General features: G+C 32.2%; 1 protein-coding gene and 2 long non-coding RNA genes across 5 annotated transcripts; 1 reads left to right on the forward strand and 2 right to left on the reverse strand.

The window, feature by feature from the left end:
- Positions 1-1,289: 1,289 nt before the first annotated feature.
- LOC143242483 (anoctamin-1-like) lies at positions 1,290-11,767 on the reverse strand. 2 transcript variants are annotated; one of them, XM_076485909.1, is made up of 7 exons: positions 11,678-11,767; positions 10,545-10,710; positions 9,077-9,129; positions 7,928-8,106; positions 5,994-6,099; positions 4,964-5,166; positions 1,290-1,373 (listed from the first exon to the last, which is right to left on the reverse strand). In XM_076485909.1, the coding sequence occupies exons 2-6, from the start codon at positions 10,615-10,617 to the stop codon at positions 4,975-4,977; spliced, it is 603 nt and encodes a 200-aa protein (XP_076342024.1). In that variant the 5' UTR covers positions 10,618-10,710; positions 11,678-11,767; the 3' UTR covers positions 1,290-1,373; positions 4,964-4,974. The 2 variants fall into 2 exon arrangements, with proteins under 2 accessions (XP_076342024.1, XP_076342025.1); XM_076485910.1 differs by lacking the exons at positions 1,290-1,373; positions 5,994-6,099 and having other exon boundaries at positions 4,980-5,166.
- Positions 11,768-11,773: 6 nt separating this feature from the next.
- On the reverse strand, positions 11,774-16,723 carry LOC143242485 (uncharacterized). The gene is made up of 3 exons (XR_013022809.1): positions 16,583-16,723; positions 12,085-12,182; positions 11,774-11,812 (listed from the first exon to the last, which is right to left on the reverse strand). It is a non-coding gene; the product is annotated as an uncharacterized LOC143242485 (long non-coding RNA).
- A 13,825-nt stretch (positions 16,724-30,548) lies between these two features.
- On the forward strand, positions 30,549-39,684 carry LOC143242859 (uncharacterized). Of its 2 annotated transcripts, XR_013023342.1 has the most exons (6): positions 30,549-30,691; positions 36,705-36,831; positions 37,220-37,378; positions 38,368-38,479; positions 38,824-38,870; positions 39,143-39,684. It is a non-coding gene; the product is annotated as an uncharacterized LOC143242859 (long non-coding RNA). The 2 variants fall into 2 exon arrangements; XR_013023343.1 differs by lacking the exon at positions 38,824-38,870 and having other exon boundaries at positions 36,705-37,378.
- The last annotated feature ends 32,405 nt before the right edge of the window (positions 39,685-72,089 follow it).

The raw sequence follows: 72,089 nt of genomic DNA on the forward strand, positions 1-72,089 counted from the left end.
GTCTCTCAAGTGGTTTGATGACTTTTTTTGTCACTGTTTTACACGTACTGGACGTGGTAAACATGAATCCAGAACAAGTTGAATTTTTCTACGTGGTATTCTTGAAATTATTACACTTCTTTCACGGACGTGATCCTCTCAATGTATGAAGAACTCTGGGTTTCAGGATATTTTTCAACATTCGTCAGCGATTAAAAAAATGTGTAGCGGTTTCCTCAGTGTTCTTCACTCGTGTGAATAAATCGAAATTATTTACTAAAATTATTTGAAATAAGAGTCGGATTTAAAAGTAATACAAAATCTTAACACTCCGTTATACAAAACATCAAACTGACATAATATCTCGCGCCCGAGTCGCGCCAAACATGCTCGCTCTCCCAGCCGTGGGGGGCGTTATAATGTTATGGTCAATCCCACTTTTCGTTGTGTGAAAAAGTAGCCCAAGAGTTGGCGGTGGGTGGTGATGACAAGCTGCCTTCCCTCTAGTCTTACACTGCTAAATTAGAGACGGCTAGCACAGATAGCCCTCGAGTAGCTTTGTGCGAAATTCCAAAAACAAACAAACAAACAGACATAATATCACGTTACGTTTCACCAAGTTAACTTATAAAGATGTTGTGACAATTTTACTCAGCATATCCGATAATAAGGAATTCTTTTAAAAAAACAACCCTTATGTTGCACAAATTATTTGTAATTATGCCAAACAAAATCAAATTATATAAAGATTAATAATATTTCATAAATAGTGAGAAATAAGAAACAAGATATTTATTAATAACAAAATATTTAATTTCTCGCAGAACTTACTCGCTTCGCTTCTTCTTTGTGGGTATTTGGATATGTTTAATTTTTAAATACCCAGGACGGTCAGGTGCACAGGACCTCTTCCTCCATTCCTAGTTTTCATGTCGGCTACTTGTAGGAATTTGTTGTTGTTGTAGATTTTGGGCCAGAGTATTTCACAATACTCCAACCTTTTTTCAGGGCAATGTCCATGTCTTGTGTTGCCCTTTTTTTCATCCTTTATCCACTTTTTTTACTTCTATTCCATTTTTATTTAGATTTCTACTCGTTTTTTTCACACATATATATATATATATATTCCCTTTTTTCATATATATTTAAAGGAAAAATTAAAATAATAAAGAAAAAGAAGAAAGGAAAGAAGAGAAAAAAATAATAAATAAAAAGCATAAAAAATAAAACTAGTTTTAAGCGTCTAGTGTATGGAAGCCAGCTTGATTTATATTTCTTAAATATATATTTATAGGAGAGAGGTACTTAGGGTGTGGATGTGGTTCTGGATCTCCCTTCGTCCTCTCTTCGGCAGGCCTTACCGTGCTGACTCTCAGCTCTTCATGACGCTCCTCCTGATGAAAATTTATACCATATTAGACTCGCGGTCATCTATGACCATCACATTCGGAAAAATAAACCATTTGCCAGCCATTGAAACCTTACTCCATCACTCCTATTCTCACTTACACTAGTTATTCTTGCCATGTGTGGGGTGAAGAGAAACAGCAGTTTCTGACCGCCCCTGGTTATTTTTCGTTCATAATGAACGAAATCATAATTTAACCAAAATTCCTACCGTGACCTAAGTCCCAAGAGGTACTTAGGACTATGTTCATCATGTACGTAGTATCTGTTGAGATCACACATTAAAACATTTTTATGCCAATTTTTATTAAAATAGCTTAGTGCATGATGCAAGAGTCTTTCACATATTGGCTCAACGTTTGCATACTTGTGCATGGTACTTTATAGGCTGAACTTGAGATTGAATTTTGTATTTTTTGTACTTTCTGTAATTGTTTTTGTTATGATTATCCAGGCAGGAGATGTGTATTCTATTATAGGTCTAATGTATGTTTTGTAAATGTTTATTATATTATCAGGTAATGTACCTTGATTTTTACCTGAAATACTTTCATAATTTGCTCTTTTCCAGATTCTGATCAGGATATTGTTTGTGTGCTGTATCCACGTTAATTTGGTATCATAAGTTAATCCTAAAAATTTAGCAGAAGTAGCAGTCTAAGTGATCCATTCATGTATAACTTTGGTGGATCTTTTAATTCTTTTTTCAGTTTATTTAATCTACTGAATAATATTACTTGGGTTGTTGGAATATTTATTTTTATTCCATATGTGTGGCAGAATTATTCAAAATTATTCAGGACTGGTTGGAGGTTTGTTGCTGCTATTGAAGAAGTGGGGGGCACTTTTCCATACCGCTACACATCGTCAGCAAATTGTGATGCAAAACATAAATTTAGGTCCGATAGAGGCATATTATTCACATACATGATAAATAATATAGGGCTAACTACCTTTCCCTGTGGGACTTCTGCCTCAAATGAAAACGGCCGTGAATGGGGCCCACCCGCTAATTTTACACAAACTTCCATGTAAAGTAGATAGCCAGCGAATAATTAATTCCCTAGGGTAAATCCATTTTTTGTTAGCTGCTGGCGTAATCCGTTATGCCAGACCGTGTCAAATGCTTTCTCAATGTCAAGAAAGCAAGCTACAGTACATTCGTTTTTGTTAAAACTGTCTGTAATTGGTTCTGTTAATCTGATCAGGTGGTCTGTAGTTTGTCTTATTTTCTAAATCCGTTTTGAATTTCGGGTAATTTTGAACTTACTTCTAAGTAGATAGATAGTCAGTTACTAATTATTCTTTCTAAAATTTTGCCGATGCAACTGGTTAGGATAATTGGGCGGTAATTATTTGGTTTCTTTGCTTCTTTCTGGAACATTAATATTACTGCTTCCTTCCAAGAAAGAGAGATATATCCGGCTAATAATGATAAATTGAATAAGGCTGTTAGGTGTTCATATAATTTCTGAGTACCATGTTTTAGAACAGCTTGTATACCATCTTCTCCAGGAGATTTGTTTTTTGTGTCTTTGATAGCTGTTAGTATTTCCGTTACTGTTATATCTTTTATTAAACTAGCTCGATAAACCAGAAGGTTTGCTTTTGAATTTCGCACAAAGCTACACGAGGACTATCTGCACTAGCCATCCCTATTTCAGCAGTGTAAGACAAGAGAGAAGAAAGCTAGTCATCACCATCCATCATAAAATGTTGGGCTACTCTTTGACCAACGAATAATGGGTTTGATTGTAACTTTATAACGTCCCTACGGCTGAAAGGGCGAGCATGTTTGGTGTGATAGGGATTCGAACCGGCGACCTTCAGATTGCAAGTCGATCACCTGAACCTCCTGGCCATACCAGAGGGAGGGTGACTTAACAACGTCACTCACCCTCAACTCTGGAAATATTCTTTTATCAACATTGACCGAATATAAACTAAGAGTTAACATGAGTCTATGATGACAATCCAATAAGTAAGGTTTATATATATGTGTGATGTCGGTGTGCAATAGTTTTCGAGATGTGTTATTTGTGCCAGTGTACATGAAGTTGAGCCTGAAATTAAATGTAGCCTGTAACGACAGTTTTCATTTGATAAAGAAATGAATTAATTTGATATCGTTCCATTGCTGGGACATAGTTTGGACATTTAAAGAAACATAACAGATGAAATACTTCTGAAGATTAAAACAGTTTTCATTTGATAAAGAAATGAATTAATTTGATATCGTTCCATTGCTGGGACATAGTTTGGACATTTAAAGAAACATAACAGATGAAATACTTCTGAAGATTAAAACATGAATTTAAAAAAACGCAAAAGTCTTTAATAATAATATATTCAGAATTTTCATTTTATCTTTGTTACACGAACTGGGAACTTCTTATTCAAACTAAAAAAAATATGTTTAAAGGCGAGATGTTAGTTGGTAATTTTGTAAATGAAATATGTGAAACAAACCTACGACACTTATAAGTTCTGCTCTAGAACATGTTACATCAGGTAATAATACTAAATACTTTAGTAAATAAGGTTTAATTTCATTTATCACAAATGAAAAAATACTTCATAATTATGCACACATCAACAACTATTTCTTCAGAAATGCTCATAAATTTTAAACAATAAAATATATACAGAAGTAAAAGTTGTAATAATTAAAATAACTGGTTTAAAATTCACATAAAGAAATATTTTGTAACAGTTACAACTGGCATCATAAAAATGTTTTAATTTTACATGACAAGAGACAATGTGTGTAAACATCTATATAATCTAAAAATTACTGATGATTGAAATAACCACGAAATTTTTCACATGAAATGTATGTTTAAAGAAACACTTATGTCAAAAATGCTTTTAAAAAAATCAGCCCATCTTAAAGAGAAGTAACAAAACTAAAGATCCATTACTTTAAAAATGAGTTTTGTACTTTATAATTTTCATTCACCCTCATGAGTGATTCAAATTATTATTAAAGGATGTAAACAAGTACATAATTTAACACAAATCTGTTCAAAACTGAAGTTGTATCCAATACATCTAGATAAATTTTCGATATTTTTAATAATGCACACATTTATAATAGTAAGTACCAATTCATAAACTGAAGTTTTCACTAAGTTCAAATAATTTTCCTTCGAGTAAATATTAATGTTTGGAGTTAATCAAATAACTTTAGTTTCTCTTCATTACAATTATATAAAGAAATTTAATATGTTGATAATCTGACAGAATACTTAAAAAAAACAACTGATAACCAACGTATACTGAACACTGATAAAAACAACAACAAACACACACACACAAAACCAGCATATTCACAAACTTACCACTGGTATACTTGTATCTTCCTACCTGGCTATTTTATTTTTTAGAATGACCCACCAACCTTATTGCCTTACTGAAGTTTAGAATCTTGTTTTACCAAGTTTTGATCAGTTGAAGAACCTGCTAACATGCAGTATGCACACTTACACAAGCCATAACCTCTAACTATACTCTCTTACTTATTCACACACAAATAAAAATATATACTAAGTAACAAACAGAATATTCACAAACTTACCTTTGGTCAACTTACATGTATCTTCCAACCTGGCTCCTTTTTTTTTTTTTTCCATTCAAAGCAAGATACTTTGCTTTTCTTAGTTCATGTTCAATAATCATATCATTGATGACATGATTTTCATGCCTAATCTGAAGATTCACAGACTTTGGAATGTCAGGGATCAACCAACAAATCCAAGATGAGATGATAAATACAAGACACTAAAAAAAAGTAAAAACATGATAAGTTTCACTGGAGCAATTTTTAAAACATAATCCTTTTACATAACATTGTTTAACCAATGCAGATTATAAAACTTTATGAACAATGATTAAGTCATGAATTTTTCTTAAATTACTAATGAGCATGTACAGTCATTCAGAACAGTATCAGTGCTACACAATTAGAAAAACATTACACTGGATGAACAGAAGCCACAAAAAAAATCTAACACTTTTATAATTGGGTAATAAAAAAGGATAGTTTTATAACAAAAATGATTAACCCATCCATTTTGTGAAGGATGACTTAGTAAATGTTACTGAAGCTTTTAAAAACATTCTAGGATTGTCCTGGCTGAAGTAAAATGTATTACCTATTATAGCCTATTTATGTTGCTTCATTAAAAACAACTGTACATCGTTATAATGTTTATATATTTTCAGTTGCAGTAAATGTTAAAAAGTTTCCAACTCCCTTCAAGTTAATTTAATACAGCATTTCTCAACTGGTCCTGTGGGTTTATGTACATCAAAACATGTGCTTAGCTTCCTCAAAAAAATTTAAATTACAAATAAAAGGTGATTTAGTAAAAGCTATTCACACTTTATATCTGTTTTGAAAACTTTAGTTAAATAAAAGTCTCAGGTTTGTTCTACAATTAGCATTTAAAAATATTCCATATTTTGAAGAAAGAAAGTTGTATTTTATGTTCTAAAGTGAAAGATACTGTAAATTGATTTATTTTAATATAAACTAAAAATGAACTGTAAATGTAATTAAGTTTGATTAAAAATAAGATCTATAATTTGAAAAAATTGTTTCCAACCGTAAAATTAAAAACGAACATCAAGCAAGTTGTAGCAAACTGCCAATATATTGACTTATATTCATATTTGTTGTTTGCTGTTGGAGGCTCTCTATGGTCTTGGTACCTGAATGAAGAAATCATGAAATAAAATGACCTTAAAATAGAAGCCAGCACTTTAAACAATTTATTTTATAGAGGATGTTTTGCATTTTATAAATTTTCAACTTTACCTTAAAACTGTTTTCTGTACTCAGTCAAGTTTTTTGAAATAAAGTTAACTTTCTAACTTAAACAACTAAGTACATTTTGTGCTCTTATATGCAATATCTAATTGTTAGAAATTAATTCTACAGTTTTCTTCCAAAAAAGTTTCTTTGAAATCCTATTGAGTGAGGAGATTTTGCTGGAATTTTGTGAATCTGATGTCTGGAAAATTTTAATAGATTTGTACCAGCAGAAAAGTAATTTCATCATCCAAGTGTTTTGTCTTCAAGTTCTATTTGTGTTTTATTTGAACAATTTTGTGTATCAATCCTGAAATACAGTCATTAAAAGAGTTAGTGTAGTTGTTTCAAATGCTGCTGAAGATGAAGTCAGTAAAGTTCTCTCTCTTGAAGATGTATAACTTTTTTACTGCACACAAAACAGAATCTAGAAACAAACCTTCCATCTTCCTTGGATAAAAATATGTTAAAGTTTTGTACAAATGTTACTTCTTTCAGAATAAAAAATAAAACTGATGGTGAATGTTATGAAATCTCTTGTGATTATTTTTAATGTTTATAAAAGGATATTAAAATTTCTGTTTAGTACTATGAATAATTATGTTACATTAAAAAAATATTGCATGATGCACTTGAATAAAATTGTAAAACAACTGGTATTTCTAACTAACCCACAATCAGGTTTATATAAAAAAAACAAAAAAAAAAACTGCCGAAACAAAAAGAAACTTGCCTGATTTATGGATAGAATACACTCTTTTTATTAGTTATATAAATACAACCAATTGTCCAACAGCAATATAAATGAGAATTACACAAATTTCTTGAAAAACAGAAGATAATACAAGGATTTGTCATTTGGGTTGAAATTTTATATTCTGAGTTGTTAGTATCTGCTATATGTACGTTTCTAATTGGTTGAACAATCTGAAACCCTCACAAGAGGAGAGAAAAAAAAATATTTGTAAATGAAAAGTCAGAGCATCACCAGATTGTGTAGAGAAGTATATTCATTTTTTTAACTTAAGAATTAAATCTTATGTAATACTAATATTTAAGTCATAAAGTATCTTTTTGTACCAAGTTTAATAATATGTATTATTTTAAGTAGTTTAATTAACCCTTTATTGTCTCCACCCATATATCTACACATGCTAGATATCACCTACAGCATTATATTTGCACATGCCAAACATCATTTCAATCCATATGTCTATGCATACGAGACACAACCTTCATCGAAATATCTACGCATACCAGATATCTTTTCCAATATGTCTGATCATGCTAGACATCATCTGTACCCATCTATCTATGCATGCTAGGCATCATTTCCACCAACTTATACATGCCAAATGTACCAAGTTGCATTCAACTGCCTTGAATCTGGTTCATTGTGGTAAAAATGTTGTTGCAATGATGAAAAATACTTTCATGGATGATAACTTTGAAACTAACTCAATAAAATGTTTGTACCTTGCACAATTTGATATCCCATGTCAATAGGGTTAAAGTTTGAATCTACGTAAAATGGTAGTAACTTGTGCACTTTCGTGTCCGATGTCAGCAGGGTTAAAGTTTGAATCTACGTAAAACGGTTGTAACTTGTTCACTTTGATGTCTCACGTCAGTAGGGTTAAAGAGACACCACACTGGTTCTTAATCACACATACATTGTTTTCTATGCTCTGTTAATTTGAAACAATAAAACAAAAAATTAACACTTACTTGCAGTATTCCACACTGGTGTCAGGTTCAGAAAGAATATTCAAATCACCAGGAAAGTCACCGATGTTGAAATCTGACAGAGTAAAGTTCAGAAATCCATTCAGTGACCCATCTGGTGAAATGAAAACTTTATAAAATGTCTCCTCTATAAAACTTGATGTAAAGGCAATAATTAGTGCCTGAAAAGTAAGAAAATAGAATTAACAGTTCAGAAAATAACACACTTTCTGTCACCTTAAATAATATACTGTAATATTATTTAGTTTGATTGTGTAAGAGCAAACATTATTAAGTTTCACACCATTAAGTATATTAGTGAAACACAGTTAACTGGGTTTGACATTGTGGATTATAATAAAATTCACTGTGTTAAATGTCTATTGCATCACTAACCATGCTTGATAGAACAGAAAATAATAGCATTTTCATCTTAAATTTCTTATGACATTGTTACTTTTTATATTAAATGAACATTAATTTACTATATAGAATTATTATACAATATAATTCCAAAATAAAGTAATAATATGGTGACACTGTACTTCAAGTGATCAGAAAGGTAAAAACAATTTATTGTTTCTATTGACATCAATATGTAATACATTATAAACTCCTGTCTCTTCATAATAGTAACAATTAAGTTTTTATATCACATCAAAATTGTGATAGATCAACACCATGACAATTCTTCAATGCACAAAATTTCGTCTTAAATTAATAACAACCAATGGTCAGTAGGTGTAAACTTGTAAACTGACTCACAAAAAGAAATCACATCAATGTATTTTATAAACCCACTAAAGGTGCTTTAGAAAATCACTGCAGAAAGAACACAAGTACACAGAAATTCTAAAAGAGATCATATTAAGTTACAGTTTTGGAACTGACCTATACTTATAACATTAATTACATTAATTTAATAATCACCTTAAACATTAAACGTTTCTCAAAATAATTTCATAATTTAGATAAAATTTGAAAGGAAATGCAAAGAGTTTATTTCACTTATAATGATTCTTAAGGTGTCTCACTCTAATATCATACATGTGTATGAAGTATTCCTTTATCACTGTAATCAGTGTATGTGATATTACTAACAGTTAGTATTAAGAACAAGTACAAACATTGCTCATAATTCTCTGTACTTACATTTGTGATGACAGAAATCTTTCCAACAGAATTAAGAATTCTGTACCATACTCCTATCAAAATAGAATCAACCTATTAAAATAACTGGAATATATTTCAATAACTTTACTGTCTAATCTTTTTATTATTTTTTTGCTTACAAAACAATTCTCTTTCATTAACATTACATTCATGTATAGAATGGATTATATATATCTCAGCTAAGTTATGAATTAAAACTTATCATTAAAGACTAATCAGGAGTTATTAATTAACTCTAATAATTCTTCTCTGTATATTTAGTGTAAAAAAATCAAGGTTTGAAATAAAACAAACTTCAAAGTATGAATATTACATTACTTCACTATCTGGGTAACTAGAAATGTCATAATGAAAATACCTAAAAGGCTAAAATCCAAATATTTCTTACAACTGATTGGTTCACACATGACTGTCAAATGATTGTTATTATTTACTAATAACAGTCCTCACTCAGTTAATGGAAGAGTGTTTGTATGTCACAAAGAAGTTGGGTATCACAACATTGTCTACATTTTAAGAGCTTCAGACTGTGATTTCTAACAGATTTACCACGATACATTTGTTTTAGTACCTACATTTGTTTCAATATAGTTTTCCTTTTTTGTATGTGATGTATATTGTTGGCTATGTATTGCACAAGTCCCATCTGTTCTTGAAATTTGCAGAAGAATCTCAAGAGTAAGATTTAATATTTATTTATTTTATGAAAACACTAGCATCTTCCAACTTTGGTGAATATTCTAGAAACTCACAATAAACTATATAAACCAACATGCCAAGAGCAGGAAGAATATTATTAGTCAGTTAAAGTCAGTGTGATATAGGCCTCAGAAGCTATTATCATAAATTAATTTAATTAATCATAAAACTACAAAATTGGGAACCAGGTATGCAGTAGATTTTGAACATTACAAACCATTCAATTTCAACACATTAATTTGGGATATTATTTTTTTCTACAAGGACATTAAATAGCATCCCTGGAAAAAGTCAGTTTGTAATCAGTGCAAAGCCATACAAGATAGCCAGCTTAAGTGATGTGTGACAGTCTCAACTCGGATTGAATTTGCTTGTTATGGGCCTAAACTGTCGATAAAATATCGGGTTCTAGATCATATATAAAACTCAGTATTGTTTCTAAAACTCTTGTACCTAAACCCTAATTTGTAATAACTATAATTATAATTTGTGTCGTTTTTCTTTTTGCATATTTTAATATATTTGTGTCATAATAGAGAACAGTACATGCCAATCTTGTTGAGAAATATCATATTTTAATACATACTAACATTTAAATAACAACTAAATTCAAATTAGTGATTATTTAGAGCAATAATACATAATGTATGTAACATAAATCAGAGACTTGTCTGAAATAAAAAATATGTAACATTGTCAATTTACTTTCTTCTTAACAGACTAAAACTAAACAGCTTGCTGTATTCACCACACTGTGCACTCAATGTTCTTAACTCTTTCTGCAACAGGTCGTCGTAAGAAAGTGATAAACTTCCTAGCATCGAGCCTGATTTCTGTGATGTTGTTTAGTGAAGCAAATAATGGTGCCAGAGGAAATGCAACCACAAAAATTGTGACAAATCCAAACTGCAACACTGGAGAAGGAGAACAAATTACAGAAACGTTTATTAATTGAACTGTACATTTAATGTTTGAGGAAGTTTTTTATGATTTAGACAGTTAAATATATTAATGTAATTAGTGGACTACAATTACAATAATACATGTGGTGACTCCTTGGAAGTATCACACTTTATTACACAGAAATTCTAACCTTATGGTGTTGATTCAGGTCTAGAGGTGGTTGAATAAGAGATTTAATTTCTAGTTTGACATGAAAGTCAAGACAAACATTAACATCAAAATCAAGTAGCATATTAATAATGTTTCATTTAAAAAACAAACAAACTAAAACACAGACAAGGACCTTTAAAATTGCTGTTCCAAAAAATACTAATCATTGAGGTGGTGTAGCTGTTTTACAGGTATTTAATAAACGTTTCCTCTATATATTAAACTGTTCTGAAAAACAAGCTGAAACCCATAAAATTAAAAAAAAAATTTCTTTGTTTGTTGTTAAATGCAAAGTTGTACGATGTGGAATTTGACCCATAACCACAGCGGGAATCAAATGTTTAATCTTAGCATTATAACCCTTCAGGCTGAGCAAGAAACACAATTCATATCCATTTCTACACCATCAAAAACATTCTAAATGCTGCTCCAACTAAGTTTTTCACATACATTATTATCATATCACACATTTCATCTTTACTGTTAATTATACATTAAATATCTAAAAGTATTTTAAATTACGTTGGAGGAACTTAAAATAATATATCATTCATTTCCATAGTAGTCAGTTACTCAGTTAACTACAATTAAAATAACTTGATTTTAAGGCTCTTGAATGATGTACAAACTACAAGGTCATTGTTAAAGATCTAACATTTTTCACAGACATGGAAAAAGTACCATTTTAATCTGTTCAAGTTTTTATGTAGAACATATGTATCTCTTAATGTAATTATTTTCAATCATTATTTTAAACTTAAGCCTTACCCTTTTCAAGATATTCACTAAAAAAGACCCAATTCTTCTTGGTTTATTAAGTTGTAGTCACTCTCCCACTGGTTTTCATGAGCACACTGATCCTTTTTATGCACTGACCACTTCTTGTAAACCCGTAACAGCCATCTAGATAAATACAAAAATATTTTTACCTAGTTTTAAAATAATATCAGTTTTTGTTGTTGACATGAATGTATAAATAGTTTAATTTTACATACAATCTGACATACCACATGTTTGACTGAACATTAATAAACTATGAATCTCGAACATATCAAAATCACTTTTTTGAAAAAAAAAGTACAACAGTTCTAATATCTCAAAATGAGCCAACTGTCATAGAAAATGTTCTTACATGAAATTATTACAATAAATGTCTATTTTAACTAAAAACTTACGGAACACCCATTTCCACCACGGCGTTAATGATCTGCTTCCCTGCCACAATTATAGCTAACTGCAAAGAGAGTTCAAACAAACACCCTCCTGTTCCACACTAGAAAGAAATGTAGAAAAACAGTTTCAAAATTACTGTGGCAATACCACTTTAAAAAATATCTCAGAAAGGACACAAGACTGAAAAGTACAATAAGATATAAGTTAGTGAGTGAGAGCACTAATAACTTGCCCAGGATCAAATGGTCCAAAAAAATAATGTTTCAAACCTCAAAATTTAAAGAATGTGTGTGACTAACATGAAAAACTTTGATTGATTCTTCATAGTTTAAGTTTCTCATGACAGGCTCAATCCCAGGAACTGACCTAACAATTATTCTGTGCTTGTTATAGTATTACAATGTATTCACATCATTTGGCAGGCTTTAAGCAAACATAAAAAGTTTTTTGCACACCAAAGATTATATTTTTTAATGGAGTATTTTCACTAAAAATGTATCTGTGAATACTTACATATGTATAGATGAATAAATAGAGAATTTCTGTTTGTTAGTCTGAATATTGATTTCCATGTTTAGCTTAAAAATACTTTTCTTAGTCTCAAAATTTCAAACCTTTTCTGTAATATCTAAACCTAAATCCTTGTTACTGGTGTAACCCATGAAGCAGTGAAGAATGACTGTCTGGAATGACTTTAAATTGTGATATTAAACTACTTATGTTTATACTAAATAGTTTTATGCTCATAATAGTGTGTGTATGTGTATACATTGTTAAATGTTATTGTTTCATTGCCTTTATAACCCATAACTAATTACTATTCATGACTTAATAAGTTGTAAATCATGTGACAAATATGCAGCTCTTGCTGTGCTTTTGAATTCCATTATGCACGAGCTACTCATGAACATTTTTAAAATATCACTATTATTATTAGTTTTTTGTTTGTGTGTTTTTTGGTGTGTTTTATTTTAATTTTGTGCAAAGCTACACAAGGGATATCTGCACTAGCTGTCCCTAATTTAGCAGTGCAAGACTAGGGGGAAGGCAGCTTGTCATCACCATCCAGTGCCAACTCTTTCACCAACAAATAGTGGGATTGACTGTACCATTATAACGACCCCACGGCTGAAAGGGCGAGCATGTTTGGTGTGACGGGTATTCAAACTCGCCACCCTCAATTTACGAGTCGAGTGCCTTAACCACCTGGCCATGCCAGGCCTATTATTATTAGTAGTAACAGTAGTACTTATTTTACTTAATCTAACCTAACTGATCTAAAGAGATTTCTATTTTTAAACAATAACTTCCCATGGCAATCAAGGTTAAATTGAAAGCAAAATATGGAATTTTATTCACAGGAAACATTGCAATATGATAAATCGCTTGACAGATGAAAACCACGGCTTTCTATTGGTTTTTAAGTAATACTGAACTTAGTGACTTAAACACTGATTGGAAATTTCTTATAAAGAGGACGTCACAAGTGCGTGTGGCAAGATAGATTTGATTTCATGTCTCTGGAACCAAATAATATCAAACGCTATGAAAATTATAGTATGCCTTAGTGAAATTATATAATAATAAGTGATTTACATTAAATTTCATTTTCTACTTCTTGGAGGGGTGGTAAATAAATAAGAGAAGAAAAGGCCTAGAGAGAAAATGTTACAATTCTTACACTAGAAAATTCTAGTTTTTCTATTTTAAATATTGCCTTCTGAAAGTAAAATCTTTAAACTTGTATACTATTAAAATATGGATTAAGAGCTATGTTTTCAGAGTTTATTTATTATTATGTCATGAAAAGAAAATACTTTAATCAACTTTTGAATGTAACTCACTAAAACTTTAAGACATGCACAGAAAAAAATGTCTACAGAGAAAGGGTTAATATTGCTATTTTTTCCCAGCCAACAGGAAGTGTACTTTGAATAAAAATAAAGATTTCATGTTTTTTTACCATGAATTTATGACTTCAGGTCCCAAATACCAGTGCAAATACAGGACTTCTTATAGTTATTTGACTAATTGCTATTATGTTATTGAGCAAAACATTGTATAACCAGGTTTCAGATTGAGCATATACATATTGATAAAGTAGGTCATAGATCAGTGTTGTCTGTGTAAAGTAGATTACCTCAAACAGTGCTGGTTAGTAAGGTCATGTGGGAGCTTATGTACATACATTAAAATGTAGTTTGTTAGAACAAGAAAGAAGTAATTTAGGTATGTTACTTTCTAATCTAAATTACATTTGTCTGTGTATAAATGAATAATTATTACTGATCTTGGATCTTATCTAAGCCTAGATCTATACTACTGCTAGTAGCAATAAAACAATGCAGGTGTCCTAATGATACTCAGGCCTAAACACAGGTCTAAGCAACACTGAATGGTATGTGCAAATTGGAGATAGTTTTACAATGCTTTATGTTTAGTGTCATTTCTACAACACAGTGACAATGCTGGATACTTATAATTTCTTGGGATAAAATTTCAAAAAACCAAAAATTCTTTTGAATATGTCTAAGTGACAACTTAAAAAAAAGAACATTGGAAAAGAAAATCACAAAAGTCCTTAATTATAGAACATATTTAGTTTTATAGATACAGTATAAAATCAAATCCTATTTGCAAATTTCAACTTAAACTAAGAACAAACAACACAATTATTAATAAAATATTCCCTTCAATGTTTCAGTTACTTTTTAACTTATTATTTAAATTCTTAACTCATAATATCCTTACGTATTTAGAAGTTAATTAAGTTAATGGCCATTTTGGCCAACTGACCACCATTTTGCATACAATCTTCACATGACTATATCAACTTTAAAGACACTTTACAACATTCATGTTTCAATATTACCAGGAGATATAAATGAAAGTCTGAAAATGGCAAGTTGTCTTAATTATTTTGGTAGTGCAAAAGTAAATACAAAGATAGGATTTTATAAATAATAAACTGCAAACAACAACATGATGTTATTTATTATGACTTAAAGAACAGAAAAGTGGAAATTACATTCCAGTTTTAGTTTCTTAAAAAAATTACAAGATTACTGGGAAATTAAAAGCCTCTAGAAGGTTTATTTTCTGAAGTTATCTAAAAATAAAAGTTAACATTTTACTTAAACTGAAAATTGTTTCCAATAATACTTACCATCCACCAACACTCTAGCTAGAATCTCACATTGATAAAAGTGTAGGGGGCAGTGCAGGCATGATCCACACACAAAGCATTTGTATAGAACAGGAATGTACCAAGAGAAAAAGTGGTACAAAAGTGTGGAAATTACACCCTACCTCTATAACAAATATGCTCTTCACTTGGAGCTTTGTTCCTGAATCAAAGGCAGAACAGAAAATGAATAATCATCAGGTAGGCCACCCCTGACCAGTCAGCCAAGATTCTATGGCTCAGGGTTGAAATTAAGGGGTTGTAGTACCTATATCCCATGTTGCTGGCTATGGTTATCAGACCACAATGTTATATATATATATATATATATACTTTAGATTCCAACATGTAACCACAGAATGTTGCATTTGGCACCATCAGAATAACGACACAAAAGTAAGCAACACTTAACGAGTCCAAAAGGTAACACCCGAGGCTAGGAATAATGGGATCCCATATTTCATACTCAACAAATGAGCAGAACTCATCTGGTAAGGAATTATGAACATTTGTTTTCAGTCTCTAACCAAGTGGATAAGGTGTATTCTACTTCACTAAGAAAGAGTAGGATTGACCATCACATTATAATGCCCCCCATGGCTGAAAGGGTGAGCATGTTTGGCCTGATATGGAATCAAACCCACAACCCTCAAATTACAAGCCGAGTGCCTTAACCACCTGGCCATGCCAGGCCTTTTAGTAGGGGCAATAAACAAACCACACAACAGCTGTGTTGTTCCCATTAAACCAGTTCTCCCAGAATTAAGATTTTGACTCTAAAGAAATGTTTTAACAATTAAAAATAGTGACTAACGTGTTATACAAGCCAACATTATTGTAAACAAGCTTATAACATGCAAAAAATCTTAGTTTCAAATTCATCAACTCATCAAGTGTTTAAAATTCATATGAATAAAAGACAAAAATAATACTTGTAAGCAAATCTTATTAGTGTTAATGACACAAGTACATATACTTTCAGGAGTGATTACCGAAAGAAAATGAAATGATTACAAGCAATACAATATATTTCCATGTGCTTATTTGGTTGCTATTAGTTCACACAAAGAGCATCCATTAATTTCTGCTTAAATGCTATTTGTTGTAGTATTTTGTCTGTACAAGGATAACTAGTTTTGTAAATTGCTTATTATGATATATAGTTATATATTATAGTTAACATTATAGTTAACTATAATGAATCTAGCTGTCAAATAAAAGAACAATAAACTGAACTTGATGAACTAACTAGTATTATCAAAACATTTTGTTACATTCTATTGCTGTAATGTGAATATACATTTAAACTATGTTACCTTTCTTTCCCAATCTCATTCCTGGTTTGTATCCCATCTTTTGCAACATAGCAAACCCTTTATTATTTTCAGGAAGAGCATTACTAAGTCCTTGTAAACGATTTTCTTCCTCTAGCTGTCTTATAGGCTTTTGTAAATTACGTTTTTACTTTCAATTTGTTGTTTCTCTATTTCATGTTTTCTCTTCAATGAGTGGTTTAAAACTAATCCAGGTCAAATGTCACTGATAAAAAAATGTCAAAATTATATGAAAATATATTTTTATAGAAACTGAATACTCCAGAAGAAAGCCAAAACAGATTTATTATAGGAAATCTTACCTTACTAATCTGTTAATTTATTTGTTATCTAGATTATCTAGATGACAGAAAGTCTGGACTTAGTGGACTTCAGGTTTTTAAGAAATATTTTAAGAGTGCCATAAAGAAAATTACCTAGGAAAGTCATAAAAAAGGGTTGGTGAAAGAGACGTTGACTGTAGTGTACAGTAATTTGGATGGGAAGAAACAAAAGGTTATTAACCCATTGTCTTACCTTCTCCTTATACCTATTTAAAATGTTTTTCCTAATCAATTTGGGTTTATACATACTTAACTTTACTGTTTTATAATCACAAATATAAATTTTGCATTATGCATTACAAGTTGTTCACTATATGCAAAAGTAATATTAATGAATTCATATTTTAAGGAATAAAGTAAGGGTACAGGATCACCGAGTCCAATCAAACTTGAACAATTATAATCAAAAGCATGATCATCCACAGTTTGTGGGGGGTCAGAGCATACTGATTCCCTCAATGCAAATGCTCCCCAAAACAACTCACATGAACCAAAAAATCCAGGAAAGTAGGAAACAAAACTAATAATCTAAAGACTAGTCTATTAGAAGAGCAGAGGCAGAAGACAGGAAACTGGGAATAAGGACATAAACTGTAACATGCCTTAATAACCAAATCCATCAAAAGGGAAGAGGCCTGACACAATATGCAACTGAGAGGTACACTCAGGAGGGAGAAAAATGCTGTTAAAATCCAAAACTTCCCAATCACTGAAAACCATGATGGGACAATCATCAGTTTATTATAATTGCTGTGTGAAATTGATCAATTTCCAACAAACCAGAGCCGTCGCTTCATGGGTCAAGCATTTTGGTTCAGACCCATTGGATGTGGTCAATAATAGTACTTGCAGCAGTTGTCATCATTAAAATCTGAACTGCAGGAGCATAACTTATGAACTCGAAAAGGATATAAAATAATTTGTAACTTTCTACAAAGAAGAATAAAATGGTAACGAACAATGTAACTAAAGCAGAAAAACCAAGAAAGTAAAACTTATAAATTTATTAAACTTCAAGGAAAAACATTTATTCAATAACACTGCCAAGTAAGTAGTTAACAGCTGCAAAATTATTTGCATGTTAGTATGCAGATATGCAAGTTTCAAAATCAGCACCAACAGAGAGCAGTACGAGTTAGAAAAAACACTTTGTGAGAGGAGATAAAATAGTGTACTCAAATAACATTTTTGTAATACAAAGCAATAAGGACTAGGCCTAGTTCTTGTTAGGTGTTGAAGTACACGATATTACAGAGCATACTGATAGATTTAAATATAAATAGTCGGTGATCAAGAGGTTGGATTTATATTGGCTATCAGGGCTCCAAAGGTAGAAACATTATAATAGACAATTTTTATAGATCAAATGTTCAAACAGAAAAAAAAAAATCGATAAGAAATCCTGTGTTTTCACACTTCCAAGTGAAACTTTTTTCAGATAGTTCTGTGGTAAACTTATTATCATGACAGTAACAAGCGACTGAATGGAATTAACTTATGCGTGTTGCTAACAGTGGGAGTTGTCGTCTTCTGAGTCGAGTTGTCCGAATCTGTCTTCATGTTTCTTCTAATTAGACCTGGACTCGGCGGTATTTTGGTAGTTTCATGTTGGAAGAATTCCGTTGGTTGTTTGCGATATTTGGGTGCTTTGTTTGAACCAGTATAAGTGGTCGTCGATGTGGGCGTTCGGCTTTAAAGTGAAATATATGATAATAACAGCCGTCACGTAAAATACAGTCAGCACTGTACTTCGACGTTGTCACTATCTTCATGAAGTGGGTGGGATGGTTACTGTTCTTAGAAAAAATTCGATGAACTGCATATACCTTGGCTTGTATTTGGGGTTCTATGCTTTGTCTAATTTCTTCTGGTTGAATTGATGGGTCGACGCCCCTGAGGAATACAGAATAAAGATTGACTGGACTTTTAGTGGGGGAACAACTTACTTTAAATTCAGTGTTCCATGGCTGGCACAGATAAATTTGGTCTGCAGCAGTGGCTGGTTGGATGAGGATTCCGCCCCGGCGTAAAATACGGGTCCTGGACGGTTCGATGGTTGCCCCAGGCTTGGCTCGGGCGATCAACGTGGCGACTTGGTACGGCATGAGGTTCGGCGGTAGGCCGTCGACAATTACCGGCGGCACTAACTGGCGAGGATGAACGTTTCGTTCTAAATAGCATGTTGGCAGAAATATTGGCACGTGCAACTAGCTCGGTGACTAGCTCAGGGACAGATCAGGGTAGGGATTTTGGTTAAATTATCATTTCGTTCATTGAACGAAAAATAACCAGGGGCGGTCAGAAACTGCTGTTTCTCTTCACCCCACACAAGGCAAGAATAAATTAGTTACCTGATTACGGAGCGAGAGATATGAACAGGAGTGCATGTTAGTTATTCGTACAACGTGATAGTCACGAATGACCTAGATACTGAAGATGAACACCGTGAACTTGATGACTCTATTGAAAGAGTAATTCAAAGTGAAAACCAGTTGTGTTATAAGAGACACTGTTGAAATACACAGTCAAGTTAAAGACTAACATTGTTCAAAAACAGATATTGAAAGAACTGAAAATCAGCACTGCTGAAGCTGTCCGTGAAATTCAAGATCTCTACTGTTGAAAGTGGAGTGAAAGTGAAGAACAGTTTTGAAACAGACGATGAAATTGATGACCGACGTTACTAAAACAGCCATTGAAACATCGTAAGATTGAACAACGCTGCAAACCGTCAGTGAAACCGAAGACCAAGGTGTTGATAAAGTTAGTAAAACTGAAGACTTTGACTGTTAAGACAGTCATTGAAAGTGAACACCAACAGTTTTGAAACAGACCATGAAATTGATGACCGACACTACAACAACAGCCATTGAAAGTGAAGGCCAACACTGTATAAACATCGTGAGATTGAAAAAACGCTGCAAACCGTAAGTGAAACCGAAAACCAAGGTGTTGATAAAGTTAAGAAACTGAAGACGTTGACTGTTGAGACAGTCAGTGAAAGTAAAGGCCAATAGTGTTCAAACAGCCAATAAAAGTGAAGACCAACGGTGTACAAGCGAACAGTAAACTTAACGACCAACAGTGTTGAAACTGCGAGTGAAACTTCAGACCAATAGTTAAGAAACATACAGTGATGCCAGTGACCAACAGTGTGAAAACAGACAGTGAAATTGAAGACTTAAACTGGTGAGAAATTCAGTGATATTGAAGATCAACACCGTGAACTTGATGACTCACTCTATTGAAAGAGTAATTCAAAGTGAAATCCAGTTGTGTTATAAGAGACACTGTTGAAATACGCAGTCAAGTTAAAGACTAACATTGTTCAAAAACAGATATTGAAACAACTGAAAATCACCTCTGCTGAAGCTAACCGTGAAATTGAATATATCTACTGTTGAAAGTGGAGTGAAAGTGAAGAACAGTTTTGAGACAGACCATGAAATTGATGACCGACGTTACTGAAACAGCCATTGAAACATCGTGAGATTGAACAACACTGCAAACCGTTAGTGAAACCGAAGACCAAGGTGTTGATAAAGTTAGTAAAACTGAAGACGTTGACTGTTGAGACAGTCATTGAAAGTGAACCCCAACAGTTTTGAAACAGACCATGAAATTGATGACCGATACTACAACAACAGCCATTGAAAGTGAAGGCCAACACTGTATAAACATCGTGAGATTGAACAACACTGCAAACCGTTAGTGAAACCGAAGACCAAGGTGTTGATAAAGTTAGTGAAACTGAAGACGTTGACTGTTGAGACAGTCAGTGAAAGTAAAGGCCAATAGTGTTGAAACAGCCAATTAAAGTGAAGACCAACGGTGTACATGCGAACAGTTAACTTAACGACCAACAGTGTTAAAACTGCCAGTGAAATTTCAGACCAATACTTCAGAAACATACAGTGATGTCAATGACCAAGAGTGTGAAAACAGACAGTGAAATTGAAGACTTAAACTGGTGAAAAATTCAGTGATATTGAAGATCAACACCGTGAACTTGATGACTCACTCTATTGAAAGAGTAATTCAAAGTGAAATCCAGTTGTGTTATAAGAGACACTGTTGAAATACGCAGTCAAGTTAAAGACTAACATTGTTCAAAAACAGATATTGAAACAACTGAAAATCACCTCTGCTGAAGCTAACCGTGAAATTGAATATATCTACTGTTGAAAGTGGAGTGAAAGTGAAGAACAGTTTTGAGACAGACCATGAAATTGATGACCGACGTTACTGAAACAGCCATTGAAACATCGTGAGATTGAACAACACTGCAAACCGTTAGTGAAACCGAAGACCAAGGTGTTGATAAAGTTAGTAAAACTGAAGACGTTGACTGTTGAGACAGTCATTGAAAGTGAACACCAACAGTTTTGAAACAGACCATGAAATTGATGGCCGATACTGTTGCAACAGCCATTGAAAGTGAAGGCCAACACTGTATAAACATCGTGAGATTGAACAACGCTGCAAACCGTTTGTGAAACTGAAGACCAAGGTGTCGATAAAATTTGTAAAACTGTAGACGTACTTTGTCTAGACAGACATTGAAATTGAAGACCAACAGTGTTGAGACAGTCAGTGAAAGTAAAGGCCAATAGTGTTGAAACAGCCAATAAAAGTGAAGACCAACGATGTACAAGCGAACAGTAAACTTAACGACCAACAGTGTTGAAACTGCCAGTGAAACTTCAGACCAATAGTTTAGAAACATACAGTGATGTCAAAGACCAAGAGTGTGAAAACAGACAGTGAAATTGAAGACTTAAACTGGTGAGATATCCAGTAATACTGAAGATGAACACCGTGAACTTCATGACTCACTCTATTGAAAGAGTAATTCAAAGTGAAATCCAGTTGTGTTATAAGAGACACTGTTGAAATACGCACTCAAGTTAAAGACTATCATTGTTCAAAAACAGATATTGAAACAACTGAAAATCAGCTCTGCTGAAGCTAACCGTGAAATTGAAGATATCTACTGTTGAAAGTGGAGTGAAAGTGAAGAACAGTTTTCAAACAGACCATGAAATTGATGACCGACGTTACTGAAACAGCCATTGAAACATCCTGAGATTGAACAACACTTCAAACGGTTAGTGAAACCGAAGACCAAGGTGTTGATAAAGTTAGTAAAACTGAAGACGTTGACTGTTGAGACAGTCATTGAAATCGAAGACCAACAGTGTTCAGACAGTCAGTGAAAGTAAAGGCCAATAGTGTTGAAACAGCCAATAAAAGTGAAGACCAACACTGTTCAAGCATAGTGAAATTGAACAAAACTGTGCAAACCGTCAGTGAAACCGAAGACCAAGGTGTTGATAAAGTTAGTAAAACTGAAGACGTACTCTGTCTTGACAGACATTGAAATTGAAGACCAACAGTGTTGAGACAGTCAGTGAAAGTAAAGGCCAATAGTGTTCAAACAGCCAATAAAAGTGAAGACCAACGGTGTACAAGCGAACAGTAAACTTAACGACCAACAGTGTTGAAACTGCGAGTGAAACTTCAGACCAATAGTTAAGAAACATACAGTGATGCCAGTGACCAACAGTGTGAAAACAGACAGTGAAATTGAAGACTTAAACTGGTGAGAAATTCAGTGATATTGAAGATCAACACCGTGAACTTGATGACTCACTCTATTCAAAGAGTAATTCAAAGTGAAATCCAGTTGTGTTATCAGAGACACTGTTGAAATACGCACTCAAGTTAAAGACTAACATTGTTCAAAAACAAATATTGAAACAACTGAAAATCACCACTGCTGAAATTGAAGATATCTGCTGTTAAAGTGGAGTGAAAGTGAAGAACAGTTTTGAAACACACCATGAAATTGTTGACCGACGTTACTGAAACAGCCATTGAAACATCATGAGATGTTTAGCCCAGTTAACTGTGTTTTGAATTTCTTAGTTCAGTGTTTCCACTGTTCTTTATTTTCTTTCTGCTGTGTTGAAGAACAATCGTAACTACTACTTATTAATAACCCCTGGAAAACGTTACTTATACAAAATAACTTACAACTAAATCCAAGTAAACAAAAAACCTTTTTTACCAATAAAATGGACAAGCGTGACACACAAGAAATAAGATGAAAATTGAATCAAAGGAAGAAAATGTCACGTTTTCAGAAGTAAACTTGTAATGATAAAGTAACATCTATGATCCATATTGTAACTGAACTTATTTTTTTTATTATTAAAGATATATTCGTTTATTTCTTTGTAATATTTTTCATTACTTACATTTATCAATACAGATTTCCTTTTTTATCGATGGCTGACAGCAAATTTTAATGTTTTCAAATGATTAAAACAAAGTTAAGAAAAAATCAATAAAATTGGAAATTTACTAAAGATCTTTTGACATTGAAATATAAATGTTAAAATATACTTTATCATTACTTAACTCGTTTTAGGCATATTTTAATTTTTAATTGTATACATCTTTATTTCTATATAATATTTTGAATTTTAAATGTTTATTTTCTTGAACAATAAATTATATGACAGCTTTCATTCATTCAGAAAATAAAATTTCTGTCAATTGAATAAAAAAACGTTCCACATAGCTTTTATTATTACATATGTTATAGGTTTAAAAACTTTCCAGTGGCACAGTGGAATGTCTGCTTACTAACAACACAATAAACACATTTTTGATACTTGTGGTGGATAGAGCATAGATAGTACAATGTGAAGCTTTGTGCATAACTACAAACAAACTAAAATTTCTAAAATTTGCAAATGTGTCCACACCACTCTTTATTGGTTATTTTGTGCACTTTGTCGGAATTGTAGAATATAGAAGATATTTATTCGTCCATGACGTAATATAATTTAAATTAAACTAATTCTTCTTCAGTTGATAAACGAATAACAAGAATTGTTGGTAACTGTAGTTCACAGGTTCCATTATTTCTTATCAATTGATTGAGAGGAAAACAACAATGGCTAATCGAATTATCACTCTAACAGATATGCATGATATTAAAAAGTATGCAAAACTGCATACCTTTGATACAGTGATATTTGCCCTACCTTTGTTGTGTTGAGAACATAAAGTGTGCTCTTTCTGAGAACTGAGAAATATATTTATTGTTTGGTTAGTGTATACTATCATATTATTATTAGTTTAAACACCTCTTCATCATAATGTAGCTATATTTGAGAAAAAATGAGAAATCACAAACTTCCTGGGGTTCACTTTTTCTATCTAACACTTTACTGTTTTACTGGTGTTTACGTGCATAGCATATTTAAGGTACTTTTTATCAGAAAATTGTGATTCTCATTAACTACTAGCTGCGAATGAAGTATTATAAGAGGACAGAAGAAAATGTCTCTAAACATGATGAGAGAACAAAACTAAAACGTTGGCTTAAGTGAATCTTTCATATAATAAAGAAATAGAATTTTTCACACCAAACTATTAAGAATGTGAAATACATTGAATGTTAATAGTAATCCATCTGATACTAGCATTATTAACTTTGTATAGATAGTACTTTAAGGTATTCATATAAAACAACAGTCGGAAATGATATAAATAGTGAGCTTAGTCTAGGAAATAGAGTTTTTAATTTGATAGAAAAGATTAAATATTCAAAGGTAATTTCAGAGAAATGATTCAGTTTTACAAGTTATTTCATCAGTAGAAGTATATTGTTTTTTGACATTTTATCACACAGTAATCTTATACTTGTAGGAATGTCTTGGTTTTGTGTTCGTACCCTTGTGTCGTGAATAGTTTTTTCCTCATAAATTGAAAAGTATCATGATTAGAATAATGAAAGTAGGGTATATTATAAATATTATACTAACACACATCTACATAAAATTTCTATGTAAATTGAAGGACAAATAGAATTTGTCACTCTATAGAAGACTATAGAGTGACATACGAACACCTGTAACTATTTACTGTAAAAAAACGTAACTTGAGCATACTTTTAATCAGGCAAGTGCTAAGGATCGTAACACACAACAGTATCTATCCAGGAAAACACTAGCGATCAGAACATAGATGATTGTTTATCTGAGCAAATACTAGAGATATGAACATTGGTTACTATTTATCCAGACGAGTACTAGAAATCAGTAAAACGTGCGCATGCCATGAATCACGAGTAGAATTATGCACTATCTTGGCTAGAACACAGCATGGCATATGAACCATAAAAGCAAGAAATGAAAATACTTGTTACTTTCAATTTCAGTTTGGAAGTACATCAAGTTCACATGGTGTTGTTCGTTACTAAGGTATAGTTAGTTCTTTACTTTGGTTTTTCTTTAATTTTTGGCTTACTGTGTTTCTCCAAAGAATATTACAAGATGTAGCTTTCAGTAGGTCCCAGGAACTATGAGGAAAAGAGCACCAATAAAGTTATTGAATGGTGAAGAAGGAAACATTACTGTGTTTTGTAGAAAGACCACAAGACAACCTTTAGAATCTTGACTGTAGGAGTTTGTTTCTGGTGCTGTCATTAGTGAAAATGTACAGTCTCTTACCTTACTGGACATGTTCATTTTCAGGTCACCACTTTAGTTTCATTGGTCAATGGACTTTCAGAATGACCAGTACATTGGAATTATCATATGGAGGTAGTGAGAAGATTTGGCACCAAACTAACACACTTCTGATTTTGGTTCATGAAACAATAGTTTATCTGTTTACACGTTTTAAGAGCCAAACTAAAAGAAGAACTGTCTGAGCTGGATAACTTGGTTACACAGAGTTAACCATTAACATTATGACGAGTTGTATGTGTGACTGCAATGCATCCAAGGGAAGAAAACCTAAAACTTTGCACACATAGTAAGGGGATAGTGTGGGTGTGTACCGAGGTACTATGTGTTAGATTTGACTCAAAAATGTTCTTTATCCTAATTATTCTGCTTTGTAAAGGTCTATAGAAAAGTATCATTTTTCTTTGTCTTACTCAGTGCACTATTTTCAACATAAACTTGGGAACTCTAAACATTTGAAGTAAACTAATTTTGGAAACAGAAACAGTGAATACTACAGAATTTGAAGACTGAAAAAGATTCAGATAAAATCACAGTTATAAAATAATCAAATATGATAAACTAAAGTAAGTCTATTTGTTTTGAAAAAGGGTTGGACTGAATTAAGATTGGAAAATCGTAAAATAAAAATCATTAAAGAATTGGCACATTGGGGTAGCTATAGAATTAATTAAAATAAAGGAGACACTTAACTGGTATAGTAAGATCTTAGTGGATCCACTCCTTACTATGTTTTAGTACTGTATATAGAGTCCAGGTTAAATGGGTTATAGCTAAAATATTCCTGGTTGACCAAGTATGATAATGATTGAAAATGTCTGATGACCAACGCTGTCGGTGAACAAAGGTCATGGAGTGACATTATTCACTGGACAAAGAATGTAAGTTGAAATTCTTAATATGAGTATGCTTTCTTTGTACACATTTCCACTAAATGATCAAGAAAAAAGATGTTTAGCATTAAAGATATCAAATTTGAAGTAAAGAGGACTGGAAGGTTAAACACCAACCATCTAGTGGAAGAAGACTATTGTATTTTTTGAAATGATGAGTCGTACCAATGATGAAAATTAGTAGTCTGTTCTCTTAATTATACTTTTAAAATTAAACAATAAGTTATCCTCTTGTAAACACTCTCAAACTCCTATATTTTGTTTTTTCTTGAATTAATTTTTTTTTACCTTGTGTTTTCCTTACAACATTACAATATGTACCTGATTTGCATGTTTGTTTGTTTTTTCTATTTATCATTTAATACTGAAACTTATGTTAGTGAACTTTCTATTTGTCTTTCCTACAAGAAAACATCTCTTAATTTGCAACTTCTATAACTTTTTGAGAAATAAAAATTTATTCAATGTTTTTAGGTAAAAATAAAATATCTACTATTTCTAAACTATTTGGTTCAGAGACATCTCAAGAAATGTTTCTAGGAACAGAGGGATAAAGTTAAGAGCAATGAATCTGCCATTACAGACAAGTGCTTACAGACTTGATCATTTATGATTTGTAAGATTCATTTAAGTCACATTGTAGATTTGCAACTATATATACTCCATAATAGTAAATGTTGGTTTGTTATTTTAGGTTCTTAACCCTGCAGGAGAATTTCACCCTACATGAAACTGCTGCTTATATAGGTGCAGTAATCTGAAATTGTATAAAGCACATTATTTTAATGGCATTTACTGTATATGTATGCTAAGAACAATACATCTCTGTGGTAACCTGCTGCTGATATTACCAGCAAGCAGCAACATGTTAACCCAATCACATTATGTCAGGGTTTACAGAATGTCATCAAGACCACATAGATTTCTTTGAAAACCTGACTGACAATTGTCATATTTTATATCCAAGAAGGTGCTGTGGTAGTGACATTTTCCAATATTAAGCTACAAGGTAGGTATTTCAAGGTTTTAAGTAAAGCTGCTGATAAAACTAGCAATTTTTATTGGAACTCATAATCAAGTATTCTTTATAAACATAATAAAGGAGAATCAAAATTAATTTAATGCATCACTTCTTAGCTTGCAACCTGAGCAAATATAATTATTGTCAGAAAACAACAAAATTATAAACCCTGTCAATTTGAAACTCCTTCAAAGTTAATGAGCATATTGTTTTTTTTTTGTAACTACAAAAGGGTAACAAATTGTAAATAATGGAAAAGTAATCAAAACTTTTAATGACATAACAAAATCTAAAATATCATCAAATGTTTATACCATAATATTTTAGTAGTATTAAAAAAGGTAAACAAGTTCATGCTTTTATGGCTTTATGTTATGCACAAAGAACACTTTTACAGGGGCATAAAAACTGTTAATGCTTACTTCCTTTAAAATTTATCACGAGTAAAACTTGCTGAAGACAGCGGTTGTATAGACTTATGAAAAGTTAACAAATGTTTGAAAATATCTAGATATTATTATTTTTGACTAGAATTTCTTCTTTATGTCTGCCTTAGAAATTTCCATGCTACTTGTGAAGTTCTGCTGATTGTGTGAGTGACCTCACACAGGTCGTGTAGTAATTATGGATTATAGTCATGTTGACTAATTGTTTTTTCAATTATGTTGTGATGCTTCTTGTTTGGTGATGTTGTTTTGTCTGGTGCACATGGGATGGTGTGTAAGGCAGAGGTGAGACTGTTTCTTGTTTCTGTTTTTTATAGTATTCTTTGGCTAGTGTATCAAATATGTTTTTGAAATAACCAAATACTTTGTTGAGGTCAGAAAATGACTGATTTGGGGTATATTCAGTGGTGATGCACACCAACACACACACACACATCCTAAATAGATCAGATGTATTTAAATTGGGTCTGATAAAGGCAAATTCTGGATGTTATTTATCTCATTTTACTGCTTTAATATCATGCTGAAAAGGTGTGGTCAGTTCTGTAACAACTGACATTCAAATCTGTAACAACACAGAAAGGTAAAATATTACTCTTTATATTATGACATAGGTTTTTTCTGTCACTTTACCTTGCTTGTGGAGAATGAAGTTAATGTTAGATAACACTGCACAACAAAGTTTTTGCTTCTTGAACACTGTTGGGTGTTCCTTGTAGAGTTTTGGCTGCTAATAACGAAAATCACATCCACATTTGCCCATTACCTACAGTTTCATTAAAATCTTCAGTTTTGCAACCGTGGGAAAACAATATCAGGGCAACTGGAATTTGTCAATGCTTGCTGACTACTGTTGGACACTGCAACGTGATGCACCAGACATTGAATACAAACAAAAATCAGGAGCAAAACACTTTTAATTATGTTGAACTTAATAGCGTATTACAAACATAAACACAATTAAATAAGTTATTGCCAGTAAACAGTTAACTGTCTATTTCTCAAAGTTTCTACGTGATGAAGCAAAACCAAAACTGTATTTGTGCATACCCACCAGGTACCTGTCACAAACAGCAAAACCTTTTTTCAGGAAGCAAAACATTTACAAAAAATTATTGTGCAGTGTAATTTGTGTATGGAGTAAAAAGGTTTATTATCTTAATTGTACCTAATACAAAAGCTAGATTAGACTAGCTTTCCCATAAGTTATTTCTATGTAATTCAATAGAGAGTGTGAGCAAGAAATTTTGGAATTTATATATTCCCATTGTTGTATGACTTTCAACATAACAAGTACATGATATGTATCTCAGGACAACTGATTATACCAAAATAAAGCTGAGAACAATGTTTTGACCTTCTCAGGTCATCTTCAGATTAACAAAGAAGGAGTTTGCAACAGTTGTTCTGAAATGCATTTTACTTCAAGTTGGTTTGTCGTCATCACGAAATGCGTGATATATTGTTAATCACTTAACCTCCCCCTACATGTTGATATGGCATGTTTTGGTAAACATATAAATACAAAAATTTTGATTTTTTTTCTCTTTTCCCATTATTGCATTTGCTTGTTTTGAAGTGGTGTAAAATGAGCAGGAGAATATGTCAATGTGAGGTTTCATAGTACTAACAAACATAGGATTTTATAGTTAACTGAAGACTCAAAAATTACTACATAATTATTATTAATACAGATTATCTTTGGATATGTTAATGATCTGGCTGTCTAAGTAGGTCATAAAGGTTTTTAAGATTTTATTTCTTAGAAATAGCAAATAATAACGTAAGTTGAATCTTTCAGACTGAGTTATTCAAGAAAAAGTTAAAATACTTTTCAGAATTATTATGGTTTTTATACCTTATGTATTATATAGAAACTGAAATACATCATGATGTATTCAACCATATTAATATTGCTCTTGATACATAGTCTTAAATGTGTTTAAAGATGGAACCTCTTTGCTTTCTACTTTTAGAGATACATTTCCCTGACTTTGAAATCCTGACATAAGTAAGGAATTTTTTAGAATTAGTCATATATAAAAGAATTTCTAAAGTGTGGAACATCAGGTTCACAATTTCACCCATTTAAGGTTATAAATATTTATTTTCAGTATTTGTTTAAGGTCTGGCACTAAAATTATACTAATTTTTTCACTTGTAATTAGTGAGAGTTAAATATTTTCTTTAGGAATGGTTGTAAAAAATGCAGTTTTATTGCATATGAATTCTGCAGTTATAACACTTAGCAGAGACATAAATCAGGTAGATAATTGTGACTAACCAACAATAATTGGCTTTACAAGTACAATGAAATTATTAACATAGCTAAAACTCATTCAGTACAAAAAGCATAAGCTATAATATTGATGTAACTTTGTTGAATGTTATTTTTATACATTTTAAAAATGCATGTTGGGACATTTTATCTGTTTTTATAACTTTAAAAAAATTAAAACTTATGTAACAAGTTGTGGTACAAGTATTGTGTACATATTAACTGTACATAGCTATCTTTAATATTAAATTAGTTTTCATAATTTTTGTGTGTTTTTCAATAGTTAGGTCACTGATATTCTTAGGGTGAATAAAAACAAGTGATAAAAGTCTGCTTCATGTAAATCACACACCACAGCATTGAAGTGTTTTATCTTGTTACTCTTAACATGGGTACATTTCAGTTACATTCATCTCTTACAAAAGGTGATATAACTATTTTAATTTCAGGAACTGATCCTAAATCTGTACTGTGTGTTTTTTATAAGTAAGGACAGTGTAAGGAAGGTGACAAATGCAAGTTTTCCCAAGATGACGTTGAAAGTGAGAATGAAAAGAATAGTATTTACGTAGACTTGAGAGATGAAGGTAATGTAGTTTATCTTGTTATCTATGCATCTATTATCTACTAAAAACATAAAGTATAAAGGTCTTTTAAATCAACTGTACAGTTTTCTGTGTTTGTATTATTAGTGTTAAACTACTGAAGCATTTTAAGAGTTTAAATGGCAATCTTCAGTTGTACCTTTTAGAAAATTAATGAAGATAAATCTAATTCTGTTAAGGGTTTATATCTTTCTTTTCAAATATAAAATGTTTAAATTCTATATTTTTTGGTCAAGATGAATTTTTATCTAATAAGTAATTTGGATTTCAATCAGTTAATTATTATTGACTGCACTTGATAAACCAGAATAAACATATGATGTCACAGAAGAATATTCCTGTAGCTTTCAAATAGTCAAAAATATTTTCAGAAATAAAACCACAACAACTAAAGAAACAATAAAAATTCCTGTCTTTGGTATTTTTCTTCTTTTCCCTGAGTCTTACATTAAGAACATTTGTTCACAATCATGAGAGCTCTGGGTATCTAATATGTTGATAAACCAAATTACTGCTGCAGTAATATATGATCAGTGTATTGACGATAGAAATTCCCATTATAGCTGAACGTGCTACTGGTAAGATTTCCCAGGAATTTAGTTCAAAGTTATATACAGACTTTAATTCTTAGGAAATTAGATTCATGGGTTTGGCCAGTGATTTCTTCTTCTTTTCAGTAAAACAATGTTTCTAAGTAAGAATGTAATCAATGAGAAGACATTTGGACTCTCTTTTTTTTAAACTTTTTATTTTAGTCTGTCATATTCCACACCATTTCAGGAGTTTTAGTTTTCCACTACTTTTCATGCTTCCAAGTTGTTTGCTATGGAAGAGAATTACTCTTCTCATACTTTTGTTTCTGTTGGTACCAGTTCTACCAGGGGACCAGTACATGTTGATAAACTTTACCATGCTTCAAATCTGGTTGATATACCTGTGGTAGTTGTGACTCAGATGTCATTTGTGTGGCTTTACTCTTATTTACACATGGGAGAATTGTACATGCAGTAAAGCCTTTTGTCAAAGTTCATAAAAACCACTAACTCATTTTCTGACATGCACAAACAAAGAAACTTTATATAAAGAAATCAGTTGTTAAACAAAAAACACCATTTTTATTACACAGTGTAAAAAAATGCAGTCATCAATGTGTAGGACATAAACAACCTTTAGAGAACATTTCAACAACCATAAATCTTCTATTAACATTGAAAATGATCTCCCAGTTGCTCAGCACTTTTCCCAACCCACTTGGGTTATATGATTTATCATTTCACTTCTATCAAGACTTCTTGAACCTACGTGTTTTTTTATCATGAATGATGTGTTTAAAATGCTTTACGTTTCTCAATGATCAACTATTAGAGCTGTAAGGATTATTGGTTATTTCTTGTTGCTCTAATTCTGAATTTTTACCATATGATATATACAGTAAATATATATATATATATATGATAAAAACTTATTTTAATTTTTTTTAGTGATAATATAATCATTTTTAAACAATCCACTTAACTCTGCACACAGTAGCAATTCTTGTGTGCCTACTCTTGAGTTTTTGCTCATGCCACTAACCTTGAACTATTTCCCACCTAAACCACATGTTTTGACATGAATTCCGTTAGTACATAACACAGTCATCATGTAGTAATATCCCTTCACCAGTAGGAAGGTCAACATCCTCCATGCTCATGGGTCCCTACAAGAACTTGCACTTGAAATTATCTTTGTTCATAATTTAGGCACATTCATTTTTTAACTTTGAAAGATTTTGAGCAATTTTTGTGATTCATTTGTTAATCTATTTTATCAAGTTACTATCTTTTTGATAATATTTTATGACTTTCTGAAATGTATAATCGTTTCTTTTCATGGTTTCTGTGCAAGTGAGATCTATTTGTGTGTGACACCCTTTTCTCTGTCATTTACATTCCCCAGTCTTCCATACATGATTTACGTCTTGCTCCACTCATTTGCCATGAGGTCTTCAAGATGCTCTTCTTTCCTTGGAGTCTTGAGTGGAAGTTTCTTTCCATCATTTTATCATATCTTTACTCAATCATCTTTACCATTCCTTGACCCATGTACACTTGTTATTTTATAATTTCCTTTTCTCACTCTCTCTGCCTCCTCTGACCATACTCTCCTCCCAGGGGGTTATCCTTTGTCTGCTCTATTGGTAGCTACCTCTAACCTTTGAACTTAGTTGACTTGATTCCTGTTGAATTGCTTTTTTTATCTTTTCTACTCACTTCATAACCAACCTTTTCATCACTTTGGTTTCTACCCTTTGTCTATCGTCTCTTCCTCCTAGGAATTCCTCTCTCCCTATTGTTTTTCTTCTGTTTTCTGATCCTTAGCACCATTGTCTTAATGACACAGTGTTAGAGCTTTTGGCTTTAAATGCCTTATAGAAGGTTATTTTTCCCTTTATGGGTTACTGCTCCCACCTCTGTGTTGAACCCTGAATCTTGGAAACTGATATCTTCTCTTTGTACTTCTCTAAACCACTTCTGATGATTCCCTTGTTCCAAATATAGGAATTTCACTGTCTTAATATATTGTTTTTGCCCAACCTTTAAATTAAGCTGGTCGATGTCTTCGATACCTTTTATCACCTTCCAATAATCCCATCATCACAATACACACTATTTTGAGGCATGACTCTTGCTCCTAATGTCTCTAGCCATGTTATGAGGGCTTTAACTTGCTATATTCACAGTCTTGGCCTTTGTTTCTTTTCCATTCTGGACACATGGCTGCATTTTGCTTTTACCTTTTCTTCAGGTACATTCATTATTAATTAAGAAACAATTTCTCTGAAAAGGCATGTCTAAATTTTTGGGTTGTTTCTGACTCTTATATTTGTTCCTTTTTTCTCCATTTCTTATTTGGGCTCATCCATTTTCACTTTGTTTGCAAATTATGGAATATCTGGTTACCTGAGCTCTTTTGATCCAGTGGTAACATAACGAACAGTCTGGCTGTATACACCATCTTGCTTGTGCTATTCATTTCTATATGTGTTCCCTGCCATCTCCCCTCTCCCTCCCAGTGTCTTGTTGAAGTTCTGTAACACCCCTTGTCAAGTTCTGTTGATAGCACATTATTGACCAGCTCTTTCTTGGTTTCCTCTTTTCCAACTTGCTTTATTACTCTTTCATCTGGGAATGTTGTCCTTTATTGTTCACATGTGGGATTGTCCTTTTTTTTTTCTCAATGGACACTTTCTCATGTTGTATTGCCCTTCTTTCATACTACTTGATTCATGCTTTCACTCTAGGATCCCAAACACAGTTGGTAATGGTCTGTCCAGATGAACTCCTTACTGTAGAGGTAGTTCTGGAAATTTTAATGGTAAAATGATGGCTAGACACGCTGATTCAGTAACAGAGTAGTTCTCACTACTTAACAACTTTTCACTTGTATGTATTACTGGAAACGGTCCATCTCTATATTATTGTAAGAGCACTTTCCCAATTTCAAAGACTGAAGCATCAGCCTAAACAGTCAATGGTTTTTGAAGTCTGGAATGCAACCAGGTGTCGCCATTTCTACATTACTTTGTTCGATAAGCCTTTCTTGGTCAGGTTAGTCAATGGTGCACTAATTTCAACATAATTTGGGATGAATTTCTGTAATATCAAAATAAATCCAGAAAGGATCTGACTTGTTGCTTTTTAGTCAGAGCTAATGTATCTTGTATTTGGAATACCTTCTTTTCCATGGCTGTCTTTAAGTCCCAGCACATAATATGCAGTGTAGCATTTGGATGGTCTGATGGTGAGACCTGCTTCTCTCACATGTTGTAACAGCTTTCTATATTTCTTTATATAGTCTTCCCATTTTACAGTATGTGTCAGGATGGCATCTGCATAGTGCTTGATATTGGTGGTATTGCACAGCACCCTCCTTGTTATGCAGTTGAATGTTTCTGCAGAGTTTACTTGGCACCTGCTGAAATTGGTAACATCCATCTAGTATTAAAAATGCTGTCTTCTCTGTAAATCCTGTCTTCATTAGAATTTGGCAATAACCTTTACTGCAATTGATCTTTGAAGAGAACCTGACCTGATAGTTTCTAGGTTTACCATTGATTCAGAGTTGAACTTCATCACAAGATTTAGCTTTTGGAAATTTATTTAGAAACAGTTAACCTATCTCTAATTTTTGAGATTAAAACTGGTAAATGGTAAGCTGAATTTGAAGGCTTAACAATTCTAGCTTCCAAGATTGCCTCAGCTTCCTGCCTTGTAAGGTATTTCATTGCATAAGGCATCTGAAAGGGCTTCACTTTAGTTGGATGCCATGTTGTTGTGTTGAACAAGGCCTATCATTCCTGGTCTATCCATGAAGATATCTCTTCTCTTTCCATTCTTTTATCAAAATTTGACATGGTTATATATCATGTAATTTCCATGCTATTTGCACTTTTACTATAGTTGTGCACATATTGGTCTATTTATTTCCACTGTCCTTCACATTTTCTTCTTCCACAACTTACCACTGTGTTATCATGGCTGTGGTTTACCAAATGTTATACACTTACTTAATAGTAATGTAAATTTATAGGTGTGTTGGGCTACAAAATTTTCTACAGTTGATATCTCTGACTTGCTGGCAGCAAAACTGACAAAAAATGAACATGCACTCCACTTGTTTTTTAAAATAATATATGTTTGAAACAAGTTAAATGTATGTACAAAATTATTTGCACTATGGAAATAATATCTGTATCTTAGACACTATACAGTTTTCTTTTTATTGTCCAAAGTACACTTAAGCCAATTCAATTGTTTTAGAATTCAGTTAACAAGCTAAACTTTTATTTCTTTTATTCACAGTAGTGTCATGATATCACATGAGCGACTATGGTTGTATCCTTAACTTTCAGTATTATTCTGTTTTTTGTATCCAATTATCATCTCTCTTTTGTTGAAGTCCACATATGTGGGTTCAATTGGTTTAGAACACCCTTTTATGAGACATTATTCTCCTTATCTCTTTCAAACTTTAAATGTCACCCTAACCTACCAACCATTCACTCCCACAACAGTTAACTTTACAAAGTCTAGCTTTTCTGTGGCAGAACTTCTCTCTCATGTGACTTTTACTCTTTTTTCATTCATCTAGTTGTAGTTATTTATACATGTATCACAGTCTTGACATCACTGGATTTCAAACACAGTGTTCAATAGTCTCAACATCAGTGAGTTAGAAAGTAAATTAATTAGTAACACTACCTGCACTAAACAGTCTTATATTCAAGTTGGTGTAAAGATTAGGCACAAGTTTTCTCTGAATACTTTGTTATTACATTATTATTGAATAATATCATAATTTTATAAAGTTATATTTCCTGCATATAAATCGTTATCTGTATGCATTTATAACATTACATCTTGTTTTCTGTAATTTATAAAATTGTGTTCTCTGTGTGCTTTCTTTTATAATATTATATCTATTTTTTTACAATTGTGTCATTACATTCTGTGTACTTCAAGAGAGCAGCTCTTAGGTCTAACTTGACAAGAATTTCATTTTAAACATTTTTGGCCTGGAAAAAGAAAAAAGTGTTTTATTTTCTGTCTATCCACACTTCAATACAAGTTCACTTATTGAATTTCATATTTTGTACTCTTGTCTTCCTCTTTTCATGTTTATGAAGGATGGTATACTTTTAAAATATTTTCATATAAATGTACATAAGTTGGTATCATTGTTTTAAGTTATTTAGATTCTTTATACACTAGACTTTATTGACTGGTAACAATTTAGATCTTTATTACATTCTTTTAACGAAAACGTGTGTGAAGTGTAACAATTAATATATAAATTTGGGAAATAAGTACATACATATATATAAAGTATAAAAGACATCATGTACAAAAATTTTTATTTCTGTCTAATTGCATGTATGTTCAATATTTAATTAAAATATATTTTGTAAGCATAGTATCAACAAAAAAACAACAACATTATTTTGGTTTTGTAGATAACAGAGAAGAAGGAAAAAGCTCAAGTGGAACAGGACAGGAAAAAACTAGAGTTTAAAGCTGGTCGTCACATTGGTATAAGTATTGTAAAACTGTGTGACTGTCATCATATGATGAGTATTATTAGTAAGTTAAAGTTTGTTGACCATCATCTTGGTGTAATTGTAATAGATGAACTCTACTGGTCATCCCTTAATTCAATGAAATATAACTGCATGTTATCATCATAGTGTATCTATTGTAAATATTGATATTGTTTAATTGACATAAGAAGTAAGTGATCAACAATGTGTAAAATCTTTCTTGAAATTACTGATCATCACTGTGATATAAATAATAATATATTTATTTTCAACATAGCTTGTACTTTGCTTTAGAAGAGGTAAGCTAACCTTAAAAATAGCAAGACAACTTGATGGAGAATTTTAATATTATATGGTACAAAATGCATTATTAATGAATGTGGTCATAGTGCATATTTAAACTTGTCAAGTTTATTCTTTTCACTGTTAAGTATGTTGATCTGAAGAGTAATCTAGAATCTTCATCGTTATGAGTCTTCAAACAGCTCAGTGGACGAGAGATGTTTACATTCAACCCAGACTTGCCTGAAGAAGGATAGATGGGTGAAGATGAGGCAGCATGTGATCTATTTCCTGGAGAAGATAGTGAGGTATTAATATTTCATTCATTATCAAAGCATGAGGTCTTGTTTGCATGCTATTTTATCTCTTAAGGATTTTTTTGGAAATGTTATTAAGGAATGTTGCTTAATTAAACAGTACGTGTTTTATCCAGTTCATCAATATCATTTGATATCATAGTTTGTTTATTCAAAGAGAAAAAAAAAGTTGTACAGTGTAACATTTATATATTTTTATTTCTGTCTCCACATTACAGGCTGTGGTATCACAAGGATGTTGGAAGGATTCTCTTTATCCAAAAAAGACATAATTTTCATCTCTCTCTTTTTTGATTAATACCAGCAAACTTGATTGTTAGTGTTGACACATCAGTGAACAGTTTTTGTAGCTGGGAAATTGAAAATTGATTTTAAAAGGCTTTTATAGTTTTGGAGGAAATAAAAATGCACATTTAAACTCAAACCAGAAGTTTAAAAAATACACACATTAATTTGCTTTCATGGTTAAAAACATGAAATAAATACCTCATTCAAAATATTTTATGAAAAGTGAATGAAATAATGAACAAAACTGCCTATGGATATTGTATTAAAGAAAGGACATTAGGTGTTTAATGAGTCGGTTTACAATCATTGTAAATGGCGAACTTTCTTCATTGAATGTGAAGTTTTAAGTCAAGTTCTAGAAAAGTCAATTACTTATGAAGAATCAGTCCCAGTTCCAGATTTTTCTTAACTGGAAAGGGGGGCAGTGAGACATATGCTGGGATTAAATCTGAAGTTATGGTAAAACTAAATTTGTGGACAGTAGTAGCTTTAGGGTTAGAGAACTATTTTAGCCTCCTCCCACCAGTGCTAGCTCTGTTAAGAAATATAATTGAAAAATTAATATATATAAATATTACTTTTAAATTTTGTCTATGTCAATGCTTATGTGTATGAAATATATTTATCATAAAATTTGAGGGCTTTGGAACATATAAAAATTTAATCTTTGTAAACTTTCTTTGCAATTGCAGAACTGTGATTCATATGTGGACCTAACAGCTGAGACCCTTATCCTGCAAGCAAATGTAGGATTAACATTAACTAATCTTCATGAAGTGGACAGAAGAAAAGCAAACCTATATGGTAAGGAGATGAACTCAGTGTCAAGTATGTACTGCATTAAGAAGTAACTATTATAGTAGGGAGTTGTGCCTTAAATTTAATTCAAGTGTCTGTTGAAATTGGAAAGTTATAGTTAAGATTTAATGTGAAGTATCAATTTTAATAAGAGAATTGTTGACAAAATTTGAAAAAGTATGTTATAATAATATGAAGTTAGAGCATAATATAAATTAGCTGTTAAAGTAAGATATTGTTAAAACCATTATTATTAACTGTAATAATAATTAATTTGTATTTAATGGTTATTAATTTAAAAAAAAGATGTTTAGACTTATTTAATGAAACCACAAATATTTCATTTTCAGAAAAAATTGACATTGAAAATGTTAAAAGAAAGGTCTGTCTGTGAAAGGTAGTTTGCAAAATTTTGTACAGATACTAAAAAGCCTGAATGAAGGTTATAGCTAATAAGAATGATAAATGTATTGATATATGTAAAAATTATATATTTGCTTTGTTACTTATTGTCAATGTTTCAAAATGTATTGAGAAAAATCAGGACAGATTATGTTGATTAAATATCATGTAGATAATTACATCAGTAATTGTTGGTATCATTGTTGTTAGTGGTATTTTGTACTAACATGGTGTTCATTATGATTGTTTTATTAAATGAATTTGTAGGAGAGGAGGGGAAGCTTCCTGAAGCAGCTGGTTGAGAAGATCATCTTGCTGCTACAGTAGATGGAGAAGCTGTACCAATCAGTGAAAACCTATCTGATGAAGAATTGGATGTGGAGTAACCAATGTGTAATAAGTAGAAATCTTATGAAGTTATAATGTCTGAAACTTAACTGTAGTGTGTGTAACTGAACATTGACAGTGACTTGTGTCTCCCAGATTCTTCTTGAAGATAATTTCAAGATTGTTTTACTAAATGCTAATGCTTTATCACAGGTATGATCTATACCACTAGTAGATGTCTGCTCTTCATTTATTTATTACTTACCTACCTATAGCTGAACATTTTTTGTTAATAGTTAAAAAAAACACATTCTATTGAACTTTATGTTTTACCTTTTGTTATTTTGTTCAAAGCAAGTTACAAAGATTGGTTTAAGCAATTTATTGCTCATTGCAGTGAATAATATATTGTTTCTGGAATTTTAATGCTAAAGTTACCTTAAAAACAAACGTAACATTAGATTGATAAAATGTTTTAAGTAAAACAAGATATAACAGGAGTAAATATGATTTATAAAGAACAATAATCTTTCTATCTTTAGGAATTTGGTTGTGAAATGTATATTTTTCATTAAATATCAAGTTATAAATATTCATTATTGCAAAATAAATGGTGAAAAAAATGAAGCAGTGTCAGTTTAATTCATTGATTGGCACACATCAAATAGTGTTTTTAATTTTTGTAAATGCATAGTTGTATTTATTGAATACAAAAAGATATTTAATCAATAATCATAAAAGTAATATGGTCTGAACACATATTTAGTTATCTGTGCTCATATCGTGGAATGTTTTTATTTCTGATCTATGTAAAAGACTTGCTTTGATCATAAGTTGAAATTAATTCTATACCAATTTCTTGTGATATCCTGATCAATTTCTAATTTAATTGTATTTACGATAACATCAGGTTAATGCATACATATTTTACAAATAACCGAATGTTACTAATAGTTATTTCTCGTCCATGTTCAAGGTTTGAAAGTGAGCCTAATCCCCAAACTTAGTAATTTAGTTTTTAAATGTACAAATAGTTTTTCTGTATATTTTTATTTTAATTATGGAATTTTAAGCATAATTCTAACATAGTAAACTATGAAAACTGAATACATTTATTTAATGGTTTGTCCTATTTTATTGCAAAAAGGCAACTACTGGATGAAGTAGTTTCAAACTTCAAAATTACTTTTATGAATCGTATAACTTGTTCAAATAAAAGTTAACATTTTTATACTGAAACCACATTTCAGATAGGTATTTACCTCTTCTCACCTCAAAGCTGTTTCAATCTTGATTTGCTCTCTAAACATTGCCAAAAAAAACATTTCACCTAGCTCATCAGTCTTTCAAAACATGTATTGATCATGCAACTACCTTCCAACATTCCTACTGTACTAGCACAGTCTATTATTCTAGCATAATCCTCACTTTCAAGAACTGTCATATTCAAATCAGAAACGCTGGCAAATCATTGAGGGAAAAAGTGGTTGAAGTGAGGCAAGTAGGTATCAAAATACATTGTCAGGATTAGAAAATGTTAACTTATGAAATGGTCTTACTTCTTCTCACCCCACTTTGAAAAACTAGAGGGATAGATGAACATGCAAAAACAAAATCAAGCAGAAAATAACCACACTGAAAGAACTGGTGTGCAAGATTAAAAACAGAAGTTACATCTGTGTGGTTTTGAACTATTTCTCAAATGGGTATGTTTTTTACCTAGTAAGGAACACTTGCATTGGGGAAAGACATATCGTACCAAATCAGTATAAGTGTTGAAGAACAAGACTTGGATACCATGACAAAGTTGAAAAATCTTATGTGGACATGATAGCAACTCATATAAGTGCCAATTGTACATCTTCAGGTTACACTGAATTATGACAAGTGCAATCTATCCAGTTGAAACACCTCATATGAGACACTGTGAGCAACAAGTGCAGCTTATCTAGTCAAAATGCTTTGTATCAGATATAGTGAGCAATAATTGCAGTCCATCCAGGCTAAACAGCCAGAGAAAATACCTTTGATGGTCAACTGTGTTATGAGGATACATATAAATATAAATACATGTATATATGAGCGTGATCAAGAGAACTATCATAACTAGCTCATTGTCAGCATACATATCCCACTTATGTTACTTATGCAGCAAACCAAAGTACTAAACATATGACAGTGAAACATATAAAGGTACAAGAGAGGCTATGAGTAAAGGACCATGAAGGGTACATGAACAGACCAAGTAGAGTCTGCCCAGGCAGAAAACGTCCAGGGGAAGTGTCTTGGAATGCAACAAATAATGCTAAGTGAAGTGCATCTGGACAAAAACATCCAGTGGAAGAACTTTACATGAGTTTGCAAGATCAACAAGTGCAGTATTTTCAGGCAGAAAACACCCAGGGGAATTGTCTTCAAGATAAAATATTATGGTCAAGAGTAATCTACCAGGAAAAACATCTAGAGAAAGCATTTTAGGATATGTTAGATAATGACAGTCCATCCAGACAAAAAACATCCAGTGGAAGGACCATGCATGAGAACTATTTGATGAACAAGAGTGGTCTCCCCTAGTAACAACCAAAAGGTAGCACCTTTGGTATAAATATAATCTGGTCAAGTGCTGGTATAAAACATGCAGATGAAGTGTCTTGGGTTAAGACATTATGTCAAGTGCAGTCCATCTGGACAGAAAATATCCTGTGGAAACACCTTTCATAAGAATTTTGTGAGCAACAAGTACAGTCAGCCTGAGCAAAAATGTTCAGGGGAAGTTTCCTTGGATCTTGATTGTTATATTTCAGTGTATCATTGTTAAGTATCACAGTAAGAATAACAATGCTTGCCCTCTTGTTGTTGAGTGGGTACACATAATCTAGAAATTCAATTTTAGTTTATTGTACAAAAACTACTCAGGAGGAATCTTCCTTGGTCCACCACTCCAACAACTGGTAAATGGAAGTGGAAAGGACTCCTCTACTCCACTAGAAGAAAAGGGAATAAAATACATGTTGGGGAGTCCAGAGGAATGACACAGCAGATACAGTGCTATGGGTGTGTGCAATTCCCTATACAGAAATACCCTGATTATAGAAGGCAGGAGTCAGTAAGGATAGGCAAAAATCCTTATTTGCTTTACTCAACAGACCACAGTTGTCCAGAAAAATAACAAACCTATTAACTAGGAAAATGGACTTAAAACAAAAAAATAATAAGCAACATCTAAAGTACAAAACCACTAAATGAACTTAAAAGGAAAAAGATAAATAAACATCAAACTTGTTAGTCCACTCAAAAAATACAAAGAACACAAAAGTAAAACCTACCCTGAAGAACATGAGAAGTTAATAATAATTATTTTTAAAACTCAAATCCAATCACAACTTAGACGTGACTGGTAGTAAAGAAAAGCAACTTGGAAACATAAACAGTTAAAGGAAGTACAAATAATGAGCCAACACACCCACAAAAGTGGTCAAAGTTATAATTACCCAAACAGTAATGATCCTACATAACTTAGACATGTATAGAAAATTAAACAAAAACAATGTAAAAATGAGACAAAGCAAATTGAAACTAAAGTATCTGAGATGATAAAAGAACTATAATAATCTAACTTAACAAATACTGAACATCAGTGATGTCGAGAAACCCACTTGTTGAGAATTTTATATGCAAAAACGGCTCATTTGGGTTGAGAAAATATTTTACACAGAAGAGCGAACAACGTTTCGACCTTCTTCGGTCATCGTCAGGTTCACAAAGAAAGAGGTAACTGACCGGAAGCTGACCACATGTTTGGAAGGAGTTGTGTAACTGAGTGTCGCAATGTAATTTTATTGATAATTTTATTGACATCCAACAGCCAAACTTCCCAGGTAAAATTACAAATTTATATTTTCCAGAAACACCTAAAAACAACATCTTAAACGATTTTTTCAAAGAATTTTCTTACAAAACCATCAACATAATTTCACAAAAGGTAAAACTAAAAAACAACCTTACAAAAAGAGACATTAATTTCATTAAAAACCTAAAACAAGACAGAAATATAAAAATTCTAAAAGCAGATAAAGGTAATGCTATAGTAATAATGAACACGGATGAATGCATCCAAAAAATGAATAACATTCTCTCAGACACGAACAAATTTAAACCAATACACACAAATCCAACAAAGACACACGAGACGCAACTGAACAAATTACTACTACAAATGAAAAAAGCCAACACAATTTCACCAACACTTTATTCCTACCTACGTAAAACCAACTCACGCACACCTCAAATATACGGCATCCCCAAACCTCATAAACCAGATTGTCCATTACGACCAATAATGTTAACATATGAATCGTTTAATTACAATCTTGGTAAATACATAGCATAGGCATTCTCCAAATATGTAACATCAGCCAGCTCATTCATCAAAGACTCTTTTAATTTCAAATCTAATCTAAATCAACTTAATCATAAAGCCTTAATGGCCAGTTTCGATGTTATATCCCTCTTTACAGAAGTTCCAACTGCTGAAGCCTGCAAGATAGCCTTAGAACTCTATATCCGAGACCCAACTATAGACATTCCCAGTAACCAGTTAGCAACCCTCATAGAATTCACCACAATAAAGACAAACTTCATGTTCAACAACCAAAACTATATACAAACAAATGGGCAACCCAGTATCACCTGTTCTAGCCAATATTTTTATGACACAAGTTGAAACACAAGCAATTAATACAGCATTACATCCACCACTATACTGGTACAGATATGTAGATGACACGGTTGCGGAATTCAAGTCTACAGAACACATACTTAATTTTTTCAATCACATTAACTCTATACATCCCAACATTAACTTCACATGTGAACAGGAAGAAAGCAATCAAATATCATTTCTTAACCTCAAAATTATAAGAACCAACACACAATTCAAAACAGAAATCCACCGAAAAATCACCCATACTGGACTATACATTCCTTGGGACTCAGCACATGAAACAAAACAAAAACTCAACATACTAAGAAACCAAATAAACACAGCCATAAAACTATGCTCACCAGATAAAATTAACGATGAATTAGACAAAATAAAACAATACTTCATGAACATCAATAAGTTTCCCCCACAAACCGTAGAAAACATTATACGTACACACCTAGTCAGAAAGCAAAATCAACCAACAAGAGTAAATACATCTCACGAATCAAAAATCACGATACCATATACTGCTGTATACCATATATTCTTGACATCAGCAAACAAATAACCAACATTTGGCAAAACTAGTCACAAAATATGACATTCCAGTTAATACTAAATTTATTCAAAACCAGGCACAAAACTGAGGTCTATACTATCTAAGAACTACACTGACAAACACCACACCAACATTATTTATAAAATACAATGTGATAACTGCCACGACTTCTATATTGGAGAAACAAGTAGAAAAATGGAAACCAGATTCAAAGAACATAAAAAGTCGCCTTCACACGTTTTCGAACACTGCAAGTCAAATAAACACAACATAACCACAGAAAACACTCAAATACTAAATAAAGAAACAAACATAAACAAACGCAAAATTAAAGAAGCCTTACTTATACAACAACTTAAACCCAAAATAAACCAATATAAAGGAACGCCATTATACCTATATTAATATAATAAAATAAATAAAATTATATATTCAAACATCTAACACCGCCCTCTACATTGCGACACTCAGTTACACAACCCCTTCCAAACATGTGGTCAGCTTCCGGTCAGTTACCTCTTTCTTTGTGAACCTGACGATGACCGAAGAAGGTCAAAACGTTGTTCGCTCTTCTATGTAAAATATTTTCTCAACCCAAACGAGCCATTTTTGCATATAAAATACTGAACATATGAAACATAAAAGAGGAAAGTAAAAGAGTGGGAAAATTAGACCAATCCAAAAGCTAAAATGACTTTCTAAATGTGTATATACCTACTGGGAGGGAGTAAAACTTACCACAGACCTTCTAGGAAGAATAACAATACCTTACCCAAGAGATTACATGAAAGTATATAAAAGTACAACAGAAAGAAATCTCCGCACAGTAGTTAGAACCTTCCTACAAAAATCAAAGCCTCTGTTTCCCCAACAGACATCATCAACCCTGAGAACTGGAGATTGTGTCAAAACCATGGCTACTATGGATGGAAATTCATCACCTGCCATTATAAATTTCATATTTATATGAAAAATTAGAATTTGGAAAATGGAATTATTTCTAAAACAAATGAGTAAAAACAGCAGAAATTAAACACAGGAAGTTAAAACTGATAAAAATTGGTGATTAAGCATAATCTAAATTTTGTAGTCACGTGTACAAATTAAAAACACATCTGTACACTACAGGGTGGCCCGTAAGTCTTTACCCATCCATATGTTATTATGTTATATTCAATTATGCATGTGTTATAAATTTGTTTCTTTTTTTTTAGAGATATATGGTCGATGTAAGCCCATTTACACTTGAAGAGCGTATTGTGACAAATACATCGGTACGTGAGTGCAGCAAGAATGAGGGACAGCACACAGATACATAAGATATATGGATGGGTAGGGACTTACAGGCCACCCTGTAGAATGCTGATCAAGAAAGTGTAAGTTGTGCTAGAACAATAGAGTGAGCTAGTTGTTCCAACACAGATGGTGCAGTACCATTGGTAAGGGTAGTCACATGACCACCTCATGTTCTGAAGGTGTGCAAAACTGTTGGGGTATAGAAGACTTCCGTCATAAAGGGTAATTACATAACCAAAAGTATATTCTTTATGGCAAATCAGTCTATAATATATAAGGTTCACCCTCAGCATAAGGAGCTCATAATCCTTCTTTGGCAATACTGTACATATGGTATTATACAATGGTGGCAGGAATTACATGTAGCTATTTGAAAACAATGGTCAACAAATGAGATTTTAACATAAGCTTTAATTTCTTAATTTCAAAATGAAATATTTAAATTAATTGTCAATCTTCACTTTTCTTTATAACACTTTTTTGCTCCAAATTTCACAAATCAGATAATCTTTTTAACCCTATTTCAACTCTTCAGTTTTAATACTTTTAATGCAATTACAAACTTTGATTATAAATACTGCTAAGACAATATAATTTTATAGCCAGCAATTACCTTGTTTTACTCAGATATAAATAAGTCTAACCTACACACAACGCCTTCTTTTATTTAAAATATACATTCAGGAAAGTACTAAAAACAGCCCTATCAAAAATTATGGTAAACTTTTAAAGACACTTCAAGTTTGACTGCAAAATGTACAAGATCCACAAATTGTAAATTACTTAATTTCTTCTGTATTTTTTACTTGTTGTTGTAAGAGTGACTAAAATGTAAAAAAATTATAAAACTGTTTGAATACAGGAATATCAATGAAAAAAAATAAATAAAAAATAACTGATTAATTTATGCAAGAAGCTATTCTGCACCATAATATGAACTATATATACTGACTAGGTGATTTCTAGCTTGTTACACGGGTTTATTGGTTACATATAGTTCAAACAGCAGTAAAATAATAAAATGAAAGAAAATAAGATGCAAAGTGTTACAAGCCTGAGGCTGTTTGTTATAACTGTAATTTTATGCATCATTCTCAAAAGAAAAAAAGGATAATTTATATTTATTTTGCATTTTGTGTGGTAATTGCAAGGTCAGTTAACTAAATGAACCCTGTACAGTGTTAGGGTAAATAAAATAACAAAAATATAACGTTCTATGCAAAAAAAAACTTCTGACATTCATGTAAGAACTCCTAAAGGTAATGCAAATGAATTGTGATGAAAGATGAAAACCAATTTTAATCCTGACATAAAATTACTTTTACTCAGACTAGTCTAAGTCATATTCTGACTCTATAAGTTCACACAAATTCCAGTGAAATGTTTCCGTGTAGGTTTTCCTTACAAAGATAACGTTTTCTGTTGGATGTGTATTGACAAAGTATCATCTGTTCTCTAAGTTTGTAGAAGATTCTCGACACCAAGAATCAACTACATAAGTGTTTTGCGAAGATGTGGAGTGTTGTTTAATCGGGTGCTTAAAGTGTATGTTGCAAAAAATTGTTTCATTTAAGTTTGATTTTAAAGTACCTTCTATCATGATGAGATGTGATATTTCTATGCTAAAGTAAACGATTATGCCTATGCTGTTTTCAGAGTTCAGTTTCTGGTTTGTCTGCTAAAGTTTCTGTATTGTGAAATGTATCAGAAAAGAGACACTTTATATGTTTCTGAATATGATAATTATGAGCAATAAATATTACATCATTTTTATAGTAAGCACTGTTGCTTTTCGAGAACTTATGATCTATATGACTTTCACTTTGCATCATATGGACATTTTCATTAGCAATAAATATTACATCATTTTTATTGTAATATCTGTTGCTTTTCAAGAACTTATTTCTATATATATAAATATTTTACTTTGGATTATATGGACGTTTGTCCAGCCTAATGGCCATGATAAGACCCTCACACAACACAATGTTTTTCCACTGTAATTGGTTCCTTAGAAAGATGGTGAGCTTAAGTTCAGATCAACCATCTTGCAAACTATTCAAAGACCCTTAAGACTCTTGTTTCTTAACTTCTTTACTATATGTCCAAAGTAAATGTAATTGTTTTTCCTCATAAACATATCATTCACTTTTGAAATTAATGCAAAGTTCAGGATTGGTTTTAGATGTTGTTTGGAGTTTGTTGTTGTTCAAAAATATCTGCTTTGCACATTTTCTGCTTTTACAGAAAAAAATAAGATGCCTTTCTTTGAATATTTGTATTATTTGTCATTACATTGTTTTACACAGTCACCTTAATGATCTATATATTACTGTGATACATTACAGAAAACAGTTGTCTATTATCATAGGTACTGTACTGTTTACTGTGGAATGATCATGAATTTTCTTGTACCAAATATGTTTTCTGTGATGCCATGAATATAACTAACCACAAGTAGATACAATGTTGTGTGACAGAAAATAAAACACTAATAGTTTAGACTTTGGTGATAAAGTTTTGTAAGTGGTTGACTAGAATGGTTACAATGACAAATCCATGTATTATACACAGGCAAATTAGGAATATAATGAAAACTTCCAATATGTAAATATATTTGGCACCTTATAAGTGCACCTACTGCACAGCAGAAAGTCTGTAGTTTTCTTTTGTTACTTAGCAACATGACACAAGTCATTGATTAAGCATTATGTGACCTAAATGCACTAGCTTTTCTATATACTGTAATATGTTAATTTAACTGATTTTACCAATAATTATTCTATGAATATGACATGAAATGACTTCATAAATAATCTTTAAGCAGAGCAGTTTGAGACTACTTCTTTTATTAACTTTTTCATATACTTGTTGGTTACATCCAACATGCATCTTCTCAAAGAGATTAACCTTTTTACTTTAACATTTTAACTAAATATTCATTTACCTCTGTACTAAGTAATGTGATAACCAATGCTTAGGTATAATGGGATCAGAATACATACAGAAAGTTCAGGTGAGAAACAGTTGGTTGTCTCATTACTCTATGAACTTGCATCCAATTTAGGGACAACTTCGTTCTCAGGAGAGACTGGCTACTTTTTGGCTGTATCATGAGGTGTTATTCAAATTTACCTTAGTATCTTCCTCATCTACCAAATAATGGGTACAAATACCCACAAGCAGTTACAATACTTAATTGGTCAAATCTTTTGTGATCGTGGGCAAGAACTTACAACAAAAACTACTCTGATTATCCATTGGTCACAACTAGATATAGTGAATCATCACTCTTCTCTTGTAGCTGATCTCATATTCTTGTTATCGATATTTGATCTAAGTGCCATCTTGGTTTTTCAGGGAAAATCAAGTCATCTGCAGCTTCAGGACATACTTGTGGCATCTTCAAGCTGTCAAAGATTCTTCCCGGTTCTGTTTAATTAATGCAGCGTCCAAGAGGGCATAATCCTTTTACTTTTATAGAGTCACCTTGTTGTGGTCTAAACATACAGCTGAAAGTTTCTTTACATGTTGCTCTTGAGTCATCTTCATCAGGGGCGTAGATTCTGGAGGATGGGGGTATTCATCCCCCCTTCATTTTAGGTGGGGGATATGGTGCATACAATCATCCGCCCTTACAGGTTGGTCTGTTGAATTGTTTTATTGTTCCACAAGTCTACAAATTGTGTTTGTTCTTGTGATTCTCGTGTACTGGTTATGTAACTTCATTTATAATCAATCTAATGCAATTTATATGTCTTGTTCTTTAATACAACATCAGGTGGACACGCTTTGAGAGCACCATACTGTAGTTTTATTTATTATCAGCAACATTAGGGTAACGCCCACCGTAGCTAACTAGAAGTGTCTAATTGGTATTTTGTTAATTCACACATGAATTAAACGTCTATATACAACAGGATATGAACCTCTATTTTTACCAGGCAGTGAGAAACTGCAAAGAATAGTTAAGAGAGAAATGGGTAGGTGGTGTTCCAGAACTGAATGATTGTTGGATAGTGATTGTCCAGCCCGGCATGACCAGATGGTTAGGGTGTTTGACTCGTACTCTGAGGGTTTTGTGTTCTAATCCACATTCCACCGAAAGTTCTCACCTTTACAGCCGTGGGAGCGTTATAATGTGACGGCCAATGCCACTATTCATTGATAAAAGAGTAGCCCAAGATTTGGCGATGGGTAAGGATGGATAGCTGCTTTCCTCTATTCTCATGCTGCTAAATTGGGAACGGTTAATGCAAATAGCTTTCTTGTAGGTTTGTGCGAAATTCAAAACAAAATAAGGAAGTAAATATCCCACCGAAATTTCATTTTAACTCACATTTCCTCTCTTAAGTGCTTTTAGAGTTTACTGTTGCTAATAACCTTAATAGGACGTTTCTATTAACGCCCTGATAGGAATTAGCAACACATAGGATATGTGGAAAAACTCAATGCTATTTATATTTTTAAAATATGAAACATGGATCGAGAAATGTTCCTTTAGCAACTGAAATGGAAATCTCGTTATGAGCTAATCTGTATAGATCGTTCTGGTTACTTTGGTCGTGTTGATATATTGGAAAGAACTAAGAACGCTGTTGAATTCTAAGTGAAATCGGTTGAATTTTAAAGCGAAACAATATCTCAGTGGATCAGTAATAGGTTTATCAATTTACAGCTCTATAAACCGGGATTCAATTCTTCTCTGTGGACAGAGAGAAATGGTTTACTGTGTAGCTGAAGACGTCACTTACTGTCCTTAGAGAGTCGTCACCGCCTGGCTGATCAGAAACCAGGTTAAGAAAATTTTGTTGTCTGTACCTAGTCTTGAAAAGCCAGAAATGGCTGAGTACAGCTGATCTGTTCTCTCGTGAGGTCCTATCTAAATGATTAATCATGGCTGTCTCATTACCACTGACAATCTTCAAAGATCCTTTGAATCGAGAGTAACTTCTTCAGTATTGAGAAGTTCTGGTTGACCAGAGAAAATGAAAATCAGAAGGTAGGGTGCTTGGCCTTAACCAAATTCCTGATAGATATGACAAACCTTATTCAACTTTTAAGGCTATTTTAGTTAGACTGAGATGTAATACGAACATATTCACTGATTTAAACATTGGAATTTTTTTCTTATACAAGATCCATGACTGAAATCAAAACGAATTTATTAACCAACAGGATAAGAACCAGGGTTCTTATTTTAATTAAGGATTGTCAAGTTTTATACCGTACTAGTAATAATAAAGCTCCCACTGTCTCAGTGGTAAGCCAGAAGGCTTATTTTAATTAAGGATTGTCAAGTTTTATACCGTACTAGTAATAATAAAGCTCCCACTGTCTCAGTGGTAAGCCAGAAGGCTTATTTTAATTAAGGATTGTCAAGTTTTATACCGTACTAGTAATAATAAAGCTCCCACTGTCTCAGTGGTAAGCCAGAAGGCTTATTTTAATTAAGGATTGTCAAGTTTTATACCGTACTAGTAATAATAAAGCTCCCACTGTCTCAGTGGTAAGCCAGAAGGCTTATTTTTCAAACACCAGGTTTTAACATTCAGCGTGGGCGTAATAAAGATAGCCCATTGAATAGTTATGTGCTTAACTACATAAAGACCCATAAACAAAATAACAAATTAACATATTTTCATATTATATGTTAAATACTTTTAGTTATATTCTGTGATAAAATATTATATTTTTTTCATTTTTACCTTCTTTTTAAAAATTATTTATAATTTCTCCTCAATGAAGTTAACCGTTACGTAAAATATAATTTATGTATATATATATATAGGTATATATCGTACATTATACTGGTTGTGCTTTACTAAGTCAATTATAAGTAGGTAAAATAATATTAAATTTAATTAAATATTAAATATCCCTCTAATGTTACACTGTTAAAGTAGAGATGGCGAGCGCAGGTAGTCCTCGAGTAGCTTTGCGCGAAATTCAAAACAAACCAAACCAATCCTTTCTCAGTGAAACTAAACATTCACTTGTTGTTGTTGTTATTAAGCACAAAGCTACACAATGGTCTTTCTGTGCTTTCCTCAACACGAATATTGAAACATTATATATATATGTGAAAATGGCTCGTTTGGTTTGCGAAAATTTAAACCAGATGTTTTTCCGTTTATATTTTTCTTTACAAGTTGGTTTTCTCGTCATCACTGATATTAAAACCCTGTTTCTAGCAGTACAAGTCTGCAGATATCACGGGGTGGGGGCAACATTTAGGTGATCTTTACAAACGCTAAATTAACGTCCTCCACTGGTAGAGCGGTGAGTCTACAAATTTACAACGCTACAATCAGCGGTTCCATTCTTGTCAGTGGAGTCAGCAGATAGCCCGATGTGGCTTTACCATGAGATAGTACACGCTAAATTAGCACACCAAGGAATCTTTGGAGATCGAGGTCTTTCTTTAGTCATAAATTTAAAACAAAATGCGTTCAAAATATATATGGAACGAAAATTCATGTTAACATTAGAAATAAACCACCCTGTGTCACAACGTTTGTTATTCTTCTTTAACTGGACACTTAACGTTATTGAGGATAGTTTGTTTGTTTTGGAACTTCTCGTAAAATTACACGAGGACTAATTTAGCAGAGTAAGACTGGAGAGAAGGCATCCCAACCATCGCGTAAGTTGATACCTCAGTTTATAGTAAAGGCAAAGTACCATATGTTGATACCTCAGTTTATATTAAAGGCAAAGTACCATAGGTTGATACCTCAGTTTATAGTAAAGGCAAAGTACCATAGGTTAATACCTCAGTTTATAGTAAAGGCAAAGTACCATAGGTTGAGACCTCACTTTATATCATGGGAGAAGTACAGTGAGATGATACTTCACTTTATACCAAGGGTGAAATACTGTAGATTGATATATGTCAAATGTGACTGCCTTTGACACCTTCTCCTCTTTATTAAGAGTATTTTGTTGGTTTTTTTTCTCTTTTAAACATGTAGCATCTTTGCTTGTTAAAACGTAATAAATTAAAAGAGAAACATAAGAAGTTCTTTCCGTAATTTTTTATGCTGCAGAATAATAAATATATTTATATATAATTAATAAATATATAATCAAAATATAAAAGGTTCCCTTATTATCTCCCTTCCTTTAATTAAAAAAACAACTCTCGTCTCTAACAAAACCTTCTACCCTCAAATTCAGTTTAGAATAAAATACAGAACTAACCTCCGTATCAAACACCTATTTCAGTACAATAATATACAGACATAACCTTCGTATCAAACACCTATTTCAGTACAATTATATACAGACCTAATCTCAGTATCAAACACCTAATTAGATACAATATAATACAGACCTAATCTCTGTATCAAACACCTATTTCAGTACAAAGATCAAATACCTAAACCTATACATTCATGGTTAATGTATAAATGAACGTGTAGCGACTGTACTCTTTGTTTGTTTTAGAATTTCGCACAAAGCTACTCGAGGGCTATCTGTGCTAGCCGTCCCTAATTTAGCTGGTCATCACCACCCACCGCCAACTCTTGAGCTACTCTTTTACCAACGAATAGTGGGATTGACCGTCACATTATAACACCCCACGGCTGGGAGGGCGAGAATGTTTGGCGCGACGCGGATGCGAACCCACGACCCTCAGATTACGAGTCGCATGTCTAAACGCGCTTGGCCTTGCCGGGCCGAATAGCGACTGTAAGATCACGTACATTGGCAAAACTAAACGACACTTAAAAACTAGTGTCTGTAGACATTTAGAAGTATATAACAGAACTAACCATCTACTACTAAAACCCAACCACTCAACCGTTCGTACACATTCATTTAACAGTTTATCTATCATCACTATAGGATCTTCAGATCTCGACCTTTACATTAAATAAGTCTATTTATAGCTAAAGACCGCCTGACCTTAATGATTCACAAATTACTTTAGACCTAAAATTATTCTAAAATTTTCACACGTAATTCAGTCACAGTGTAATATACGAGGTTTGTTCAAAAAATACGCGGACTGTTTGAATTGCGCGGCTCCAGTTAGTTCCAGGGAAATCCGCTTGGTGTCGCTGGATCTGGGTTTGCACAAATCAGCTGATTACGACGCCATTTCCCGATTGCAGATATCTTCATTTGTGTATTAGCTACGTGGTTTTAAGTAAAGTGCGATTTTTTCGTTTGGCGGATTTCAGAATGAATGACCTGAAGGAGCAACGACTTGCTGTGAAATTTTGTGTTAAACTTGGAAAATCTGCGACTGATATTTTTGCAATGCTTAACACGGCTTAAGGTGATGTTGCTATGAAGCGTACGGCATGTTTCAAGTGGCATGAACATTTTAAGGATGGTCGACAGTTCATTGAAGATGATGAGCGTCCTGGACGTCCTTCCACGTCAACTGACGACCCACACGTCGACAAAATCAACACCCTGGTGTGGGCAAATCGACGTCTGACTGTCAGGGAGCTTGCTGAAGACCTAACGACACCAAGCGGATTCCCCTGGAACCAACTGGAGCCGCGCAATTCAAACAGTCCGCGTATTTTTTGAACAGATCTCGTATGTCCATGATGTTGGCGTAACGTTAAAAAAACCGTAAGAAATAGATCAAAAAGTTCTAAGTCTGGTGCATTGCGTGGGTTATTCTCCTGAGTTAAGTTCTTTCTAAAAACGTTATTTGCACATATATTCAAGACACCACAAGACCATCTACTATGATATTCTTCAGATAGAAAAGTTGCTCTGTCTGCACTTGGTTTAATGTTGATTGTTTTGTGTTGTTAGTATTGTATAAGTATTTAAAATAATCTATGCTTTCTTCTCTGGCCGTATTTCGTGAGGTAATATTTGGATTATGACCAAAAGTGTCTTTAATAGCGAGGGAACCCAACTGAGAATCAATACATCCTAAATTAAAAGTTTTAATTTTGTGACGTTGTATAATACAATTTAGATCAGGTTAATTCACATTATATACTTGGCCAAAGTTTTAATGCTAGCCTATGTATGTTTATTGCTTTGATGTTGAATTATGGGTAATTAGTTTAGGGTTTAGTTTTAGTATTTACAGGCCATCGTCGTGTATTTGAACCGTTATGTATAATACGTGAATCACAAAACGTAATTTAGGATTATTTCACGTGCTGTTTATGTTTAAGAAACGCATCTAATAGATTATATTTACATAAGATAGAGTAAATATGTAGAGGACGCTGAGCTATGTCATCCACAAATCATAAATTTTCAACATTCTAGCCTCTGATTCTTTTCATTTCTTTTTAAAAGAAATATCAAACAATTGATAAATGAAATAGTTAATCCGAAATAACTGAAGGCACGAAACAGAGTCCTCTTACCTCAGTAAACCAAGCCACCATTATCGTTATAAAGTGCGTTTAACTTCTCATACTAAATAGATATATATATATATTGCTCTTACGTTTAGACTTATAATTATAAACCAAAAATTAAAACAGTATTTCTGGGTAATTTAATGTAATAAGATGTACCACACAGTGTATATAACATGCCGTCACAAATGAGAAGCCTTATATGTACCCTTCGGTAAATACACTAATACATCATGTAATACATACACTTTTTTTTTCAGTTTCAGTAAATAATCGACCGATTACCTAAATAATACTTAAACCAAAATGTCCCTATCCCATGTGTATTGCAGGACACTGCAAAATTAAAGTGGTCACCAATCCAACTTAAATAAGGTTCAACATTCCGTATCATATATCAGTATAAAACAAATAAATGGATCTGGCGTAGCCTAGTGGGCAACAAATCAGATTTCCAACTCGCATTAGACATACGTCATATGGTATTCACTTGTATATATACGTATGTGTTACAGTTCCAACGTGTTTCTGTGTAGTTCTATTTTCATCTAAACATATGAACTATGTTTCGTTTGATATCAATAAAAACCTTTTCTTATTTCTTTACGTTTTAATAAAGCAGCGATACGTACTTGAAACAGTTAGGTTTAGAACAGCTTCTTTAATTTCATTTTTTCACTGAAAACATGTAGAAGATAATTACTATAGTAAGTGTTCATATTTTAACAACATATTTTATTGTAGAAGATAATTACTGTAGTAAATGTTTCTATTTTAACAACAGATTTTATTGTAGAAAATAATTACTGTCGTAAATGTTTCTATTTTAACAACAGATTTTATTGTAGAAGATAATTACTGTAGTAAATGTTTCTATTTTAACAACAGATTTTATTGTAAAAGATAACTACTGTAGTAAATGTTTCTATTTTAAAAACAGATTTTATTATAGAAGATAATCACTGTAGTAAATGTTACTATTTTAACAACATATTTTATTGTAGAAAGTAATGACTGAAATAAATGTTTCTATTTTAACAGATTTTATTGTAGAAGATAATTACTGTAGTAAATGTTTCTATTTTAACAACAGATTTCATTGTAGAAGATAATTACTATAGTAAATGTTTCCATTTTAACAACAGATTTTATTGTAGAAGATAATTAATGTATTTAATGTTTTTATTTTAACAACAGGTTTTATTGTAGAAGATAATTACTGTCGTAAATGTTTCTATTTTAACAACAGATTTTATTGTAGAAGATAATTACTGTAGTAAATGTTTCTATTTTAACAACAGATTTTATTGTCCATGCCCGGCATGGCAAGATGGTTAAGACACTCGATTCGTAATCTGAGAGTCACGGGTTTGATATTCGACCACATAAAACATGCCAACCTTTTCAGCCGTAGAGACGTTATAATGTTACGGTCAATTCCACTATTCTTAGGTAAAAGAGTAACACAATAGTGGTTAGTAATGACTAGCTGCCTTTTCTCTAGTTTTACAGTGCTAAATTAGAATCGTCTAGGGAAGATCGTGTAGCTTTGTGCAAAATTCAAACCAACTTTATTTTCCAGAATTATCACGTGTGATAATAATGCGCGGAAGTAAAAATTTCTCAGAACTTAATAATAGTTATTAAACACAATTAGACGAATAGAGATTCAGGGGCTGATTCGTTTTCACATTAGGAACAGTAACAAGATTGGAGGAAGAAGAATCTTCACATAATGTTTCTGTGATAAATGAGTCCCCAGAGGATGAACTGGACAATAATTTAAACTCGACAATCAAAAATTCCGCAGCTGAGATGTCTTCAGGAGCCGAACTGATAGAGCCTACGTCAGTAGCCATCGAAAATGGTGTTTGGGATGTAAATACCTATTCGGGCAGTCTTCACTCTCAGGGGTTTCTCAAATTGCCAAGTCACCGACTGTTTGTCGTCGTTGCATCTGGGTCTTCGTTTTCTGCTTGTATATTGGATTTTGCATCTATCATAGCATCAACTACGTGACGTCATATTTGGAGTACCCCGTCATTGTCAATTTGGACGTGGAGAACAATTTGGAGTTGGAGTTTCCTGCTGTCACTGTGTGCAACCTGAACGGGTAAGTTGAAAAGAAACGATCTATAAGACTTTGAGATATCTTTTAATGAGTAAAATACTTATTGTAAAAGTTAAAAGAATCACAGAGTCAGTTTCCATTATAGAGCACTAGATGTTATACAATCCATAAACCCGTAGCTTAGTGAACGGAGCCAACAAAACTGTATTAGTAACATACAGTACAGTGAACTTAACTAACAAACTTGTATAAGCAACCAGTAATACAGTGAATGTAGCCAATAAACCTGTGTTAGTTTAATGTGGTATATGATCAATTCGCTCCTTTACATAAAACATTTTCTCAACCCAAACCAGCCGTTTTTACATATATAATATAGCATATGGATTGTTGAAGGAACTTCAATTTATTAATTGTACTGTTTGTTGTTAGTGAACTAGATCGGCTGTTGGTCAAAAATATTTCTTTGTTTAAGCGCAAAGGTGCAAAATGGGCTACTTACTGTGGGGATCAAATCCAGGATTTTAACATTGTTATACGGATCATGTACATTAATCACTACATATATTATTTTCAGAAAGTCTACGTTTGATATGACCTTGTCGTCATCAATGTTGTTGAACAAGCAGAACGAGTCAGAGTTTCCAGAACCTTCACAGGAAACAGTCCAGAGCAACTCAGGTTCGAGACGTGTAAGTGAATCCACATATTTTGGTATCTGTCTTTATCTGTGTTAATCACAAATGTAATTTTTACTTCGGACGTTTGACCTTCCTGGAATTTCAAAAGACACTGGGATGTTTTCGGTAAAGTCTGAAAAAAACTGACCAATATAAATTAGTTCCTTAAACATACGTTTTAATACGATAACAATAATACGTTTACTTAGATCTGTACAGTAGGTGAAAATCATTGTAGATGGTATGCATAATCACAGTTTGTGTGTGTTTTAAGAACGTTTGTGAGATACGCTGTGGAACGTTACGTAAGCACAGTTTTTATACTTATTAATATGGGACGACCATTCGTGGTTTCTGTCCCGTTGCCCCGCTATACTGTAACCAGTAGAGGAATGGTGGTTAAATACAATCGTTCGGTCAGACAAGAATATTTCATGGTTTAAAGTTACTGATGGTCACGCATATAACCCTTGTGAACTTTAAAAGGATGTTCTGAAACAAACAAACTAATATACCTTTCTCATCATCAGTACCAAATACGTTCAGGTGTTTTGACGATGAACTGAAATTTTAATCTACAACTTGAAAGATACTTTGTAAGCACATGGGTTAAATGACCAAGTTAGAAAACCCCCTGGTGCCTGGGTAGAGAGGAAAGCTAGCAATAAACAAGTAACATACGCCACCACAAGTTTTATCCAGTTCTTTTAACTGAGTAACAAGACTAGCTGCCACTTAAAAACGCATTCATATTTAAAATTGTGTGATCTTACCATGTTTCGAACCCCAGGTTCTTACATCATGGTATGTTGACCATTGAGCCACGACAGACTTTTTAACAGAGAATCTCGTTCACGTGCTTTTGTTCGATCAATATTACAGGCCTGCGAAGTTAAACTTCATTAAAGTTGTTTTTGTTTTAATAACGGATTTTCCTTTATTCAACTACGTAGATTTTTTAAAATAATATCCTTGTTTTTTTTCTATCATGTAAGGATTTTTTCTACAAATAGAGAAGAAATAAAACTTACTTGAATCAAATTATTATTTCGTTTACCACAATGAACATTTGTTATTATTTTGTTTATTAACAAAAATACAAACAAACGAAAGAAAAGGGGAAAAAACATTGATGTTAAACAAATATCGTTTAAAAACATTGATGTTAAACAAATATCTTTCTTCATTTATTCTGAATTTTGTACGAACTCCACATCTTCTGGTCTAGAAGTACGCGTTGTGGTTTTTCTTTTATATATTGTGTCCGGAACGTCTCGTTTAAATGACTAATAGCAATTAGCCATCATGCTAATGTTTCACCTTTCCGGTTACCTCCTCTCCATCTCCCTGATGCTTTCATCAAACCTTCCCTTTGTTCTTTACTGATGGCACTAAAGAAATATTAATGTCAAATTGCATCCTTAAACAAATTCTGTGACCTGTTAACCGTTTATATACTAAGGGTGTGTTTCTGTTGGGTTGTAAAACGACCAATGAGACTTTCACTTGGCGATTTATCTAAAGAAACCTGTTTGGTTTATTTCAAATTTCACGCAAAGGTACACGAGGGCTATCTGCGCTAGTCGTCCCTAATTTAGCAGTGTAAGACTAGAGGGAAGGCAGCTCGTCATCACCATTCTCCACCAATTCCGAGACTACTCTTTTACCAACGAATACTAGGATTGGCCGTAACATCATAATATCCCCACGGCTGAAAGGGCGAACATATTGGTGCGACGGGGATTCGAACCTGCAACCCTCGGGTTACGAGTCGAGTGTCTTAACCACCTGGCCAAAGAAATGTGTACGTAGCCAGTGGTTGTCAATATTTTAAGCATAATAAAATACGACGCAATTTCGATGAAAATGACTCACTTACGGAACAATACATGTTATGATAATAAAAATTTATAAGTGACAGAGAAAAATGAATGTGATTTTCGGATTCAGCGTACAGGAAATATCATAATACGTGTAAACCTGTCAAAAGAATAAAACCATCACAAGCCTGTGTATTTAATAAAAATACACATTATTTAAGCATTTCGATTATATTTAGAGACAGTTTTAATAAAAGTTTAGGTGATTAATCTATTGTAAGTAGCAATTAACGTAAGTGAGCAAAACAATGCCACTCATATTTATCCATTGTTAGTTGAACCATTACCATGATATTATCCACTGAAAATATTACAAACGTGCATTTATTTTACAGGGTTTGCGTCAAAGTTGGACCTTTTCAAAGTAAGTTACTTGAAACGTTTGTGGTTTTTCTAATATGAACAGACTTGGATATATTTAATTACTTTTAATGTTTTAGATATTAAAAGCTCTACGTGTACGCTATGCTTCTTTATTTAATATTTATCATAATCCTTGCATCATAGTACGTATCGCCATCTATGTCATACTTCTGTCATAACTCAATATTCTGTTTTGATGAGTTCATATGATAACGTGCGCTTCTTGTTGATTCAAGAATTTCACTAAATTTCAGACTATTGGGTAATTTTATGATAAGCATGAACCTGTTGATATTTCTTGTCAATAACACTCGAGTGTTCGTGGAAAATCAACCAGTTGAAAGTTCCTACTTTAACTGCGGAAACAGTTCGATGTGTTATTCGATGAAAAAAAACACAAGAGGGCTTTCTGCAAAGAAAATGGCTGTACATATATCTGTGTAATATATAGTAAGAATGCATATTATATTTCTATTTCAAATAATATATAAAGGTTGTGACGATTTGGATAAAACTATGAAAGAAAATCCATCTATATGTATGGCTACATAAATATGAGTAAATTATTTCGGTAGATAATTAATTTTCATATACATTAACCTGTAGACTGCCAAGTATTTCAGCTGCTACAATACAACTCTAATGCTTCTTCATTTTGTAACTTTTTTGTAACGTTATTGTGGATCGAAAGTGAAATAATTTATAAGTAGGTCAAATGCATGTATGGTTCTGAAATCTAGCGTTGAAGTTAGGCATTATTGAGAACGAATTAACTTTTCCGTGGCACTGTGTTACCGATCGGCTTGGACGAGTTATCTCGTTTACGGCACTGAACAGGTTAATGTGAAATAATTGAAATGTTCATTTCAGCTTTTTCTCCTTACGTTTTGTTATCTTCGAATTCTAAGTTTAACAGGTTGTCAGGTTAAATTAGCGTCTCAACTAAAACTTTTTTGAGAAATTATATTAAAAGATGCAACAAATTATAAGACTCGTGAGTAATTACATATGTATACAAACATTTACGTTTTGGTTGTATTTAATTAAAAATTTGAACGCTAATATTTGGTTATTGCACTGAAATAAAAGTTCATCGTTTTAGTGAGAACTTCGCCAAACTTCGTGTGTTCTACAAAACGTTAGATCACATAATCTACAGGCAGCAGCCTAAGTATCAGGTAAAACTATTTGCTCAAATTTTTTGATTTTTTTTTCTAACGAAAACAACCAGAATATTTCTGTAACTCATTAGTTTCGGGTGTTTAATAACAAGCGAAACATGAAACATGAAATTATATTTATACGACTTGGTCTTACGCTACACATGATGAATTAAAATGTTAATATCGTACGTGATATATTGATTAATTAGAAATCTCAATATTGTATGTGACATTTGATCAGTTACAAATGTCAATATTGTATGTGATATATTGATGAATTACAAATGTTTATAATGTACGTAACATTTGATCATTTACAAATGTCACTAAAATATGACATATGATGAATTACAGTGTCAATATCGTATGTAACATGTTACAAATGTCAATAAAGCAGACATTTTGTTTCAGAGTAATGAAATCTTTAGTAACCTTGGTGGACAACAGGGACTATGGCCAGGGATCTCCTTAGTGGCCTGGTTCGAGGCTATAGAGACCATCTACCTGTTGATTGGATATGTTATTTCTAAACGACAAATCCAGAAACAAAAAGCACAAGATGTTTCTCGTAGTTAATAATAAGTGAAAATAACTATTAACCTTTCATTAATAGTTTTCACGAAAATCCTGTTTGCACATGATGTGATCAAGGTTGTCAGTTATCGTTATTATAAATATGGTTTATCCTCATTTTTAAATAATGATTTATTCCATCAGAGTCAAAACTAATTTTAGAAGCTAGCACTATATGTTCAGTATCATAGGAACAGTCCTAGATTGTTTTTGACATAATATCTTGCTAAAGAGCGCTATCAGCAGCAACTGTCAAAAACAAAAACGTTTGACACTGTTGTGTAACTAAACAGAAATACTGAACACTGCACATTTACTGTACCTTTATCAGATTATATGAAATAATAAATAAAAGTAGTTTTGGAATTAACCTAATAAATGTAGCTGTTACATATTTTTATAAATATGTTTAGTTATACATTTTGGTCCATGTGTACAGTAAATACTATGTTTGCAGCAATATTTATCAAATTTTTGTAAGGAGATATTCATATCAGAAAATTTTCAATTAACTGTTAATAAATGGTACATAAAATGTATATCATAGTTGTATACTAAAAAGCTTACTTAAATGTTACTAAATATTATATAAAATGTACATCATAGTTGTATGTTTAAAAAGCTTACTTAACTGTTACTAAATATTATATAAAATGAATATCATAGTTGTATTTTAAAAAGCTTACTTAACTGTTACTAAATATTATATAAAATGTATATCATAGTTGTATTTTAAAAGCTTACTTACATGTTACTAAGCTTACTTAATAAATATTATATAAAATGTATATCATAGTTGTATATTAAAAGCTTACTTAACTGTTACTGAATATTATATAAAATGTATATCATGGTTGTATTTTAAAAGCTTACTTAAATGTCACTGAATATTATATAAAATGTATATCATACTTGTATTTTAAAAGCTTACTTAACTCTTACTAAATATTATATAAAATGTATATCATAGTTGTATTTATAATGTGACGATCAATCGTTGGTAAAAGAGTAGTCCAAGAGTTGGCGGTGGGTGGTGATGACTAGCTGCCTTCCCTCTAGTCTTACACTCCTAAATTAGGGACGGCTAGCAAAGATAGCCCTCGAGTAGCTTTGTGCGAAATTCAAAAACAAACAACAATGGTTTATACTTTTCCAAACTTCGCAACTGAAAAACGACATTTATTTCTGGACAACCTGATATAATAAGTTTATTCGTAGGATATAAAAGTAACTGATAGGATGAAAAATATTAACAGTTATAACACAATTATTCCTTGGCTATAAAATAATTAATAGTTATAATAGGGGTTCTCGTAAGACGATAATGACTATAATCATGATGTACTAAAAACACGTAGGTCCAAGAAGTCTTCATAAAATTGAAATAGAAACCCTTGTAACCCTAGTGCTTTTGAAAGGTGGAACTTTCTTCTTCTGGGGCAATCTGGAAATGCCCAGTATAATTGATGAAGTGATATATAAAGATTTAGTTTAGTAACATCATAGAAACATATTGGATTACCAAGCTAAACACTGTTCAACGTTTCTGAATTAATCTAGATCCAGGAATCAGTGATCTCCGGTCATTAGTTTCATCTGTCAGAAAAATAACTTTATTCTTCACTTACTTTTTAATGAAATAATTATTGTTTTTAAATTGATTTATATAAACATATCTTTATAAATCACTCTCCAGGTGTTATCTATACTTGATTTGTATAAACATGTCTTTATTAATCACTCTCCAGGTGTTATCTATACTTGATTTATATAAACATATCTTTATTAATCACTCTCCAGGTGCTACCTATACTTGATTTATATAAACATATCTTTATTAATCACTCTCCAGGTGCTACCTATATTTGATTTATATAAACAAATCTTTATTAATCACTCTCTAGGTGTTATCTATACTTGATTTATATAAACATATCTTTATTAATCACTCTCCAGATGTTATCTATACTTGATTTATATAAACATATCTTTATTAATCACTCTCCAGGTGTTATCTATACTTGATTTATATAAACATATCTTCATTAATCACTCTCCAGGTGTTACCTGTACTTGATTTATAAAAACATATCTTTATTAATCACACTCTGTTACCTATACTTGATTTATATAAACATATCTTTATTAATCACTCTCCAGGTGTTATCTATACTTGATTTATATAAACATATCTTTATTAATCACTCTCCAGGTGTTATCTATACTTGATTTATATAAACATATCTTTATTAATCACTCTCCAGGTGTTATCTATACTTGATTTATATAAACATATCTTTATTAATCACTCTCCAGGTGTTATCTATACTTGATTTATATAAACATATCTTTATTAGGTGTTATCTATACTTGATTTATATAAACATATCACTCTCCAGGATTTATATAAACATATCTTTATTAATCACTCTCCAGGTGTTATCTATACTTGATTTATATAAACATATCTTTATTAATCACTCTGTTAGGTCTATACTTAATTTATATAAACATATCTTTATTAATCACTCTCCAGGTGTTATCTATACTTGATTTATATAAACATATCTTTATTAATCACTCTCCAGGTGTTATCTATACTTGATTTATATAAACATATCTTTATTAATCACTCTCCAGGTGTTATCTATACTTGATTTATATAAACATATCTTTATTAATCACTCTCCAGGTGTTATCTATACTTGATTTATATAAACATATCTTTATTAATCACTCTCCAGGTGTTATCTATACTTGATTTATATAAACATATCTTTATTAATCACTCTCCAGGTGTTATCTATACTTGATTTATATAAACATATCTTTATTAATCACTCTCCAGGTGTTATCTATACTTGATTTATATAAACATATCTTTATTAATCACTCTCCAGGTGTTATCTATACTTGATTTATATAAACATATCTTTATTAATCACTCTCCAGGTGTTATCTATACTTGATTTATATAAACATATCTTTATTAATCACTCTCCAGGTGTTATCTATACTTGATTTATATAAACATATCTTTATTAATCACTCTCCAGGTGTTATCTATACTTGATTTATATAAACATATCTTTATTAATCACATCCAGGTGTTATCTATACTTGATTTATATCACTTTATTAATCTCCAGGTGTTATCTATACTTGATTTATATAAACATATCTTTATTAATCACTCTCCAGGTGTTATCTATACTTGATTTATATAAACATATCTTTATTAATCACTCTCCAGGTGTTATCTATACTTGATTTATATAAACATATCTTTATTAATCACTCTCCAGGTGTTATCTATACTTGATTTATATAAACATATCTTTATTAATCACTCTCCAGATGTTACCTATACTTGATTTATATAAACATATCTTTATTAATCACTCTCCAGGTGTTATCTATACTTGATTTATATAAACATATCTTTATTAATCACTCTCCAGGTGTTATCTATACTTGATTTATATAAACATATCTTTATTAATCACTCTGCAGGTGTTATCTATACTTGATTTATATAAACATATCTTTATTAATCACTCTCAGGTGTTATCTATACTTGATTTATATAAACATATCTTTATTAATCACTCTTCAGGTGTTATCTATACTTGATTTATATAAACATATCTTTATTAATCACTCTCCAGGTGTTATCTATACTTGATTTATATAAACATATCTTTATTAATCATTATGCAGATGTTACCTATACTTGATTGAGGTGTCGATAAGCTCTTTGCGAGACCTACCAATTTCAACGTGAAAAAGAAGGAAAAAAAACGTGATCGTCGCGGGCCGGACGTTGCTTAACTTCGGGGGATCGAACAAGAACAGTCTTGTTTTCTAATTCACACACATCTTGAAGAGGCCTCACAAACACATGTATTACATACAGAACAAGTACAACAAGAAAATGCACAGTTACGTACAATTGAATGCACCGAATACTATTTGTAATTGCTCCTAACAAAGGACACACAATAATGTGACGCTGACTGTTTCAACAGTGTTAGTCTTCACTTTCACTCTGTGTTCAACACAACTGGAACTCAATTTCAATTACAGTTTTAAAACTATTGGTGTACAATTTCTATGACTGTTTCAACAGTGTTGGTCTTCAGTTTCACTGTCCCTTTCATCACTTTTGGTGTTTACTTTAATTGATTGTTTTCACACTGTTGATCTTCACTTTCACTGACTGTGTCAACAGTAACGGTCTTTGGAATCAGTCTTCTCTTTCACTTTTTATACTATAGGTCCTCAGCTAAACTCGCTGTTTACACACTGTTGGTCTTCAATTTCACTGGCTATTTCAACATTGTTGATCTTCGATTTCACTGTGTTTTTCCACAGTGTAGTCTACATTTTCAGTCTGTTTCAATACTGTTGAACTTCACTTTCACTCAACATTTTAACACTACTGGTTTTCACTTTCAATGACTGTTTCAATAGTATTGGTTTTCAAATTCACTGTCTGTTGAACGGCGTTGGTCTCTAATGTGATTGTCCTTCTCAACAGCATTTGTCTTCACTTTTACTCTACATTTTAACACTACTGGTCTTAACTTCCACTGAATGTTTTCACAGTGTTGGTCTTCAATTTCACTGCCTGTTTTAACATGATTGTTATTCTCTTTGAGTGTCTGTTTCAACACTAATGGTCTTTACTTTCACTCTACATTTTAGCACTACTGGTTTTCACTTTTAGTGACTGTTTCAACAGTGTTGGTCTTCAATTTTACGGTTTGTGTCAATAATGTTTGTCTTCACTTTCACTCAATATTTTAACAGTGCAGGTCTTCAATTTCACTGATTTTTATCAACATTATTGGTCTTCGGTTTCACTGACGGTTTGCACAGTGTTGTTGTTCAATCTCACTCTGTATGAACAGTGTTGGTCTTCACCTTCAATGACTGTTTCAGCAGTGTCGGTCTTCACTTTCACTGTATGTTTCAACAGTGAGTATTTTTAATTTCACCGTCAGTTTTAGCAGTGTTGGTTTTCAGTTTCAATCTCTGTTTTTGAACAGTGTTGGTCTATAGTTTGACTGTTTGTTTTAACAGTGTCGATCTTCAAATTCACTATCTCTATCGACACTATTGTGTGACACTCCAGAGTAAATGTGTTAAATGGGTTTTGGTTTTCTATGTCTCATGTTCCATCTTTGTACAGAAAGTATTCTACTAAGAACCACCCAACAATAACATGTCACATGTTGATATGTGAATCACAGTGTTATTAATTCATAACATGTTAATGTAGAATATCCTGTTTGTTGTCAACATTATTCACACCTGTTCTATTGCTATTTAAAAAGTTAATGTTGAACTTTGACTTCATCCTCTATTTCAAACTCAGCGCGAAAAGTGAAGCCGTCGTAAACAGGAGACAGAGATGAACGGACGGACAGACACCACTGTTCACGATGTATATAAAACAAGTAGTAAATAATGTTCTATGTCCAATCACATTCAAATATTGTCTGAAGCTACTTTCATTGCCGGCCTTAATTGGTTGTTGTGCAGATCCATTCTGTAATATCATACAAGAGAAAATAAAAAGATTGTTGTCAGTAAACCACTAAGAAAATTGTACAAAAAACGAGACATGAGTAATTAGTATGTGAAGAAATGAAAATTAATTAACAAATACAATCACAGGATTTCGAATTAGTAGTTAAAAAAACAATAGGTAGATTGTGTACTGGAGAAACTCGTCAGTTTACATGTTAACAAACATGAAAGTCTGAATTGGTGTAAATTCTTCTTTGTGACGTGCACTGAATGAATGTTACAAAACTAAAAAATCTAAAATATTTCTCAGTAAAACTGTTAGTATACATTTATAATTATGTTATACTTAAAGTTTAAAATTTGATCCGTGGGTTGTGCACCCAACATCTGAAAGGTGCTCCCAAATCGGAGTAGGATAAAAAAAGCGGTTAGACAGATATATTAAAAAACAAAAATCACAGAGTAATACAGTGATAGATAATTACTTTTTATAACTCACAAGTTATGTTATTGTCCCAGATTAGTTTTAACACCATACCATAAACATGGGATTTTTCCTGACTAACAACATCCGAATTTATCTTTATTCATGGCATGTTCATATTTCACGAGTGAAGACGGTGAAGCCTGTTGTATTAAAAAACCGAACGTGATTTTGAATCATTGAAATCATTAGAACTAAATAAATTTTGAAAACACAAACAAGTCTGAAGACATGTGACGAACATACTGTGGAAAATCTAAATTTTGTGTTGTTGAAAACAAATTAATAAAATGTTATTGTTCTGGAGAGTGGGGAAATTTTATTTTTAAGCTTAGGTACTTTTGCTAAATGCTACTAAGCTTTTCATAATAAAGTTTTAACAGCTTTTACTTTTTGGAAGGAAAGACATTCACTGAACTTTATAAGTAAAATTTGGACAAACATTATGATAGTAGTATGGTTACAGTAATATTAAGAAAATGTTTAGTACAAAATATTATCTCAATATATTGTTTGCTTCAGAGCGAAACCTTTTGTTGTGTCTAATGCATCGAACTGAACAACAGAGTTTGAGCTTTAAGTCTGTAAACTAACACTACCTCACTGGACACTACAAGCACATTAGAAACTAACATAATCCTACTGATATGATCATAGTAGCGATAATGAAGTGTGTAATAGATATAATCACAGCAAAATATTGGCACAAAATTAACAATCATTCACTAAGTATTAAACACTAGCTAAACAGGAGAGCTTAATCTTGAAGATGTCACTAGTATGGACTTAGATCTTACTCTTAACTTCATAATCATTGCTGTCTAATACTAAATATAGATTCATCTTGCAATTAGCTTTGCCTTTTCTTTTACCAAGAGAAAATAATGAAACTGAGATACCTCATTACAAAGGTAAAGTATACCAAAATATAAATTTGATAGCAAAACAAAATGTATACAGAAGTAAACCTGAACTAACTATATTCAAATTTTTTTTATTTATTTATTTTGGTAATATTTGGTTCTATCACTGATCCACTAAAGTTGATAATAGATAAAAGTATTTTCCAGTTATTGGTCATTTCTCGAAAAACAACTTTTACAGTATTTAGTAAATGTTCAAATCATTTATGAAGAAAGATGCCAAAATGTAAGTTCTCTAACCAAAAATTATTCTGAGATCTTCAAACAAGATAAAAATTAAACTTTCTCTTACTTCCTTATCTCTACATGCAGCAAAACACTACACTTTTCCTTTATATCCACTGATAGTAATCCAAATGGATTCAGTGTCATGACTATTATCTTTTATATGCTCAACTCCAACAGGAAGTAACTCATATTTTACATATAAAGTAACTTCTCCCAGATTTTTAATACTATATTTCAATTAAATAGCCAGCAACCCTGTATTTCAAAGAAATTTCTGTCATCAAAATCATCTACATTTAAACATATCTTAGTTATTCCCTTTATATCAAAATCTTATGTTCCTAACAGCACTCTAAAGTTATCAATTTTATTACTTGTACTTTTAGCATTACAATACTACAATTAAGCCTATTCTTGTAAGTTTCATACCAACTTTTTATGTTCAAGTTTTCTCAGCCTCTTATTATTTTTCCATTTAGTTTATCATGGCTTTCTTCATGTTTTAGTGACTCTTGTCTTTCCCTTACATCCGAGCTAATAGTCTTAACAGACAAACCAGTCCATATGCTATTTAAATGTAAACCACCCATTCCAAAGAGATCTCACTATACACTGAATTGATCCTTCAAGTTCAACCAATCAATCTGTTCATTTCTACATATCAGTATAAGCCTATCATTTGTCCTAGTGAATTACATATAATTTAATACCGACAGTTAATTCCGGGTAATACTCCTGAAAATATAAGTTGTGAATTCCTTCTTTAAATACCGGCCTGGCATGGCTAAGTGCGTAAGGCGAGCGACTCGTAATCCGAGGGGCGCGGGTTCGCGCCAGCATCGCGCTAAACATTCTCGCCCTCCCAGCCGTGAGGCGTATAATGTGACGGTCAATCCCACTATTCGTTGGTAAAAGAGTAGTCCAAGAGTTGGCGGTGGGTGGTGATGACTAGTTGCTTTCCTTCTAGTCTTACACTGCTAAATTAGGGACGGCTAGCACAGATAGCCTTCGAGTAGCTTTGTGCGAAATTCAAAAAAAAAAAAAACAATCTTTAAATACCTTTAACCCTCGTATATATTAATTACCTTCTCTTTGCTACCTTTACCTACATCATTAACCCATACATGTACCACAAAAACTACATTTTTGCTATTCCTCTTTATTCTCCGTTCGTTAGTTGTATCTTTCATCTATGTTCTAATGTAACATCATAATTTCATTCTTTTCTTCCTAAATTCACAAACTACCCGATACATACGCTGAAATCTGTTGCTAAACCCTTTATAGTAAAATAGGTTCGTTAAAAATAAATTCGATACCTTTAGCTCTAATAGTGTTTTTTCTAACGTTCTGAAAGCTATTGTTCAGGTAGGGTAACGTTTAACAAGGTTATTTGTAAAATTTATATTGAACCGTAATATTACATTTACGAAGACAACTATCGTGTATGACACGATGAGAACTCGATCTCGATTATTGCCCATCTAGTGTTAAATATATCATAAATAAACTTGAATTGTAGGAGTTTAAAATATGCGTTTGTTTTGGAATTTCGCACAAAGCTACTCGAAATATGCGTTCAATTATAATTTATATTGTTTGTTTATTTTTTAATTTCGTACAAAGCTACTCGAGGGCTATCTGTGCTAGCCGTCCCTAATTTAGCAGTGTAAGACTAGAGGGAGGGCAGCTAGTCATCACCACCCACCTCAAACTCTTGGGCTACTCTTTTACCAGTGAATAGTGGGATTGAACGTAACATTATAACACCCCCACGGCTGAAAGGGCGAGCATGTTTGGCGCGACCGGGATGCGAACCCGCGACCCTCAGATTACGAGTCGCACACCTAAAACGCTTGGCCATATAATTTATAACTAGATTTATATTATTAAATTTTTTAACGCTTAAACCCGTATCTTGGAGTAAGGTAACTTTTATGTATAAATTACATACTGGATTAAAGATAACTTCTCCTTTACTTTTATGGAAAAACAAAAAAATGAAATCAAATCAATTTTTTTCTCTTTTCAATATTTCGGCGCACTAATTGCTAATGCATATACAAGGTGTACTATTTTTGTAAGCTTTCTTATAAAATTGAGCAAAAATCACGATATATGATGTACTAATTTAATAAATTTTCACTATCTTAAATTATGTGATATGGTATAAGGCACAGGATTTTTGTATGTTAGTTACGATGAGTATCGCGTTATTATGTGTATTAATACACGCGTAAGTCTTCGCGAGTTTAGGGTAAGTATCACATTATTTTATGTACTTTTTACAAATATTCATGAATTTAATGAGTGTCATGGTACTATGTGAATCATTTTGTAACTTTTTGAGTATTTAAATTGAGTGTTGCGATATTAGATAGCTTCATTTTTATATAAATCTTTACGTATTTCGGATGCGTTAACGCGATATGAAGTGTAACACTTCTGTATTTCTATTGTATGTCATGTCATACCCTACCATTTCCCGCTGGTACAGCGATAAGTCTACGGATTTACAACGCTAACATCAGGGATTCGATTCCCGCGATCGACTAAACTAATAACCTTATTGGGCTGTGCTATAATAAAACACACACAGACTACTAATCTTATATTTTAAAAGAAAATATATCTAAAATATAAATATAATCGATATAGCACTATAATGGGTCTATTCTCCTTTTTTTAGGTTGCTTTCCCAAGCAGCACCGTTCAGCCGCGAATTGACGAAACTACCATAAATTAGTCAGAAGAAATAGTGAAACAAATAATATGGCACCACCTTTTTTCCAAAACTTAATTCTCGGTGATAGTATCTCAGAAATATCGCAAGGTAAAGGATATAAATGGCTGTTTTCCCTATTAACGTTTTTTGTTTTTCATTCTACATCGTATTAATAGTCGATTATACTTCAAATAAATATAGGGAATATCATATTACTGCGTGACATTTATTTTTGCGCTGTCTCTCATACCTTTATGTGAATTAGATTTATTTATCTCTGGATATGCCCAAACATATGTATAGGATTTGTGTGTGGCAAGTCGACGACTGCAATAGATACCATTTAAATGTATGT

The sequence above is a fragment of the Tachypleus tridentatus genome, unplaced genomic scaffold (assembly GCF_004210375.1).
Source record: "Tachypleus tridentatus isolate NWPU-2018 unplaced genomic scaffold, ASM421037v1 Hic_cluster_2, whole genome shotgun sequence".
In the NCBI taxonomy this organism is placed as follows: domain Eukaryota; kingdom Metazoa; phylum Arthropoda; class Merostomata; order Xiphosura; family Limulidae; genus Tachypleus; species Tachypleus tridentatus.

Excerpts from the sequence above, each read along its gene's own strand:
- LOC143242483 (XM_076485909.1), bottom strand. The coding sequence starts at position 10,617 with ATGCTAGGAAGTTTATCACTTTCTTACGACGACCTGTTGCAGAAAGAG. Across the intron at positions 9,130-10,544 it reads AACATTGAGTGCACAGTGTG|GAGTATGGTACAGAATTCTT; the intron begins GTGAATACAGCA and ends CTATTTTGATAG. Across the intron at positions 6,100-7,927 it reads ACCAGTGTGGAATACTGCAA|GTACCAAGACCATAGAGAGC; the intron begins GTAAGTGTTAAT and ends TTCTTCATTCAG.